Raw genomic sequence first — 72,089 nt, 5'->3', positions numbered from 1 at the left:
ATATCATGTGCCAGACTTTTGTAATATTTTGATATTCAAAAACAAATAAAAATTGAAGAAATTGATTTTAGCAGCGAAGTTTACCTGCTAACAACGTGGAAATGTCTGTATATGAGTGTGTGTACGTGTGTTCATGTCTTTTTCTTTCCACTCTATTGCGGGATTTGGTGAGAAAATGAATAAAATGTTAAGAAAATAAATTTTCATCACATATTTAATTTATTGAAAACAAGAGAAATGGTTTTTTTTAAATAAATAAAAAAACAACTAGAGAGAAATAAATAAATAAATAAATAAGAGGATTTTTTTAATATTTTTATTTTATTTCTCATCAAAATTAAAGAAATTGGGTGAGAAATCAAAATTGTTGTTTATTAAAACGACAATGCTACGTAACTCAAATTTTGTGGCTCAAAAGTGGCTCAAATGGCCAAAACGACGTCGTTTTGGCCATTTTTATGTTGTTCTGTACTCAAAACGACGTCGTTTTGACCATTTGAGCCACTTTTGAGCCACAAAATTTGAGTTACGAGACATTTTTCTTATTAAAATTTTGGTTTAATTACACTTTATACCTTTATCAAAATCTTACTTTGTCCATTTTATTTTTAATTATGATTGTTAACTCCTTATACTTTTTTATTCAAAAAAAAAAAAACTTTACAATTTAGGTCAAATTATAATGTCCTATTTTTCCTTCATTTTTAGCTAATAATACTGGCATAAAGTAGCATGTGACTTTTCCTAAAGACATAACTAAAACTCAAAAATTAAAATGAGATATTACTGGAAGTCGAAGAATAAAAATAAGATTAAAATACATGGATATATATGTCGTGGTTCAATCTCATTAATGATAGATAGATAAAAAGGAGGCATTATTGATTTTAAAAATAAAAAAATAAAATAAAAATAATTGTCACAATTAAAAGTGAAATTATGATAAGTCTTAGTCCTACACTGGGAGGGTAATTTATATATAAATTGAGCCGAGCTGAGTAAAGGGCTATTCTGTGGGCCACGATAAGAAGGGCTGAGTAAAAGGGCCTTGTAATTAATCCGGTCCAGAAGAGCCTTGCAGATAGTCCGATCCGAAGGAGTTTGGTGGTTAGTTCGGTCACCACAGTCAGCGCGGTGACAGTTAGCTCGGTCATACTATATTAAGCCGAAGTATGTTGGCTTCTGCTTAGGACCTTGCTGTTAGATAGCTCGGTCCAAGCTCATTGTGGATAGCACGGTTTCAAACAACCCAGTTGGAATATGTCAACCGAGGTACACGCGCAGTGAAAGGAAGAACCGAGCTAGCTGGAGCTCAGTCTAGTCTGCGGCTTTAACGTGGCCATGTTATCTCAGTCGTATTGACATCCAACCATGGTAAAACCATCTCACTTGGTTTAAGCAGTGAGGGGGTGTTGAAGGATAAGCATTATTTTTCAAGAATGTGATTCCTAGGAGGACTCTACATGGAAGAGTAAGAGTCCTACTAGGATTGTGCCACACGGAACCTATAAAAGCTCATAACATCACCTATGGAGAGGTAACACAACTATGATTCCCGAATACACAGAGCTTTTGTCTATTTGTCTATTTTGCTGACTTAGGCATCGGAGAGGTATCCGGCACACACCCGCCGGCTAGCTCACGTTTGTGTTTTCAGGGAGTAAAGCGACGATGTTTGGAGGAGCGCAGACTTGATCAACAGGATTATACGAGAAGATTATTTCTTACTCGTACAATTGGCGCCGTCTGTGGGAATATCAGACAAAGAACAAAACCTCTTGATCAAATTTCCCTCACTAGTTGAATGGCGCACAATGAAGATTTGCCGCAGTCCGCCATCGACGGACAAACCCCAGAGGGGGGTGGGAGGCGCGAAGGATTGCCCTCTATCCCTCCCATGGCGGACTTAGAGCCCCAGCGACAGAATCCCCGGAGGGATGCAAGGGGGAAGCGGAACAACAGCCCTCGTCGCTCTCGCTCACAAAGTCTTGAAAGGCAAAGGCGAAGAATCGACCCTCAAGCTCTAGAGGATCGCTTAAAAGAGCAAGATGAACTAATAAGGAAGATGGCAGCGGACATAGAGGCCATGAAGCGCCAGATCAAGAGAAAATGGGTGGTGACAGGAGAAGGGCGCAAAGGCAACACGCCCCCTCGCCACTCGGAGGATCGTGGTAGGCATACCACACCGTTTCAAGCAGAAAGTAGGAGCCTCAGAACAGGCGACACCCAATCAAGGACTTCCAGAACTCATTACTCTAGGTCTGAGAGAACGAGATCATTGAGGTCTTACACTGAGGGAAGCACCTATCGGCCTTCACATACGCACTGGACATCATCCAAGCAAACGAAGTTGCCTAGATCGTCCGACTTACGAACTATGCTTGAAGAAAGGGCGCGACAGAAGGAGGATGCCAGGGTATGCGACCCGCACAGAGTTTCAGCCCTTCAGCGGTTGGCTCCTCGGACATATGGAAGCGTCGAGGTTGGAATGCCAATACTGCACCTTGCCTATGAACCAACAGATAAAGCATTGGCAAGGCTACATAGCTCGCCATTCATTCCGGCGATTGAGAATGCACCCTTACCTTCAGGCTTCATCCAGCCTAAATTTACGACTTACGAGGGGAAGACAGACCCTTACATGCACCTAAGCCACTTTCGCCAGGTCATGGCGGTATACAGACAAAACGAGGCTTTGATGTGCATCCTATTCCCATCCAGCCTTGGCGACCTAGGTTTAACCTGGTTCGAAGGCTACCAGAAAGCAGCATAGCCTCCTGGGCGCAATTAGCAGAGGCGTTCGTGACAAGGTTTAGAACGAACACCAAGACACCAGTAGAAATCGATCAGCTACTCTCCATTGACATAGGCGACAAAGAGACATTGAGATCCTACAACAGCCGTTATTGGGAGACCTTCAACCAGATAGGAGATTGCCCCACAAATCTCGCTATAGTGCAATACAAAAGGGATCTTCCAGTCGGAAACAGGCTGAGAGACTCAATTACCATGACACCTCCCCTCACAATGGAAGCCTTAATGGAGAGGGTACACCAGCACATTCGGGTGGAGGAGGACGACGCCCGTACTAAAACAAAGTCTGGTACAGCCGCAATACCAGACAAAAAGACTTCAACAAAAGTCAACACGGTAGAACGTCCAAGCAAGAACGGGCGAGGTAGGCAAGACAACGAAGAAGACCAAGATAAAAGATGGTTGAGAGTCCGCACTGCCATTACCACGGTGTTCAAAAAATCAATCTATCGTATTCTCAGCGAGATACGAGACGAACCCTTCGTCAGATAGCCAGCTAAATTGGGAGAAGCACAAAAGGACTATGACGAAAGATCTCGGTGCACCTTCCATAAGGAAAAAGGGCACCGCACTGAGAATTGCACGCCATCGAGACAGCACCTGAAAGAGTTAGTGACAGCTAGGCATCTGGACAAGTAAATTGAAGGAGGGACGCAGCCAGCCCCCCAAAACCGCGATCACCCAGACGGAACACCGATTGACGCCCCACCTCAAGGCGTGATAAACGTAATACATGGGGTATTCGAGCCTGAGCGAGTATATGAGCTCAGGGGAATGATAAAGAAGGCTGAGCACTTAAGGAAGGTATTAAGCGCACAACCCTCCATTAAAAAGGGAAAAACAGAGGCCACAAACGTCATGTCTTTCTCAGACAAAGACTTGGCAAGGATATATTGCCCTCACAATGATGCACTGGTCGTCACTCTCTGCGTCAAGGATTACGATGTCAAGCGAATTTTGATTGACCAAGGGAGCTCATGTGAAATAATGTATTACGAAACCTTCAAACAATTGAAACTGGAAGACAAAGACTTGGCACCTGCCGTATCTCCCCTGATTGGATTCAACTTAATACCAGAGTGGCCAGTCGGCAAGATAATCCTCCTAGTCAGAGCAGGAAGCATGACTAAACAAGTGGAATTCTGGGTATTGAAAGTACCCTCCACTTACAACATAATCTTAGAAAGGACATGGCTGCATGCCATGAGAGCAGTAGCATCAACCTACCATCAAGTAATGCGATTCCCCAACAAAGCCAGGGTAATTGAAGAGGTCAATGGAGACCAAATTATGTCCAAGCAATGCTTCGTCACTGTAAATGGCAGCCGAGCTGCCAAGGGGTTTGTTCAGTTGGTGGAAGAACCTGAGAGTAATGAATTGTTTGCGGATGTTGGCAAAGTCGCTGAACAGAAGGCAGTGGAAGACTTGGTACAGGTAAGAATAGATGAAAAGAACCCGGATAAGTTCTTTTTGCTTGGCTCATCTATGTCCAGCACTGAGAGAATAGAGGTCATGGAATTCTTGACCTCTAACATCGAAGTGTTTTCCTGGACGCCGTATGATATGCCTAGCATTGACCCAAGCTTCATCTTTCACCAATTGAATGTCCACCCAACTACCAGACCAATTATACAGCGCACTCGCAGATCGGCACTCCACCATGCCGAGATAGTGGCAGAAGAAGTAAAAACCTGCTAGAAGCAGGAGCTATCAGAGAGGTGCACTACCCCAGATGGATCTCCAATACAGTAGTGGTACCTAAGAAGAATGAAAAATGGCGCGTCTGTGTAGACTACAAAACGGTCAACAAGGCATGCCCAAAAGACAGCTTTCCTCTTCTACGGATAGACTAACTGATAGATTTGACAGCAGGACATAACTGTCTTAGCTTTCTTGATGCGCACAGAGGGTACCATCAGATCGCCATGTATGAGCCAGACCAGGAGGTTACATCTTGTCACGAACCAAACCCGGCCCTATGGGTTTAGCACCGTAACCGGCCAGTAATCCGAGATTACCGAAGGCCTGCAGAACAGTAGAATAATAAAACAAAGTACAGGGCCTGGCGGAAGCCAATACAGTAAATAAATAATGTCCATTGAGCTGTGACAGTCTGCATGCCAAAAAGATTTTTCATGCATTCATACATACAACAGTACAGTCTACACAATAATTTACAGTCACACAGTACAGGGACCTAATCCCTTGATAACAGTACAGTAAACATTAGGTCTATACAGAATAGTAGACGGTACAGAAGGGGGAATTGTAAAACACCCCGAAGCCTTAGCACGATAGGCTCGGAACCTCGCAGTGAGGCACAAAGGCTGGCTTGACAAAACTGGAGTCTAACCCGCGCTCCTAGCTCCGATCTGGTGGCTGAGCACCTACATATATATATAAACATTGAGCTAAAGCCCAGTGAATAACATGATGCGTAAAGGGTTTAAGAATGAATGTCCTTACAGTAATGAAAACAGTCCATTAAATCAGTATTTCAGTCAGTACAGTCATATGTGGTACATCCATTAGCATAACAGTACAGTAAACAGTAGGTCTTAAAAGACCGAACAGTAAATGATGGCCATCAATCAGTAAACAGTAGTCGTTCCACGAGGGAACCGACAGAGATCTCTGTAACAGTGACAATCAGTAACAATAGTTGCTAAGGATGTCACAATACAGTTCAGAATAGAGGACATACATTCATTCAATTAACAGTAACAGTTCAGAAAGCAGTGCAGTTCAATTGTTCAGAAGATAATCATTTTGAACATATCTTTACACAGTTGTTACTCACAGAGTTTGGGTTACAGTATGCTAGAGCGTGCCTCCCCAGTCGCCAACCCTACACAGTTAACAGATTGAACACACACTAAGCTACACAGTTGGGAGATAACATAATTTAACCCCTAATGCCTCGGTGTGTTCTACATCTATCCTCAACAGGATGTCTTAAACTAGGCCTAAGAATGCCTAGAATGGAATGAGGATGCAAAGATGTGATCAGAAGACTGTTTCATGATTTTCAGAAAAGCAGGGTCCCGTTCGAGCACAGGTTTCCCCGCTCGAGCGCAGGTTTCCCCACTCGAGCGGTCATGTGACAAAGGTATACGCTCGAGCGTCAACTTTCCCGCTCGAGCGTACTGTAAAAGTACTGGATGGGTGAAATCTCCCCTCGACGCCCGCTCGAGCTTGAGACATGACTTTGCTCGAGCACCCAATCCTCCGCTCGAGCGGACTGTAAAACAGTGCAGAGATACAGGATGCTCGGATTCCACGATCGAGTGGCACTTCCTCCGCTCGAGCGGAAGTGCAGAATCTGGAAATTCCAGATTGCACCTCCAAGCTCAAACTCGCATTCAAATGCATCAAAACCGATCCTCTTGGGCCCATTTTCTGGAAAGCATTTATAAACACATAGAATAACATGTTTCAAAGCTCAATTTTAAGAAATCAAAGCCCAAGGGTGTTTAATTCAAACTCAATTTAAACCATTTTTCAAGCACAAGATGAACATGCAAACATGCATGAATTCAAACCATTTTGAAGCTCCAATTTGATGCTCTAAGGAGCCAATTGATCCAAAAACAAGTTGAAAACATGGACCATTACAAAATTATGGACATGCATGCACCATTTTGCCATGAACTCAACTCCAAATTCAACCAAGAACGCATGCAAGCATGAATTACGCCCTATATCAACATGTATGAACTAAAACATGACTTAGCTCTACAATTTAACATGGACCATGCAAGAATTAGTTCAAACACAAGAATGAGAAGGTGAAATTCATACCTAAGTTCCTTGAATGCAAGTCTAGGGGTTCAATCTAGCAATCCACACTTCAATTAGCAAGCAATACACCAAGCAATTCGAGCCAATTCAACAAAATGAACTCAATTCTCTCCTCTAGTCTCTCTCTAGTCGGCAAGGCAAGGAAGAAGGTTGAGGTAACATTTTTGGCTCAAGTGTAATGAACTCAAAAGTATATAGGTAGTGGCCCACTCAAGGGCAAGGTTGTAATTAAGGCCAACTCTGATTTTATCAATATTTAATCTAATTTAATCATACCTAATCAGTTTTCAAATAATTATACCATAAAATCACATTAATTATGACGATCATAGGGCACCAATCGGTTTCTAATTCGGCCGTCGATAAGGCCTTCAATTAGCGGTTTAAACACAAAGACATGAACAGATAATTAATCAATCAAACAGATAGAATATGCAACACAATAGATATACTTGGCTAATTCAATTTCAATTTCAGTCAGTCGGTTCAGTACTTTTAATCAGTTCAATCATCAGTCATATGCAGTCCAGTTTAACGGTAATCGGCGGTTATTCGGTAAACAGTAACGAGGGTTATTACAGTCTCCCCTCCTTATAAAGAGTTTAGTCCTCTAAACTCGAGTTACCTTCATTCTGGAAGAAAACAGGATTCAGTGGAAACAGTTCAGGATATCTTTTGGCCATGTCATCTTCCCTTTCCCAAGTGGCATACACACCACCATGGTTCTGCCAGTCGACTTTCACCAACGGGATCTCTTTGTTTCTCAACTTCTTGATTCGTCTATTTACAATCTGTATAGGCCGTTCCTCGTAAGTGTAGTCATCACTCAACACTACTCGAGTAGGCTCAATCACATGGAAGGGATCCCGGAGATAATCTCTTAACATCGAAATGTGGAAAACATTATGCATGTGCTCCATTTCAAGAGGAAGCGCGACTTGATACGCCACCGGATTAATTTTCTCAATAATCTCATATGGTCCGACGTATCTTGGCGCTAACTTGCCTTTGACTCCAAAACGAGTCTGGCCCTTCATTGGTGTCACTTTCACAAAAACGTGATCACCCACTTCATACTCTCTGTCCCGTCTTCTGACATCCGCATAATTTTTCTGACGGCTCTGTGCAATTTTTAATCTCTGTTGTATCAGTTTCACTTTCTCAGTTGTTTCATAAACAATCTCGGGCCCAAGCAAAGGCCCATCTCCAACTTCTGCCCAGCAAATCGGAGATCTACACTTTCTGCCATACAATGCCTCGAAAGGCGCCATACCAATACTCGAATGGTAACTGTTGTTGTAGGCGAATTCAACTAATGGCAGATGACTTTCCCAATCTCCCTGAAAATCAAGGACACACATTCTCAGTAAATCCTCCAGAGTTTGGATGGTCCTTTCTGACTGTCCATCTGTCTGAGGATGATAGGCACTACTCAGCCTCAATTCAGTACCCAATGCGGTCTGTAGACTTTGCCAAAATCTCGATGTAAACTTCGAATCCCTGTCAGAAACAATAGATACAGGCACTCCATGCAATCTCATAATTTCATCAATATAGATAACGGCCAATTTGTCCGCATTATAGATTGTTTTGATAGGTAAGAAGTGAGCAGATTTGGTCAGTCTATCAACAATAACCCAAATTGAATCCATACCTTTTCTGGAGCGAGGTAACCCAACGATAAAATCCATCGTGATACGCTCCCATTTCCACTCTGGTATGGGTAGGGGTTGCAATAATCCGGCAGGTCGTTGATGTTCAGCTTTGACCTGTTGGCAATGAAGACATTTGGACACAAAGTCGGCAATTTCTTTCTTCATCCCCGGCCACCAGAAATTATGTTTCAGATCTTGATACATTTTCGTATTCCCCGGGTGGATAGACAATTTCGAATTGTGGCCTTCTTGCAGAACTCTTCTTTTCAGTTCAATATCGTTCGGTACACACAGTCTTTCCTGAAATTTCAGTACATTGTTCTCAAATTTGAATCCCGGTCTCGGTTTAGATTCTCTTTCTTCGATGATCTTCTTCAAGAAATCATCCAGTTGCTGTTTCTCTTTAATCTCTTCAATCAGTGCCGGTTGGGCAGAAATAGCAGCCAAGGTTCCACCTTGGTCTCTCAAAACAATTTCAATTTCAGATTTTTCAAGGTCACAAAGCAACTCTTTCTGTCCGGTGAGCAAACATGCCACGTTTCCAATTGATTTCCGACTCAATGCATCGGCAACGGTATTGGCTTTTCCCGGATGGTACAAAATCTGCAGGTCATAGTCTTTAATCAGTTCTAGCCATCTCCGCTGTCTCATGTTCAGTTCTTTTTGTGTGAAGAAATATTTTAAACTCTTGTGGTCGGTATATACTTCACATGTCACCCCGTACAGATAGTGACGCCAGATTTTTAGTGCAAATACTACTGCAGCAAGTTCCAGATCATGGGTCGGGTAGTTCTTTTCATGCGGTCTCAGTTGTCGGGAAGCATAGGCAATTACTCTCCAATTCTGCATTGAAACACATCCCAAACCCTTATGAGAAGCATCACTAAAGACAGTATAACCATCCGTACCTGAAGGTAAAGTCAGAACAGGTGCAGTCACTGATCGAGTTTTCAACTCCTGAAAAGCAGATTCTCTTTGGTCAGTCCAGTCAAATGGTATCCCCTTCTGAGTCAGTTGAGTCAACGGTAAAGCAATCTTGGAGAAATCTTTGACAAATCTTCTGTAATATCCAGCCAATCCCAAAAAGCTTCGGATTTCAGTCACGTTTGTTGGTCTAGGCCAGTTCACTACAGCTTCAATTTTCTGCGGATCAACAGAAATTCCATCTTTGCTAACAACATGCCCCAAAAACATAACATGGTCAAGCCAAAATTCACATTTAGACAGTTTAGCATACAGTTTTTGTTCTCTTAAGGTTTGTAGGGCAAGTTCCAGGTGATATTCATGTTCTTCTATGCTCTTGGAGTAAATCAATATGTCATCAATAAATACAACAATAAAATTATCAAGGTATGGTTTAAAAATTATGTTCATAAGGTCCATAAATGCAGCAGGGGCATTCGTGACTCCGAATGGCATAACTAAAAATTCATAATGGCCATACCTTGTTCTAAAAGCAGTTTTATCAATGTCTTCTGGTTTAACCTTCAGTTGATGATATCCTGATCTGAGATCGATCTTAGAGAACACTTGAGCACCCTGCAACTGATCAAATAAGTCATCAATGCGCGGTAATGGGTATTTATTTTTCACAGTTACCTTGTTCAATTCACGGTAATCTATACACAATCTCAATGAGCCATCTTTCTTCTTTACAAACAAAACAGGAGCGCCCCACGGTGAAGTGCTAGGCCTGATAAACTTCTTATCCAGCAGTTCCTGCAGTTGCACTTTCAATTCTTTCAGTTCAGTTGGAGCCATTTTGTAAGGAGCTTTTGATATCGGCTGTGTACCCGGAATCACATCAACGGTAAATTCAATCTCCCTGTCAATCAAATCCCCTGGCAGATCATCTGGAAATACATCTGGGAATTCCCTGACTATAGGAATGCAATTCACATCAGTTTTAACACTATCGTCAGTAGACACAGTCAACACAGAACACAGATATTCTTTGCACCCCTTTCTAATTAATTTAACAGCTTTCACTGACGAAATCAAATACGGAGGAGGTACTACTCTACTCCCATTACACACGAATTCAGGCAAACCAGGTGGACGGAAAACAACTTGTTTGGTCACACAATCAATAGTGGCATGATATTTTTGTAACCAATCCATCCCCAATATTACATCAAAATGATCAATGTTCAATGGTAGTAAATCAATAAACAGATGCATATCCCCAACAATGATTTCACATGCGGGGTACATATAAGCACATGTCATGGATCCTCCTACGGGTGATGATACGGCTAGCAGATAGTTCATGGGTTCTAAGGGTCTATTCAATTTCCGTGAGAAAGCATGCGATACATAAGAATGTGTAGACCTCGAATCAATCAATACATATGCATTTTGTGTACAAATAGAGAGGATACCTGACACAACGGTCTCTGTATTTTGCACGTCTCCCGGTACTAGGGCGAACACTCTGCCCTACCTCATGGGCTCTTTCCCAGTAGCTTTGGGGTTAGGCTTTGGTGCTACAGTTGATGCGGCTGCGCTTGGTGCAGCTTTACTACTGGCTTGTGGCGCAGAGGGGCAGTCTTTAACCATGTGGCCCACCTTGCCACACTTGTAGCAGGCTCCAGATATTTTGTAGCAGACCCCTTTGTGCTTCTTGCCACACTCAGAACAGGGTGGTATGAAACCACTCCCTTGGCTGGGGCTAGTTGTCGACCCCGTATTTTGTTTCTTGTTGGCTGGGTTGTGCTTGCCTTTCTTGAATTTGAAACCCTGCCTCTTACTACACCATTCCGACGTTGGTGTTTCAGTTTTCAGTGCTTCAATGTTTGATTCAGCCATCAAGGCTCGGTCAAGAACATTTACATAGTTCGGTAGCTTCAAAACATTGATTCTGTCGAGAATTGCAACATTAAGGCCGCCTTCAAACTTCCTGGCCTTCTTATATTCAGTATCCACCATATGCGGTGCATATCTAGCAAGCTCGGTGAATTTCGTCTCATATTCCGCAACGGACATTGTGCCCTGCTTCAGCTGTTCAAATTCAGTCACTTTTCTATCCCTGACACACTGAGAGAAATACTTTTCAAAGAAGGACTCCTTGAACTGAGCCCAAGTCATAACAGTATTTGTATCGCGGATCAACATCCACCACCTTCTAGCTTCTTCTTGTAGGGTGAAGGTAGCTAGCAATACTTTATTCGCTTCTGAGCACGGCAACACCTCAAATAGTTTTTCTGTTTCAAGCACCCAAGCTTCAGCCTTTAGCGGTTCCAGTCCTCCCTGAAAGGAAAGCGGTTTCATCTTGCTGAATTTATGGGTGAGAGCAATAATATCCCCATCATTCACATTCGCATTAGGTTCCGGCTGTACCGGAGGAGGAGGAGGAGGTGGGGGCTGTTGGTTCTGTTGTTGTTCAAGTCTAGCGGTTATCAGTTCCATCATTCTTTCCATTCTTTCCATTCTTGCCTCAGTAGATGAGGATTCAGGTTCATTTGCATTGTCCATTTCGCTATAAGCAGTTATAACAGTTATAAATTGTAACATAAACAGTTGCATATTTGGACAGTTATCACATCAACACGTATTCAGTCAGAACATAGCCACACACTTTTCAAGTTCATGAAATGCCCTAATCACTTTTCTAGGACACCCTATAGCTCATTTGGACACGTGTGTACGGTATGACTCGTGGTTAAGTATCGCTCTGATACCACTCTGTCACACCCAAACCCGGCCCTATGGGTTTAGCACCGTAACCGGCCAGTAATCCGAGATTACCGAAGGCCTGCAGAACAGTAGAATAATAAAACAGAGTACAGGGCCTGGCGGAAGCCAATACAGTAAATAAATAATGTCCATTGAGCTGTGACAGTCTGCATGCCAAAAAGATTTTTCATGCATTCATACATACAACAGTACAGTCTATACAATAATTTACAGTCACACAGTACAGGGACCTAATCCCTTGATAACAGTACAGTAAACATTAGGTCTATACAGAACAGTAGACGGTACAGAAGGGGAAATTGTAAAACACCCCGAAGCCTTAGCACGATAGGCTCGGAACCTCGCAGTGAGGCACAAAGGCTGGCTTGACAAAACTGGAGTCTAACCCGCGCTCCTAGCTCCGATCTGGTGGCTGAGCACCTACATATATATATAAACAGTGAGCTAAAGCCCAGTGAATAACATGATGCGTAAAGGGTTTAAGAATGAATGTCCTTATAGTAATGAAAACAGTCCATTAAATCAGTATTTCAGTCAGTACAGTCATATGTGGTACATCCATTAGCATAACAGTACAGTAAACAGTAGGTCTTAAAAGACCGAACAGTAAATGATGGCCATCAATCAGTAAACAGTAGTCGTTCCACGAGGGAACCGACAGAGATCTCTGTAACAGTGACAATCAGTAACAATAGTTGCTAAGGATGTCACAATACAGTTCAGAATAGAGGACATACATTCATTCAATTAACAGTAACAGTTCAGAAAGCAGTGCAGTTCAATTGTTCAGAAGATAATCATTTTGAACATATCTTTACACAGTTGTTACTCACAGAGTTTGGGTTACAGTATGCTAGAGCGTGCCTCCCCAGTCGCCAACCCTACACAGTTAACAGATTGAACACACACTAAGCTACACAGTTGGGAGATAACATAATTTAACCCTTAATGCCTCGGTGTGTTCTACATCTATCCTCAACAGGATGTCTTAAACTAGGCCTAAGAATGCCTAGAATGGAATGAGGATGCAAAGATGTGATCAGAAGACTATTTCAAGATTTTCAGAAAAACAGGGTCCCGCTCGAGCACAGGTTTCCCCGCTCGAGCGCAGATTTCCCCACTCGAGCGGTCATGTGACAAAGGTACACGCTCGAGCGTCAACTTTCCCGCTCGAGCGTACTGTAAAAGTACTGGATGGGTGAAATCTCCGCTCGACGCCCGCTCGAGCTTGAGACATGACTCCGCTCGAGCGGCCAATCCTCCGCTCGAGCGGACTGTAAAACAGTGCAGAGATACAGGATGCTCGGATTCCACGCTCGAGCGGCACTTCCCCCGCTCGAGCGGAAGTGCAGAATCTGGGAATTCCAGATTGCACCTCCAAGCTCAAACTCGCATTCAAATGCATCAAAACCGATCCTCTTGGGCCCATTTTCTGGAAAGCATTTATAAACACATAGAATAACATGTTTCAAAGCTCAATTTTAAGAAATCAAAGCCCAATGGTGTTTAATTCAAACTCAATTTAAACCATTTTTCAAGCACAAGATGAACATGCAAACATGCATGAATTCAAACCATTTTGAAGCTCCAATTTGATGCTCTAAGGAGCCAATTGATCCAAAAACAAGTTGAAAACATGGACCATTACAAAATTATGGACATGCATGCACCATTTTTCCATGAACTCAACTCCAAATTCAACCAAGAACACATGCAAGCATGAATTACGCCCTATATCAACATGTATGAACTAAAACATGACTTAGCTCTACAATTTAACATGGACCATGCAAGAATTAGTTCAAACACAAGAACGAGAAGGTGAAATTCATACCTAAGTTCCTTGAATGCAAGTCTAGGGGTTCAATCTAGCAATCCACACTTCAATTAGCAAGCAATACACCAAGCAATTCGAGCCAATTCAACAAAATGAACTCAATTCTCTCCTCTAGTCTCTCTCTAGTCGGCAAGGCAAGGAAGAAGGTTGAGGTAACATTTTTGGCTCAAGTGTAATGAACTCAAAAGTATATAGGTAGTGGCCCACTCAAGGGCAAGGTTGTAATTAAGGCCAACTCTGATTTTATCAATATTTAATCTAATTTAATCATACCTAATCAGTTTTCAAATAATTATACCATAAAATCACATTAATTATGACGATCATAGGGCACCAATCGGTTTCTAATTCGGCCGTCGATAAGGCCTTCAATTAGCGGTTTAAACACAAAGACATGAACAGATAATTAATCAATCAAACAGATAGAATATGCAACACAATAGACAATAGATATACTTGGCTAATTCAGTTTCAATTTCAGTCAGTCGGTTCAGTACTTTTAATCAGTTCAATCATCAGTCATAATCAGTCCAGTTTAACGGTAATCGGCGGTTATTCGGTAAACAGTAACGAGGGTTGTTACGCATCTTTTACGACGTTAAGAGGACTATATTGTTACAAGGTCATGCCCTTTGGCCTTAAGAACGCAGGGGCAACATTTCAACGGATGGTCACCAAGATATTCAAACCATTGTTAGGCAGAACAATGGAAGCCTACATCGACGACATAGTGGTCAAGAGCAGGGATAAGAATGACCATCTCAGGGACCTAGGTGAGATGTTTTAGATCCTAAAGAAGCACAAGCTACGCCTTAATGCATCCAAGTGTACGTTCAGCGTAGGATCTGGCAAGTTTCTAGGCTTCCTGGTGACCAACCGAGGTATAGAGGCAGACACTTCTTAGATCAAAGCAATTCAAGATCTAGAGAGGCCCAACTCAGTAAAAGACGTACAGCATCTCACCGGTATGGCAACCGCGCTCAACCGGTTCATCAGTCGGTCGTCAGATAGATGTCAACCATTTTTTCAAGCATTAAAGGCCAAGTTTGAGTGGGATGAAGAATGTGACCGCACCCTAGAAAGTTTAAAAGAATACATGTCTTCTCCACCACTGCCAGTGACCCCAATACCTGGAGAAGAACTATTTTTGTACCTGGCAGTTTCGCAGCACGCAATCAGCGCAGTGTTGGTCCGAGCGGAAGGAATCCAACATCTGTCCATCTTTTCCATTAAAAGCTTTGTTTGAGAGAGCGAACTTTTCTGAACGAGTCTTGAAGTGGGCAGTCGAGTTGGGACAGTTCAACATCAAGTTCCAACCCAGAACCGCGATAAAAGCCCAAGCCTTGGCAGACTTTGTCGCAGAATTCACCCTAGGAAGTCATCATATTTGCCCAGTCGACCTGACCAATACAACCGAACTGGGGTTAGAAGTTGACACCGGAATAGCGCAACCCCTGGTGCAGGATACCCAGTTAGACCTTAAGGCAGACCAGAGTAAAGTAAGAGAGGAAGAAACAAACCATGCTATACCAAGCCAAGACTCATCAACAAATAAAGACTTGGTACAATCAGATAGCGAGGGGCAAACAGCAAGCATGGACCTTGAAGAAAACACCAGCAACACTCTTGATCCCAAGGCATTATCTAATCCCTCCACTTGCTGGAAACTGTTCGTTGGAGAGATGTGGAAGCTCTTCGTAGATGGCGCATCCAACAAGCACGACGCAGGACTAGGCATAGTCCTCATCTCACCAGATCGCTTAGTGGTGGAGCAAGCAGTCAACCTTGGCTTCCCAACATCAAACAACGAAGCGGAATATGAAGCGTTTCTGGCAGGCTTAAAATCAGCATCCTACATGAAGGCCACTGAGCTAATGGTTTACAGTGACTCACAGCTGGTGGTAAACCAAATTTCAGGTGACTACGAGGCAAAGGATGACAGGATGGCTAAGTACCAAGAGTTAGTCAGAAAAGAGATCAAGAAATTTGAAGTAGTACGGATAGAGCAGATCGGCAGAGAAGAAAACAATAGAGCGGACGAACTAGCAGGCTTTGCTTCAATAGCAGATACCTCCATCCCTCATCCATTGCTGATTGACTACCTACCAAGACCAAGCATTGAAGAACCCGAAGTAGAAGAGGTATGTTGTGCCGAACTAGGCCCTTCGTGGATGGATCCCATCATACTATTCCTAAAAGACGGTGTCTTACCGGAAGAAAAGAAAGAGGCTAACAAAATAAGAGCAAAGTCACAGCGCTTTTGGCTCTCCCCATCAATGGCATTGTACAAGAAATCTTTCACAGGACCTTACCTAAAGTGTGTCCACCCCGGCAAGGTGAAAACATTCTTGTTCGAAATTCACGAAGGCGTATGCGGAAGCCACTAAGGGAGGAGATCATTGGCTTACAGAGCAATTTCGCAGGGATATTGATGGCCTTACATGCAAGCAGATTCAGAGAAGTATGTCAAGAAGTGTGAGAAATGTCAGAAGTTCGCACACCAAATACATCAGCCAGCTAGAGAGCTTTTACCTTTAACTAGTCTGTGGCCCTTTGCAATGTGGGGCTTGGACATAGTAGGACCACTTCTGACAGCTCCCGGCAACAGAAAGTTCTTCCTCGCAGCAACAGACTACTTCACAAAGTGGGTGGAAGCAGAAGCACTAGCATCAATAAAGGAAAAAGATGTGAAGAAGTTTGTCTGGAAAAATATCATCACTCGGCTTGGCATACCCAAGGCGCTAATATCAGACAACGGCATTCAGTTCGACAGAAAAATCTTTAGAGGCTTTTGTGAGGAGTACAAGATAGAATTCTACAATTCTACACCAGCATACTCCCAAGCAAATGGCCAGGCAGAAGCATCAAACAAAGTTGTCTTGGATGGATTGAAGAAAATGTTAGAGAAAGCAAAAGGAAAGTGAGCTGAGGAGCTTCCTCATGTTTTATGGGCTTACCGTACCACACCTCGACGATCAACGGGAGAAACACCATTCTCCTTAGCCTACGGCATGGAAGCAGTAATCCCACTGGAAGTTGGCCTCCCCACCATTCGAAGCGAAAATTTTGATCCAGACTTAAACGGAGAAGCCATCACATTAGAGCTCGACCTTGCGGAAGAAAGAAGAGAAAGAGCACTGGCTCACATCACCTCATACCAACAGGAGTTATCCAGGAAATACAACAAGACCGTACATCCAAGGCAATTCAAGATCGGAGATTGGGTACTACGCAAAGTAATGGGAAACACCAAGGTACCCGGAGATGGCAAGTTAGGGCCCAATTGGGAAGGACCTTACAAAGTGGTTGGATTAGCTGGTAAAGGGGCATACCACTTAGAAGACGAGGACGGCAAAACAATTCCCAGGCCATGGAACACTACCAATCTCAAACTATTTTATTTTTAGTTTTTCTTTCAAGAATTTGTAATTTTTTCTTTCTCAATAAAACAAGTAGTTCCTTTTCAGTATAGTTGTTTCTTTCTGTAAAAGATTGTTTTAGTGAGTTAGGCGCACTGAAAGCATAGTTGGCTGAAATAACCAACTTACAGGTTGGCTAGAAAAACCAACAACCCTCCTAAGCCTAGGGTAAGGATCCAGGCTACATGACATTTGGTCGGAATAACCAAACACTTTACTCTAGGTTGGCAGGAATAACCAACTTAGAGGTTGGCTGGAAAAACCAACACCCCTCCTAAGCCCAGGATAAGGATCCAGGCTGCAGGACGTTTGGTCGGAATAACCAAACACTTTACTCTAGGTTGGCAGGAATAACCAACTTAGAGATTGGCTGGAAAAACCAACACCCCTCCTAAGCCCAGGATAAGGATCCAGACTGCAGGACGTTTGGTCGGAATAACCAAACACTCTACTCTAGGTTGGCAGGAATAACCAACTTAGAGATTGGCTGGAAAAACCAACACCCCTCCTAAGCCCAGGATAAGGATCCAGGCTGTAGGACGTTTGGTTGGAATAACCAAACACTCTACTCTAGGTTGGCAGAAATAACCAACTTAGAGGTTGGCTGGAATAACCAACACCTCTCCTAAGCCTAGGATAAGGATCCAGGCTGCAGGACGTTTGGTAGGAATAACCAAACACTTCACTCTAGGTTGGCAGAAATAACCAACTTAGAGGTTGGCTGGAAAAACCAACACTTAGTGCTCTTCAGCCGAAGTAAGGATCTAGGCTGAAGCGTGGTTGGCTGGAAAAACCAACGCTTATTGTTCTTCAGCCGAGATAAGGATCTAAGCTGAAGAAGTTGGCTAGAAAAACCAACACTTTGTACTCTTCAGCAGAAGTGAGGATCTAGGCTGAAGAGTGGTTGGCTGGAAAAACCAACACTTAGTACTCTTCAGTCGAAGTAAGGATCTAGGCTGAAGAAGTTGACTGGAAAAACCAACACTTAGTACTCTTCAGCCGAAGTAAGGATCTAGGCTGAAGAGTGGTTGGCTGGAAAAACCAACACTTAGTACTCTTCAGCCGAAGTAAGGATCTAGGCTGAAGAAGTTGACTGGAAAAACCAACACTTAGTACTCTTCAGCCGAAGTAAGGATTTAGGCTGAAGAGTGGTTGGCTGGAAAAACCAACGCTTATTGTTCTTTAGCCGATATAAGGATCAAGGCTAAAGAGGTCGGCAGGTATGGCCAGTTAGATTGTAAAGTCATGACCAGGATAAGGTATCTCCGCCCGAGAATATTATACTTCATTCAGATTACAGTTAGAAAGTTACATGTATGGCAGCTAACCGAAATAATAGTTGTAACAAAAGAGATTTCATTGATAATGCAAAACCGAAGTACAAAAGGTGGGGCCATAGCCCGATTACAAAAACTCCTAAAGTTAGCATCTAAAAAAAAGAAAAAAATACAGAGTCAAGCAAACAGATCGTCAAGATCAGCATCCAGTTCGACTCGGAGCCCGGTTTCAGTTGGTAGCTCGGTTGTCAGGTCCTTCGCCGGTGGTTCCACCCGAGCTGACTGGATGACAGGATCATTGATGACTGGGGCATTATTAGGCATGGCCTTTTCATCATCATCCTCAGATTCAAGGAATTTTTGTTGAATGACAGCTGCATACTCCGCTATATAGCTCGGTATGAAGTACGATGGAGGGTTCAGGAAAACCTCAGTCTCTGGACCGTGACCGAGCTGTTCCACCGCCGCCTTCCACCCGCACTTAAAAAATAGATCATTGGCAGCTTCGCACTGCAAAATGTAGGTTGCTTCACCTTCTTTAAAGCTGCGGTCTTCTGCATCACCAATCTTCTTCTCGAGGTCAGTTATCTCGGCCGTCTTCTTCTCTTCAATGGTGGCAAGCTCACGCCGGTAGTAGTCTTTCATCTCGGTCAAAGTTTTTGCTTCTCCACTTTGGCTGTGTTAACTACATCGGTGAGGCGTGCGACCTCAGATTCAAGCTCGGCCATTTTCTGTTTGGCCTCGTTTAGCTCGGCCGTCTTCTGTTCAGCCTCTGCCAAGGCTTGCCTTGTTATTTTGCGTAGCTCTAGCACACGCTTATGAGCAATCTGGTTCTTTTACATGGCTTGCATAAATATGGTAAGCAAATTGGAGTAAAAACCGAGCTAATAGTTGCACAAAAAAAGGGAAGATAATGGAAAGAATACTCATTAGCACCATTGATTTTGTGGCCGAACGGATAGCTTTTAGCTCGGTTAGGTGGGCATGATGATCCATATCAGGGGGCAGACACACGCTCTTAGCCAGATTGAAGGCCAGCAAGTGATCTTTGTTTGCCATCACTGAATCTCTGTCTCGGATGGCTCGGTTCTGATACGATAATTTCAATGCCCAATTAGAAGAGTTAGCTCGGTCCGAGCTCTCAGGTTGCGGGCTTAGAACTGCGGTTGGAGGAAGCACGGTTTCATCCTCATCGACAAGGCGTGGCTCGAGTGGAGAAATCCGAGCACGCTTACTTGCCCGAGATGTTGAAGGCTGATGGGTTGGCAAGGCTACCACGGCCTCTTGCGTTTGGCCGATCGGTGGTACCTTGGGCTGGTTTGTTTCGGTTAAAAGGGCTCTTACAGCTCTCTTCTTGGCCATTTCTTGTTCAGCAATTAGTCGGATTAGGTTGATTTCAGGCAAAGATGGGTCCGGTTCAGGAGAGGCTTCCAACAAAAATCAGTCACCCTGGTCTTCCGTTTACTACTATGTCTATATGTCGGTTCAAATTCCAGTAGCTCGGCCCAACTTCTGTTGGGATATCGCAGCGCGGCGCGAAGTGTGTTTAAGTTGGGGTAACTGTACTGGGACTTGAGAAAGTTCAAATCTGCAAGAAGTAAAAAAAGACAACAGTCAGTGCGGTTCAGTTTATGAAAACCGAGGTAAAAGAAAGCATAAAACTAAAGTCGAGGTTATTGTACCGGCAACTCCTTTGTTCCAGTTTATTTGGTCGCCTGGGATCTGGGCCTCATGATCTTCAAAATTCCCAGAAACCCAGAAAAAATAGTCGTTGTTAACATCCTTAACCGGGGTATCTTTTATTATCTTTTCACGTCGGCGCCTTATTCTTAAATAGTAAACCCACCCGTCTTCATTTGATCCTATGGAGTATTGGTGAAAGAGCTTGGCTAAACTGAGGTTAAGGCCAGCCCGGCGGTTTAGCTCGGCGATGCCATTTATTATGCGGTATGAATTTGTGAAAAGTTGAGTTGGGCAGAGGTTGGTTTGTCTGAGGAACTCGCAAAGGAGGGGCTGTACAGGGAATTTTAGTCTGGCTTCTATAATGGAAAGCAGTGTAAAGGGAACAAAGCCAGGGTTTTCCCAGGGTACGGTATCTAGTTCGGCTAGAGTGAGATGAACATCATCAGGGATATGGTAGTCCCTTCGAAACTAGGCCATAACACCTAGTGAGTTCACTAAAAACCTATATTTACCAATAAGGATTTAAATTATGTATAAATTAGCCTGCAGTATTAGCTCGGCGCTAAGTAGATAGAGGGTATCTCAGTTGGACGTGCAAAGGAGTGCCTGGGCAACCTAGTCAGAGTCTGCAAAGTGAAAAAGAAAGGTGTTAAGCACAGATCGTGGGACCGTGCTACAAGTAATATAGGTAAGATAAATGAAATCCTAGCTCGGTTACATGGAATGCTATCTAGTCTTAGCTCGGTTTAAGCAAGGGGCTTCATCCAGGTCGAGCTATCGGGACAGCATTCTTAGTTCGGTTTGAACTAAGGGAGCTGGTTTAGCCCCAAGATTTAGCTGGGTCTGTGGTTGAGGCTTTTTAGCTTAGTATTACGCAAAACCTAGTACTGTGCGATAGCTTGGTTAAAAGAAACAAAAGGTCCCCAACTTATGGAAACCGCAAGTATGGCATAAGTTTTAGTGCGGTTGTTGGTTGTGGCTAGGCTTGCATCTAATACAAACAGTATCCTAGTTCGGTTGATGTGTGATTTTGGCTTAGATACATCGTTCTTCAGTTTATTCGTGAGTACCAGTGGTTATATTACAAAGGTTTTTCCAGAAAATGGAAGCAAAAATGGAACGTATGCTTTGAAAAACATAAACATGCTTTATGTTGCAAAAAGAGGTGCGAAATCAATAAAAATGAAGGAGATTCGAATCACTTACCAGTTCAAAGGTGACGACACTGAAGATGGAGGTAGTATCAGCAAGAACAAGAGCTCCACAGTTGCAAGAGAATAAGGAAGAAGAAGTTCGAAGAGAGAGAAAGTAATGAATAGTGGAGTGATAGATTCAAAACGAAGGGTTTGTTTTGTGTAGAGGGAAGGACAAAAAGGCGGGACTGTTCAAAAAACAAGGAGTACGAAGACGGCGTGACAGCTACATTTGGCTAATCAAAGTCTACCATGTGTCCTTGGAATAGAAATCGATTTAGTTGGAGACTGAAGAGACGTTGTGACTGGACAGGTTGATAGCACGATGTAAATTTGGCTCGGTTGGAAGGCTAAGGTTTTTTAGTTCGGTTGGAAGGCTAAGGTTTTTAGCTCGGTTGGAAGGCTAAAACTTTTTTTAGCTCGGCCGGTAACATGTAATCCCAATCATGCTACGCAGATGGAATTAAGGGGCAATTGAGAGGGTAATTTATATATAAATTGGGCCAAGCTGGGTAAAGGGCCATTCTGTGGGCCACGGTAAGAAGGGTTGAGTAAAAGGGCCTTGTAATTAGTCCGGTCCAAAAGAGCCTTGTAATTAGTCCGGTCCAAAAGAGCCTTGCAGATAGTCCGGTCCAAAGGAGCTTGGTGGTTAGCTCGGTCACCACAGTCGGCGCGGTGACAGTTAGCTCGGTCATACTATATTGGGCCGAAGTATGTTGGCTTTTGCTTAGGGCCTTGCTGTTAGATAACTCAGTCCAAGCTCATTGTGGATAGCACGATTTCAGACAACCCAATTGGAATATGTCAACCGAGGTACACGCGCAGTGAAAGGAAGAACCGAGCTAGCTGGAGCTCAGTTTAGTCTGCGGCTTTAGCATGGCCATGTTATCTCGGTCGTATTGACATCCAACCATGGTAAAACCATCTCATTTGGTTTAAGCAGTGAGAGGGGTGTTGAAGGATAAGCATTATCTTTCAAGAATGTGATTCCTAGGAGGACTTTACATGGAAGAGTAAGAGTCCTACTAGGATTGTGCCACACGGAACCTATAAAAGCTCATAACATCACCTATGGAGAGGTAACACAACTTTGATTCTCGAATACAGAGAGCTTTTGTCTATTTGTCTATTTTGTTGACTTAGGCATCAGAAAGGTATTCGGCACACACCCACCGGGTAGCTCACGTTTGTGTTTTCAGGGAGTAAAGCGACGACGTTTGGAGAAGCGCAAACTTGATTAACAGGATTATACGAGAAGATTATTTCTTACTCGTACATACGCCTTTTATAATACATAAATTGTTGATCTAAACACAAAATAAAAAACAGGGTTAATTACATTTATGGTTGCCAAAATATAAGTTTTGTGTCATTTTGGTCTCAATGTTTAAATTGTTACAATTTGGTATCAAATATATATGTACATATATAATAAAAATAAGAAAAGAGTCAATTTGGTCCCGAATATATATAAAAAAAAAAAAAAAATTCATTTGGTTCTCAATATTTAAATTATGTCAATTTAATTTTTAATATATATAAATATTTCAATTACATCTCCCAACTGAATTCCGTCAATAAATGCCGTTAAAGTTGATTGTAAATGTATAACTTTTGATATCTTAAGGACACAGGTGACATATTTTACTGACCAAAAGTGTAATTTTTTAAGTGGCTTGTCACTAAATTAATGACATATTAAATATTTTTGAGCTAAAAGTGTAATTTCTTAAGTAGATTTCCACATTTATTACTAATTTTATTTAACAGAGTTGGATTAGGGGAGACTCAATTGAAAAGTTTTTTTATATTTTGGAAACCAAATTAATACAAAATTTAAATATTGAGAACAAAATTAAAACATTTTTTATATATGGGACACCAAAATTGAAATAATTTAAATATTATGGACCAAAATAACACAAAAATTGTTTTGAGAATGAAAAATGCAATTAATACTAAAAAAACACATTCTTCTTCATTTTAATTAGTCTTAACAAAATAGAAAAAATATCACAATCAATTTTTTCTATTTTATCATCCGAATTTATAATCATTTCTTTTTTCACCTAATCTACCAAATTGGTCCTCAATATATATATATATATATATATATAAAATGTTTCAATTGGTCCCCAATATTTGAAAATTGCGATCAAAATAACACAAAACTTATATTTTGAAGAACAAAAAATATAATTAACACTAAGAAATAAAAATAAAAACAGCCATCCTTAATTTTAATTAGTATTAACAAACTAAGAAAAACAATCACAATCATATTTTTTTCCTTTTGTCATCAGAAGTTATAGTCATTTCTTTTTTTGGCCTAATTTATCAATGGACAGTTAGATTAGACACGAAATAAATTATGTTATTGTCATCATGTAAAGTAAAAATATAAGGGCTACTTTTTTTCAAGTTATCGTCTAAATGTTTTAACTTGGTGTATTTATTTTGGGATCGATTTTAATAATCAAAATTATTTATTTTTTAAGATTTATTTAGTAAAATATTCATATAGAAAATAAACATAATTAGATATAAATAGTTATATATTTGAATCATATTTGTTTTAAAAAAATAAACGATAAATATAATTTTAAGAATAACTATCTATTTTTTATAATACAAATTCGATTCAAATATATAGCTACCAACATTCGATCATTTAGATTTTTTATATGAATATTTTACTTAATAAATCTTAAAAAATGAACGATTTGGATCACTGAAATTAGTCTCAAATAAGCTTACCAGACTCAAACGCTCTCTTAAATTGAGATGACCAATTTGAGAGCAGCCAAATTCAAAAATAAAATATAAGAGTAGAACATTTAGTGTTATATCATAAAAAGCTTAGGTTTCTTTTATGTTCACATCTTAATATGATCACAAATCTCATTTTCATGATCTGACGTTCATTTTTTAAGATGTGTTGAGTAGAATATTCATGTAAAAAATCAAGATAATCAAATATCGGTAGTTATACCTTTGAATTAAATTTATATTACAAAAAATAGATAGTTATTCTTAAAATTATATTTTTCATCTATTTTTTTAAAACAAATATGATTCAAACACCTAACTGATGTTCAATTATCTTAATTTTTACACGAACATTCTACCCAATAAGTCCAAAAAATGAACGATTCGAATCACTGTAATTAATTTCAAAATTAGCCTACTAAAACCAAACGCTCTCCTAACGACTTGAGAACAGCTAAACTTATCAGAAAATGAATAATGCTAGAGATCTCAAAAATTTTATTAAATGTCTCACATAAATGTGGGACCCACACAATGTGGGTCTCATATGGGCCACACACCCATGTAAGATATTTGTTAAAAATTTTAGTAGAATTTTTAAGATTTCTAACATTTTTGTCAAAAATAACCCTACTTTTGCTTCCTAACTAACCACTTCAAATTTATTGCTTTTTTCGACCCAGACATTTAATTGTGCTACATGCACCAATTAATATATCAATTAGTATACGAACATTTTATGACATTATTATTTCAAAATTATGACCTCATCCATTATATAAAGAGTGTTACTACATGCACTAATTAGTGTACTTACTAGTGTACCAACATTAGTTATGATATTATTATTGATCTCACTTATTATACAAAGAATAATGTTATATGCACCAATTAGTGTACTAACTAGTGGTATAATTTAAGAGGTTTTTGCTACACTAGTTAGTACACTAATTGGTACATTAATGATGTGGTATAATTTAAGAGGTTTTTGGTACACTAGTTAGTATACTAATTGGTGCATGTAGTACCACCGTTATACAAATTACAAATATCAAAAATATTTTATAAATTATGCCACATCATTAATAGATACACTAGTTAATACTACACTAATTAATACATATAGTATTAGTTTATATAAATGATAAAGATTCAAAATTTTTAAAATTATGTCATATTATCAATTAATATATATAAATTAGGTACAGAATTGTTCTTTATTATTTCATAAACAAAAGATTAAAAAGCAAAGTAAATAGAAAGACTTTGGAGGGGGCAGAGAGAGAGAGAGAGAGAGAAAGAGAGACAGAGATGGGTTCTGCTTCTAGATTTGGCTCTTGCAGTTTGCTCTTTTATGCTCTACTTGTTGCTCAGGTAATGTCTATCCATTTCTCTTATAAATCCATTTATCTATATATACTCTTCTTCTCAAGTCTCTCTCTCTCTCTCTATATATATATATTGCGATCGACTTTTTTTTTTAATTTTTTTTTTCCATTGTTGTAAATCACAGCTCTCAGGCTAAGCCTGACACATGTGGGTTTGTATTCGTTTGCAATATTTGTATATCAATAATGCTTCACTTACCAAGTATTCAAAATTTGGTGTAGATCACGGTCAGAATAAAATTTGATATAAAAAAAATTTAAATTTAAATATTTTTATAGATTTTTTTTGGGGGGGGGGGGGGAATTGAGTTTGCTGAACCATCTAATTGTTTTTCTGTGTCTTTCTTAATTAATGAATAAATGTGTATTTCCATTCAAGTGTACTTGTTGAGTAATATTAGAGAATCAAAAGATTTACATGTAGGTTTTGCACGTTACATTTGATAAAAATTTTAATAAATTTTTTGATTCTGTGGCTTTGTTCGTTCTTGTCATTGTTGGTGTTAAAAACTGAATATACTTCTACACTTGATTGGGAAATAAATGGTTTGAATCTTTTTATATGTGGATCTTATTTTTTTTGTATATTTATTTGGGTTTGAAACAATAGTTGATAGAAAGAGAGAGAATAAATTGTGTATATATTTCATATAGGGGAAGATTACAGACAATTCATGATGGACTGGAGCCGAAAGGATGCACTGCAATATCTTAAAACAATTGAAAAGAGCACTCTCTATTAGTATAAAATATATATATATATATATAATGATGCACTATACACTACTAACATTATTATATTACGCACTATACACTACTAACATTATTATATGACTAATATCTCCTCGCAAATTCAAGGAGGATAAACATCAATTAACTAGAGTTTGGAAACTAGATCACTGAAACAACCAGGAGGATGAGCCTTGGTGAACATATCAGCAGGCTGATTTGTAGAAGCAATAGGGAGAAGATGAACAGTGTCACATGTAACATACTGTCAAATGAAATGACAATCAATCTCAATATGCTTGGTGCGATCATGGAACACATCATTGTGAGCAATTTGAATGTCACTTTGATTGTCACAGTAGAGAGAGGTAGCACCAGAAGAAGAAACACCCATGTAGCAAGGAACCATCGAAGCGAGAGAAGTTCCTGAGTAGTATCAGCAAGAGCTCGATATTCAGTTTCGGTACTAGAGTAGGCAGCGAGGGATTGTTTCTTGCTGCCAAGTAAGAAGAGAATCTGCTAAGAAGAAATAGAAACCCGTGGCGGAGCGTCTATCAGTAGAATCCCCAGTCCAATTAGCATCAGAAAAGGCACACAATTCAAGAGAGAAGTGAGTAGAGTAGTGAAGTCCATGGAACAGAATGTCTTTGAGGTAACGAAGTATGCGGACAAGAGCAGTATAATATGAAGTGCCAGGAGCTGACATGTATTGACTAACAAGATGAACAACATAGGCAATGTCAAGACGAGTCACAGTGAGATAGATGAGACTACTGATAGCTGGCAATAAAAAGTAGCATCAGAGAGAAGATCTCCATCAAGAGGAGTGAGATGAATTTGAAAATCAACTGAAATAGAGGTAGTTTTGCAATCTGTAAGACTAGCACGTGCCAGAAGATCGGATGCATATTTGGCCTGGGACAAGTAGTAACCAGTGGAATCAAGAGAGATTTCAAGCCCTAAGAAGTAGTTAAGAGTTCCAAGGTCCTTCATCTCAAACTGATGATGGAGAAAATGTTTGAGGCGAAGAATACCAGCCGCATCATCACCAGTGATAATCATATCATCCACATAAAGAAGAAAAAGAGTGGTACTATGAGTAGTAGTCTGAACAAATAAAGCAGAGTCATAGAAGTTAGAGGTGAACTCGAAGTCAAGAATGGTGGAGCTAAACTTAGCAAACCAAGCTCGGAGGGCTTGCTTGAGACCATAGAGGGCACGTTGTAGTTTGCAAACCTTATGAGCGGGATAAGTAGCCCTAGGGGGAGGTTGCATGTAGACCTCCTCAAGAAGATTACCATTAAGGAAAGTATTTTTGACATCTATCTGAAAAAACTCCCAGTGGCGAGCAGTAGCAACAACAAGCAAACTGAGAGCAGAGGTAAGCTGAGCAACATGGGAGAAGGTCTCCTCATAATCAATACCATATTCCTGGTTGAAACCCTTTGCAACAAAAGGAGCTTTGTAGCGTTCAATAGAGCCATCATAATGGGTCTTGATTTTGTATACCCATTTGCAGCCAATCGCAGTCTTGCTAGGAAGAAGATCAACAACATCCCAAGTATGAGTTTTGCCCAAAGCCTGGAGTTCATCAGTCATAGCTTGCTGCCAAAGAGGATTAGTGCAAGCCTTACAATAAGAGGTAGGCTCATAAGTAGAGAAGGAAGCAAACCCAACAATATAATCACAAAGATGAATAGGTGGTTGACTTACCTGGTATGGTCGACCCATAGGAGGATCTGTGGGGGAAAGAGCTGGTGGAGAAGGAGGAGACGGGCTAGAAGGCGCAATGAGAGGTGGACCATCAAGGAGAGTAGTCTGGATGGGATCAGGGGTCAACAAAGGCGTCTTAATGAAGGAGGAACCTGCATGAAAGTCATTAGAGAAGTGATCTATGAAAGGATTAGAAAACATAACGGAAGTGGAGAGGGCGGGTAAGTGAAAAGAGGATAGGGAGGAAAACATTTTGTGCTCTAAGAAAACCATATGACGAAAGACACGAAGACGTTTAGAGAGAGGATCCCAACAGCGATAGCCTTTATGTTCAATCCCATACCAAAAAAAACAGCAAAGACGAGAACGAGGTTCAAGCTTGGTGTGTTTATGGGATTGAAGCAGAACAAAACAGGCAGAGCCAAAAACCCAAAGATTGGTGCATGAAGGGCGAGTGCCATACAAATGTTCAAAGGGAGTTTGATTATTGATGATAGAGGTAGGAACACAATTGATAGTGTACACAGCAGTAAGCCCAGCTTCCCCCCCAAAAGTTTTCAAGGCATGAATAAAACAGAAAGAGAGCACGAGCAATTTCAACAATATACCGATGTTTCCGTTCAGCACGTCCATTTTGTTGGGACGTGCCAGCACAAGAACGATGAGGCTGAGTACCATGACTCTGAAAAAAGGAAAGGAAATTTGTATCCCGATATTCCATAGCATTGTCAGAGCGAAATTTTTTAATGGTCTTTGAAAATTGGGTGTGGACCATTTTGGCAAAGTGATAATAAAGGTGTTTAAGTTCAGACCAAGTTTTCATGAGAAAAAATCAAGTAAACCCAGAAAAATTATCAATAAAAACAACTAAATAACGAGATCCCCCCATGGTAGTAATAGGTGATGGGCCCCTAATATCTGAATGTATGAGATCAAAAGGTGCATGAGAAACAGAAGTACTTTTATTAAATGATAAAGCAGGTTGTTTTGCAAGTTGACAGGATAAACAATCAAAAGTATCTGGAAGTACATGACCCAATTGACCACTAGAAATCAAAGACTTTAACCGACTAACAAAAATATGCCCTAAGTGACAATGCCAAAGATGAAAAGGAGACAAAAAGGAAGCAGATGTAGGAGTAGCAAACTGTGGGGAGTCAGGAACATGAAGGTGCATGAGTTCATAGAGACGTCCATGCTTACAGTAGATCCCAATAGTCTGTCCCATCTGAAAATCCTGCACCAAATAACCATTAGCAGAAAATGTGACAGTTAGACCAAGCTTACATAATTGACCAATAGAGATAAGGTTTAATGTTAGAGCAGGGATATAATAACTTGAGGTAAAGATAAATGAGATTTGGAAACAAAACCAACATGACTGACAGACATGAGAGAACCATCAGCAGTATGAATAGAGGGAATATGAGTAAAGGGAGAGATGAAAGAGAATATAGTAGAGCTGAAAGTCATATGATTACAACAGACGGAGTCAAAATACCAAGAAGAGTTACCTGGAGTCACAGACAAAGCAGTAGGAGGAGATGTGTACCAGAAGTGGAGAGAAACTGTTTGAACATGGCCTCAACATCAATTTGAGAAAAGACAGGGGCAGACGGAGCATGAGACTCAGAGAAATCCTTAGAGGCAGCAGCAGCAGTGTTATGAGCAGGCAAAGGCTGATTCCCGAGACGATAAGAGCTCCCTCTAGAAGAGCCACCGCGAGAGGAGTGGCTAGTGGAAGATGACCGGGATGGATTGCGAAAACAATCCTGCTGCAGATGACTGAGACCAAGTTTGTTTCAGTATTGGCAAGATCTGACAGGGCAATAAACCAGAAGATGAGTAGAAAGAAGGCCCCGATTCTAACAATAGATGCAGGCAGTGGATTGCTAGGTCAGTGAGGGCCGTGACGAAGGAGTGGTAATAACAAAGTCCACATGATGAGTCTGGAGAGTACCAAGACGAGTCTCCTCAGATAACAGTTCAGAAATAGCCTGTTCAAGAGTGGGCAACAGAAGGCGATGAAGAATAAATGCATACACGAGCTCAAAATAGGGAGTGTAAGTTATGAAAATGGAACCAACCGTTGCTAATTACAATATGTAGTGAATAAAATAGCATCTTCAAGGTGAGGCCATGCCGCTTCTAAGAGAGCAAGCTGGTCCTAAACAGAATACATCTGAGAAAGAAAATCATTAATAGACTGACTGGATTCTTGGCGCATGTGGTGAAGTTAACTCTGAAGTTGATACTGATGGGCAGGACTGGTAGCCTAGTATCGTTCTTTCAAAAAATCCCAAATGTCTTTAGCAGGAGTGATAACAGAGTCAAGCTGAAAACGATCAAACTGAAGACTAATAGAGGGAACAGAGGTATTCCGAAGCCAAGTAATGATCTGGTAGTTCTTACTGTCTCAATCTTCTAGTCGGTCTTCATATGTAGCAATAGGTTCATTGACCTCTTTCACCGGTTGGGTCATATCCTCGGTGATAATGCGCCAGAGCTTTTTACCTTTAAGGAAGGAAGATATGGCTTGGGCCCACAGAACATAATTGGAACCATTAAGAAGAACAGAAATCGAATGGGAGGCATCATGGCGATCCATAATAATAGTGGAGTAGGACTAATTAAAATAGGAACAGACCTGTAAGAGAAAAATCAGGTAAAACAGAGCGTACCAGTGAGTCCGGAAAGTTGAAAATAGCTAAGAAAGGGGCTGCTGAGCAGAGATGACATCAGATGCTGACGTGAGCAAGCAATAGCAAAAGTTGAGACGCGTCGAACACAAAAGTGGCGCGTGACGGCATGTGGAGGCATTTTTGGTGACAGGGGTGGTGTCGTTGGAATCGTGAGGTGATTCCGAGTAGGTTGGTATAGTGCCACTGTGCACGGAACTAAGCACCAAAGTCAAAAAAGGTCAGAAGTGTAGAGCTGGACTTTGATACCATGAAACAATAGTTGATACAAAGAGAAGGAGAAAGAAAATAAATTATATATATATTTCATATTGTTAACAATAGTCGGGGGCTCCTTTTATAGGAGAAGATTATAGACAATTCATGGTGGACTGAAGCCGAAAGGATGCACTACACTATCTTAAAGCAACTGAAAGGAGCACTATCTACAAGTATAAAATATATATATATATATACATATGTATAAGGATGCACTATAATACTAACATTATTATATTACGCGCTATACACTACTAACATTATTATATGACTAACAGGGTTTTTTCCTTACACTTTAAGAGGTTGTTTGTATTAATTATTTACACTATTATAATAAGAAAATACAAGGGGCAATACGAAAATTTGATGAAGTAGTTGTTACACCTATTTTTCTATTATTGAAAGGGCAAATATGTGTTGGATAATCTTCACTGTATTTAAAAGATTTAATTCTATTGTGTACACAACAATAATTAGAATTTAAAGAAATAAAGAAAAGGAGAGAATTTGTTTGATTACAAAAATCAAACTCGAAATAAAAATAAATAAATAAAAACAGATTTTATTTTGTTACAAAAACAAAATTTAAATCTGATTTTTAATAAATAAAAACAACACTGAAAATAAATTAAATAACTTACTTGATTTAATTTGTTCGAATTATTTTCTGATCAAGTCCAGTGTTTGACACTGTGTCCTTAAGACAGATTCGTCCTCTCCACGGTGCTTTCAGAATTTGGACGTCTATCTCCCAGGATGAAATGATCTTACCACAAACAATAGCAGCACTACAAATTGTTTGTCTTACGAACACACTAAGTGTTTACACTCTTTTTTTCAGAAATAAAATGCAGCAAGATGAAGAATATAATTAGCACAAGTGAAATACGAAATTTCTGAATACAAAATATCAAATAAGGGTGGTCCTATTTACAGATGTAAATGTGGCTCTTGGTTTTAAATTGAACAGGTATGATACCTGTTGGTTTTGAATTCAAACAGATTTGAATCTGTTAACAATTCAAACAGATAGCAAAAACGGGAAGGGCCCTGTTTGGGTGTGCACTAATTCCAAACTAGTTTATTTCTGTTTGAAAACAGGAAGGGCCCTGTTTGGATGTACAGAAAATCCAAATCAATTTAATTTGAATTCTGGATTTTATTTTACCAAAAAATAAAATTAAATTCAAATGTTTTTGGCCCAAAAAGATTAGAAGCCACACCACACCTGGACGGACGGCGGCGCGCGCGGTGATTTTTGGGTCCAATGGGTCTAGCCCATTTTGCCCATAACCTCTCCCTCTAAAACACTTGGGTACCCCTTGGGGCACACCCCAAGTATCTCACCCAAGCCTTATAAACCCTTTCAAAACTTCCCACCAAATCAATGTGGGACAAGCCAATTTACAACCTTAAGGAATTTCCACCAAAACTCCATTTCCATAGAGCACACTTTGGCTTCAATTTCCCATTCACTCGGTAATGGTTTTGAGCAACCAAATATACCACGTGAATCACAACGCGGCATAGAACGCGTTACCACTTTGACCCGAGTAAATCGACACTCGGGGCCCACCTAAAAAATAGACCAAACTTGAGAAAAAATTCTGATTTTACCCAGAATTTTTCTACCATTTTCAACAATATGTAAAATTAAATGCAAACTAAAAGAATAAATATGCAAAATTACTACTAATTAAAAAGATAATTATATTAAACAAATTCATATAAATACAATGGAAAGTGAGTTAATGGGATCAAAAGTAGGATTAAGTAGGATAGGGAGAGAAGAAATAGGTATAAGAGTAGGTAATAAAAGTAAATAATAAATATATAAAACAAAATTACATAATTCAATAAAGTAAATAATAAATATATAAAACAAAATTACATAATTCAATAAACATTTAAAAAAATCACATACTTTTTGAGAGTTGGCACTGATAGAAGGGAAATACTATGGTGCACAAATTATGTCATTTGTGAGGTGTGAGTTTGATTATCACAAATGACATAACTCAATACTGTGAAAGTCATAATTCAAAAAAAAAAAAGTTATAATTAAATATCACATGAGGAATAACCAAACAACACTTGAATAATAACTAAATCATAATTAATATCATAATATATCATAATTAATAACATAATAAATCATAAATATTGATTCAAAAGTCGTAACCAAATGTGCATGTACCGTAACGTAAGTAAGAAATCTACCAAATAATAGGGTAGGAAGTGGATTAATTATTCACCCCAAAAAAAAAAAATTGTAAGTGGATTAAAGGAGAAAAACTACAAATAAACAGAATAAAAAGAGAAAAAATATGAAAAAAACTACTTAATAAAAAATTAATATTAAGAAAATGATAAAATTAATATTAAAGTACTCACCAAGCTGCGTGCCACTCTTCTAGCGTATTATATTTGATTTTAATTTTGATTGTTATTTATTGAGTTTCATTGTAATATGCTCTATTAGCGTATTAAAAAAAACACAACAGCAGCATAGTTTAAGGTGATAATTTTTTTAGTTTAATCGGAAGAGAAAAACTCACTGAATTATTTGATAGAACCAATTAAATACTAGATATAGGGGGTGGGCTTGTATTTAATTCTGTAAAATAATTGTGCAAATGTAGCATAGCAATGGAGGTGTGGCCAATGACTTGTAATGAGACTTTATTTTAGTGATATGGGTAAGGACTAGTATAACGATTAAAATGGAGTGTGCACATTCAACAGTAAGAAACTAGGTACTTATATGATCCAAAAAAAATTTGGAACAGTATTAAAAAAGAAAAATGTTTGGTGGCCATAAATTTTGTGGCTCAAATGGCCCGAAATTGCCAAAACGACGTCATTTTGGCTTGTTTTGCATCTAAAACGACGTCGTTTTGACAGTTTCGGACCATTTGAGCCACAGAATTTGTGGCCTCCTAGCATTGCTGATAAAAAAAATGACAAAACATGATTGGTTTGGTACACAATCACGTGATATTCCTAGAACATTAGATAATTTTTGTTCCATGTGACTCCAATTTTTATTAAGCAGTAGTTACACAACTTTTCAAAACAATAAAAATTGCCTACTACTCTCCAATCTAAATATAAAAATTTCGTAGATTTTTTATTTTTCCATAGAATTATTTTTTTTTTTATAGGAGGTTTGAAGTTAGCGAAACTCACAATGAATATAATCTATTGATTTACTTTTCTGAATATGTAATATTGTTATAATTAATTAATACACTTTTTATGTGTGTGTATTTTTATTGGTATTATTATTTTTTTAAAATTTTTTTGTATCTAGTAGAGCTAATCGTATATCAAAAAAAGAAGAATAAAAAATTGATCACAAAAAATACGTAAGTCACAAGTCAGTGCGGTGGAATCTACTAACTTATGAGTGATTTTTTCATCCATAATAAAACTAATTATCTATTGAAAAGCCTAAAAACACGTGAAATTGGTAACAGAAAGTGGTACATAATAGAAATTTTAAAATATTTTATTTAATGTCACTCAACTCGCATATTAGTATGTTTAACAAAAAATGGTTTGATGTTTAACAAAAATTACTTTGATTCCAAATTATCATTATTATTACTAAAAAAAAAAACTAATTCTGTAGTGATTTGATTACAGTGCACCCACATCAACAGCTCTAGGGGCAGCTGGAAGGACGTTGACAAACAGGCCTACAATTTGCAGCAATCCACCATGGATGACCATATTCAAATTCTTGCAAAGAAAGCTCATGATGATCTATCATACCACATTTTCTTCACTGTAAATGACCTAAAAGTAGGCAAAAAAATTCCCCTATACTTCTCCATAGAAGACCCTTCAAGCTCCCCTCCTCTCCTCCCCCGGGTTGTAGCGGATTCCATCCCATTCTCATCTTCCCAACTCCCACAACTCCTTCAATTCCTCTCCTTCTCCAAAGACTCCCCACAAGCCAAAGCAATGCAACAAACACTCCACCAATGCGAGCTCCAACCCCTTGATGGCGAGACCAAGTTCTGTTCCACTTCCTTAGAATCCATGCTCGATTTTACGCGCTCAATATTCGGTACGAACACCCAATTCAAAGTCCTAACCACCAAACTTCTCTCCAAGCACACCTCAGTTCTCCAAAACTACACCATTTTTGAAGCGCCACGAGCACTGGATGCTGTTAATAAAATGGTGGCGTGTCACGCCATGCCTTACCCTTATAAGGTGTTCTATTGCCATTGTCAAGAGGGGGATCATCAGAGGGTGTTTGAGGTTTTGTTGGGCGGTGAGAATGGGGAGAGAGTGGAGGCTGTTGGGGTTTGCCATATGGATACTTCGCAGTGGAACGACGATCATGTTGCGTTTCGTGTGCTGGGGATTCGGCCTGGTGGGTCTCCGGTATGCCATGTCTTCCCTACTGATAATCTCATTTGGGTTGCATAGCCATGGTCAAGTTTAGTTGTGTGAGTTTGATTGTGTATGTATGTGCACATCAAAATCTTGCTAGTACAATCTTGTAACCTAGTTATGATGTATGTTACCTGCGCTCTTCTATTTCTCTCGCAGGACTTGTATTCATCAATATGATATGAATAAAGGTGTGATATATGTCTATCGTATCCAATTTATGATATGAATAAATGTGTGAAATATGTGTCTGTCGTATCCAATTTAAACACTCAGATCCTTTAATTTGTTACAATATATGAGTAGAAGAAACTCACATTTGTTAGTAAAATAATATTTTTAGCATCTCATATGAATTAAATATAGAAATTTTATATTTTTTCTAAATTCTATTCAATTTCAAGTATATTTCTATATGATTTATAACATTTTATCCAAAAATATTACATAATATGCAATATATATATGTGTGTGTAGGGTGTGTATAGGACACGTCCTCACACCCTCGTACCCATATCAAATTTTGGATATATATATATATATATATATATCAAAATTTGAAGATTTAAATTTAAAGCAATATCACGTACCTCGAATTTGCGCTTGCCTCGAATGACTCAAATTTCATTTTGCCAGCCGTCTGATCGGTCGTTCGGCAAAAATGTTGACAGTTGCGGCCAACAACGTGACAACCGCGGTAGACAAGTATTTCACTCGGTCATCCGGCCGGTTGGCTGGTGAATACAAATTTAAGTCATTCGAAACAGCCCAATTCGAGGCACCAAAAATTTCTGTTAAATTTATATAATACACAATTGCAATCAATACTCGTACCCGAATTCATATAGAATAGGCTGTGGTTGCATATGTGGTGAAGTGCTAATATATGTATGAAAAAAAAGGGGGTATATTTTGATATGGTTGGTGTCATTTACAACGTTTCCTATATTTGTTGAACCCCAGTTTGTAAAGAGCTACTCCCATCGTTTCAAACTGTTCCTCTCGCATGAAAAATAAGAATTTAAAAATATTTTTTTTCATATTAAAATTTTCAAAAACAAAATCCACCAATTGAAAGATTCAATTAAGCCTTTTCAATATGTGAAAAAAAAAAAAAAAAATTCTAACACAAAAATACATTATTTTTAAATTATAATTTTGGTGTCACGTAGATAATTTGAGGTGGATGTAGTAACTTGAAAGATTCAATTAAGCCTTTTCAATATGTGAAAAAAAAAAATAATTCTAACACAAAAATACATTATTTTTAAATTATAATTTTGGTGTCACATAGATAATTTGAGGTGGATGTAGTAACTTGAATTTGATAGTCAATTTTTTTAAAAATAAATAAAATAAAATAAAATAAGCCAAAAACGAGTTAACATAACAGTTATATATACACTAGGTGAACTTTATTATAATTATTCAAAGTTATCTGGGTCTCTAATGCAATAGTTAAAAGTTTAAATTTTTCCCGGTCATTACAAATTGATCCTGCAAAATCAGTGCAAAAAAATAAATAAAAAACAATTGGAGCCAAGTATAAAAGGATTAGGAGTCTCATAAATAAAAAGACTCCTGCAAAAGAGGTGGTGGCAAGTTTGGCCCACATGAAATAAATCCATAACGAAAGAGGCCCAATTAAAATCTTAGGGCTTGCCAATGACCCTTAAAAACAAGGGGAAATTACCCATAGGTCCCATGGGAAACATGTGATCTCCATTTAATCCCATAACTTTTTCACTACACCCAAAAGTCCTTTCCCCTCTCTCTCTACTTTTTGCTTCCCTTCCTCTCTCGTTTTTTTTTCTACATTTTTCTGTCACCGTGTTTGTCATGGAAGAGGACCACCGGTGATCATATCTTTCTCCATTGATCGGGGTTCATTGATAACCACCAAGCATTGAAATCAACTCCGACGAAGAAGATGATATATTTTCTGACGAAGAAGATGAATGGATCTACTTAGATCTGATATAGATCTACTCAGATCTACATCAGATCTGAGTAGATCTACACAGATTTGGTTAGACATCCGTCTTTCCCCTTCGATCTCTTTTTTTTTTTTTCTCTCTCCGCTATACACTTCTGTTTTTCTGTTCTAATGGAGAAAATTTTCGAATTCTGAACAAGCAGTTTTCGAGTTTTAGTTACAGGCGGTGAAAAATGTAAAATTTTGCAGTTTCAAATTTTTTTTTTGGTGCTGGAATGAATCATGGTTTAAAATTGTAAAATTTTGCAGTTTTATAACATTCTTTAGAACTGTAAAATTTTACAGTTTCATAACATGTTTTTTAATTTTTTTTTTCCGGCAATATTCTAGACATTCCGGTGAGTTTCCGGCGACCGTTAAACGGAAGTCCGACGATAGTAAGATGTGAACAGTGTCTATAAATTAAAAAAAAAAAAAAGGATTTTTTGGTAACAATTAAAAATGTGTTGGACTAATTGGTGCAAGTATTTTGTTTTGGGATTAGTTGGGTTTTGAACTTGTTACATGGGACTTATCAGTAAGTTCCCCTAAAAACAAAAAGACCCTTTCAATATAAAAAAATGAATTGTCCATAAATCGCAACCAACCCACATACATGGGGCTTTCATGTATGTTTTAGCAAATGGGGGAAAAAAAATCCAAAGTTAAGAAAAAAGGGGTTTGCATTTAAAAAAAAAAAAAAAATTTGGGGCCGAGAGACACCAAAGCCAAGAAGTAATCTTATCCATGATCTAAAGAAGGTCTAGATAAAAACTCCAGATTGTCCTGATTTACACAATTAAGAAAATTCACTAATACAAATCATGAGAGGGCATTTGTTGGTACATAAATTTCAACCAAATTTATGTCACATACAGAGCCTACGATAGGCATATGGAAGTTAATCACTTTCTAAAAGTATCAATATGATCCGTTGAAGTACATAAATAAAACAACGTCGTATCTCAATGATGTTATTCAAGATACCTAAGAATGACACTTAGAGCATACAGTAAGGATATCACAGAGGATGAAGTCCAAAGGATTAACCCAAATGATCAATAATGGTTAATCAGATATAAGATTAACCAGATATGATACGCCAAAATTCAAGTGGCGTTATTATTCAATTTGAAATTCAAATTGAAGAGAGCACGCTCTTATCACATAGATGACCCTCTATAAATATGAGGGCCACCACACAAGGAAGGGGGATTGGAAAATCATGAGATCAGAAATCAAATATTAGAGAGAAAGAGAGAGAAAGAGAAAGAGAGAAGCCTACGCTACACTACAAAATATCTAATATGATAGCAAGCGATAGGTAAAAGATTCCAAACCCAACAATTATATCTTGTATCCAAGGGTTCTAAATCCCTACAATTTCAATAAAATATTTATTTTCCTTAAATTGTATTATGTTAATTTTTTGTTATTCATTAATCGGAGGTTTCATTTAGTTAAAATGTGTAATTAACGATATGGAATACAAATCGGAAATATGAATATGCTATTCAAATAATCAACACTATTTAGTCCAAAAACTAAACAATAAACATTTGTAACATAAACTTCAAAATGTGTTAAAACACTTCAAGTTTCGAAATTTGTGTATATAGGCATCAAGTTATACCAAGAGAAAGCCTAAAATAGAAGAAGATGCAGCTTCAGTAACAATCACCTTTCATATTTCTGTTCTCTACAGTGTTGTTGTCAGGACCCAAACCTGCTCCTATAGGTTTAGCGTCATGACCGGCCAGTAATCATTGATTACCTATGGCCTCCATACAAAAATCTCTTAATATAAAGTACAGGGCTTAGCGGAAGTTAAGATGACATAGAAATTATCCATTGAGCTATAGGTATACATAGAGATCTAGTATATCGAGCAAAGTTTTTTTCCAAAAGTGTAACCATCATAACTATACAAAGTCATGTCTTACAAGAATTCAACCCCAACCATATACAAATACAAAATCACTGAAACGCACAAAAGGGGTTCGACTAGCATGGCTCCACCCGAGCCTGGTTACTTCACTTGGAAGCTGTTCAAAGGGTAGACTTGGGTAGACTCGAGGCTTTCCTAACTCTGATGTTCAGCTTGCCCACCTACATATATATATATATATATATAGATAAATAGTGAGCTAGAGCCCAATGAGTAATAACAGAATAAAGAAGTTATATGAATGAAGCTCAATAATATTATTAAACCAAATTTCATTTCATTATCAAGATCTTTCAATATCGTTTCCATTAAGTAACAACATTCTAGTGATAACGGACCATGTGTCAATCAATCCAAAAGCCATGGTATTGTTTCCCCCAGGCAAGAGCCTATATTCGGCAGATGCCACAAAACCATTTCAAAATAGAACTTCATTAATTATAAGAAAAGAGTGTTTTCAATAGGCCATGCTATCAATTATCAAATCATTTCAATAATTCATTCAATCAATCACATATTCAGTTCGATAGCAATAACATTTTCGAAAGTAAAGATAAATTGAACATATCTTTATAGAGTTATTAATCACAGTGGTTTGTGTTGTCACTTGAACGTCCACCTAAACAAAACACATAACAAAGCACAATTGAAACTCCATTTCATTTTAACTCAATTCTCTTTATGTGTTTCTAACTCATTCTATGATTATATGAGTCCAAATGTTGCCTAAGAACACTAGGAGTGGCATGAGGATGCAAATATGCACTTAAAAAGAGTTAGTCAAAATTTGCTAAAAATATGGTCCCCGTTTAAGCGTAACTTCCTTCGCTTGAACGGGGGTTCAAAAACAAAGGTGGTTGCTCGAGCGCAACTTCTGTCGCTTGAGCGGTCTGCAAACTTGGCAAAAGTACCGGTTCCATGAAATTCCCGCTCGACGGTCACTTGAGCGGAAGATTGAGTAAAAAGGGTCCTCGCTCAAGCGCCATTTTGGTCGCTCGAACAATCTGTAAAATTTTATAAAACTTCTTGAAGCTCGATTTTCATGCTCGAGCGAGGCTTTCCTCACTCAAGCGGACAAGCCAAATTCTGGAATTTCCAGAACTGTGTTTGAGCTTCAAGGTTGATATTCAAAGCCTCAAAACCTGTGTTTTCGGTACAAATCTTGGAAATCATTATATAACATGAAAATACTTCCTATTTAGAACCATTTATTCAAAATCATACTCCAATTGTCCAAATTTGAGCTTATACTAACAAGTTAAAACCATGCATGTTATGGATTAAGTCATCTTCATGTTAAAACACCACTAAGTGATATGAAATACATGAATCCATGGATGATCTTTAAGTTCATGCCTCCTAAGCTTCATGCATGTATGAATTTCAAGAAATCTTAACTCAAAAATAAAAGATTAAGCATGGATGTGCATAATTCAACTCAAATTCATCATATTCATGGTAATTCATGCTCAACCTACCCAAATTCAAGCAAATGATTCTATAATTCCATGCACTTAGTTTCTACATGGCTCAAGTTCATGAATTTAGGATGAATCTCATATCTACTGTGTGAATTTAAGTGTTGGCCTAGCTCAATTCACCAAGATTCTAGCAATTCACTTCAAATCTTCCTTCTCTCTCTTTAGATATTGAGTTTCTCTCTTTCTTTCTCTCAAAATCTCAGCCAAGAGTGTATATCTATGAGTTCAAGGCCTAATTAGAGCCTTATATAGGATATAATTAAGTTAGCCTAATCAAGTGTGATTAAGGTTAATTAGCTAGGCTTAATTCCAACTAATTCAATCAATTTATTCTAATTATTTTGATCCAAATCAATTTTCAATTGAGGTTGTCATAAAGTTCTAAATATTTTAATTGGTCTATTACGCTAGTCAATTTTAGTTTCTGAAGCCATCAAGGATCTCAATTTCTGTCTCTATGTTGTCAATTTGAACAGATATTTCATGTAACAACAGATAGCTACAAAATTAAGCATGTAATCATGCAACTAAGCACACAATCATGCAATTAAACTTATTGGAATAATATAATATAATAGTCTGGAGGTCGAGGTCCTCACAGTCTCTTCCCCTTAGAAAGTTTGGTCTTCCAAATTTAAGTTACCTTTAGATGGAAACAAATGCAGATATCGTTGCCGCATCTCTTCCTCTTTCTCCCAAGTGGCGTCATTCCCATAGTGTTCTTTCTACTCAACTTTTCCCTATAGGGATAATTTTGTTTCTTAATTGTTTTACTTGCCGATCGATGATTTGCACGGGCCATTCTTCGTACATCATATTTTCATCCAAAACAATTCGGTGATGGTCAATCAAATGGAACGGATCCCTAAGATACCCACGAAGCAAGTATACATGGAAAACATTATGCACTTGTTCCATTCCCGATGGCAAGGCAATACGGTAAGCAACAGGACCTAACTTCTCGAGGATTTGAAACGGCCCGATATAGCGAGGAGTCAATTTTTTTTTTTTGCCAAATCTCATCTGCCCCTTCATTAGGGTCACCTTGATGAATACATGATCTCCCACTTTGTACTCTAAGTCCCTTCTTCATTGATCCGCATAGCTTTTCTGTCGGTTCTGTGCAGTTTTGAGCCTTTGCTGAATGATTTTGATATTCTTAGTCGTCTTTTCCACAAGTTCAGCCCCATAAATAGCCCTAATACCAACCTCTGTCCAACAAACTAGGGATCTAGATTTTCTGCCACATAATGCCTCATATGGTGCCATATCGATGCTAGTATGGAAACTATTGTTATAAGCAAACTCAGCCAATGGTAAATAAGTTTCCCAACTACCCTGAAAATCCAAAACACACATATGAAGCATGTCTTCTAAGGTTTGAATGGTCCTCTCGGTTTGCCCATCGGTTTGTGGATGAAATGTTGTACTAAATCTCAATTCTGTTCTCATTGCCTCTTGCAGACTATGCCAAAATCTAGAAACAAATTTAGGATCCCTATTTGATACAATAAACACTGGAACCCCATGCAGTCGAATAGTTTCGTCAATGTAGATAGTAGCAGTCTATATACAGTAAAAAAAGTCTTTACGGCAAGAAAATGTGCAGATTTAGTCAATCTATCAATTACAACCCAAATAGAATTCATACCTCTAGGCGTTCGAGGCAGGCCAACAACAAAATCCATGGTGATATGCTCTCATTTCCATTTCGGAATAAGAAAAGAGTGAAGCAAATCTGCTGGTTTCTGATGCTACACTTTTACCTGTTGGCATTGTAAGCATTTAGAGTTAAAGTCAGCAATCTCTCTTTTCATGTTGGGCCACCAATACACTAACTTCAAATCTTGGTACATTTTGGTGTTCCCTGGGTGTATAGCAAACCCTGACTTGTGGGCTTCCTCTAAAATTTTCCTTTTTAAATCTGCATCATTTGGAACACACAATCTCCCTTGAAACTTTAATACGGAATCTTCAATTATGAACCACGGTTTAGCCTTAGTGTCAAGTTTATCACAAATCTTCTTCAAAAACTCATCATTCATTTGCTTTCGTTTAATTTCCTCGATAATGGCAAGTTGGGCAGACATCACGGCTATCAAGCTATCTTATTCATAAGGAACCACTTCAATTTCAAGTTTTTCGAACTCCAGTAGCAGTTCTCTCTGATCTGTGAGTAAACAGGCAAGATTCCCCAATTCTTTCTACTAAGTGCATCTGCTACAATATTAGCTTTACCCAGATGATAGTGAATTTGCAAGTCATAGTCTTTGATTTGTTCAAGCCATCGTCTTCGACGCATGTTCAACTCTTTCTATGTGAAGAAGTATTTCAAGCTCTTATGATCTGTGTACACTTCACATTTGGTCTCATACAAATAGTGATGCCATATCTTTAATGCAAACACAACTGCAGCAAGTTCTAGTTCGTATATAGGGTAGTTCTTCTCGTTTGGCCTCAACTGTCGAGAGGCATATACAATCGCCTAACCATTATACATTAAGACACAACCCACACCCTTATAAGATACATCACTAAAGATCACAAAACCTTCGGTACCTGAGGGAATAGTAAGGATTGGAGCTGTGGCTAGTCTTGTCTTCAACTCTAGGAATGCCATTTCTCTTTGATCCGTCCATTCGAATGTTTCCCCTTTTCAAGTTAATTGGGTCAATGGCACAACAATTTTTGAGAAGTCCCTAACAAATCTTCGGTAATAACCTGCCAATCCCATAAAACTGCGAACTTCTGACACATTAGTCGGGGTAGGCTAATTAATAATTGCTTCGATTTTCAGAGGATCACTGAGATACCATTTCTATTAATAACATGCCCCAAAAACGTTACTTCATCAAGCCAAAATTCACACTTCTTCAATTTCCCGTACAGTTGCTTTTCTCTAAGTGTTTGAAGAGTCGTTCTTAGATGTTGTTCATGCTTTTCCTTGCTTTTGGAATAAATCAAGATGTCATCAATGAATACAACAACAAAATCATCTAGGAAAGGTTTGAAAATTATGTTCATTAAATCCATAAATGCTGCGAGCGCATTTGTAACTCCAAAAGGCATGACTAAAAACTCATAATGTCCATACTTGGTCTGGAAGGCGGTCTTTCAATGTCTTCAGCCTTAACCTTCAATTGATGATATCCTAATCTCAAGTCAATTTTTGAAAATATCTGTGCCCTTTGCTACTAATCAAACAGGTCATCAATACGCGGCAAAGGATATTTATATTTCACTGTTACCTTGTTGAGCTCTCGGTAATCAATGCATAGTTGAAGAGTACCGTCTTTCTTCTTCACAAAAAGTACCGGTGCGCCCTATGGTGATGTACTTGGTTTGATAAATCCTTTATCAAGCAATTCCTGCAATTGAGTTTTCAATTCTTTCATTTCAGTGGTAAACATGTGGTAGGGAGTTTTAGAAATTGGTTGAGTTCCCAGTATTACATCAATTGCAAATTCAATCTCTCTATCAACAAGTTGGCCGAGTAATTCATTTGGAAACACATCAAGAAAATCTCTCACCACTGGTATATTTTCTAGAGTAATGCTTATAGTTGGTTCTATTATCACACTACACAAATACCCTTGACAACTCTTATTTATTAGTTTTCGGGCTTTCATGGCAGATATGAGGTATGGTGGAGGAACTATCCCTTTTCCGTCAAAATAAAATTCATCTTGTCCGGGAGGTCGGAATATTACTCGTTTCAAAGGATAATCAATAGTTGCATAGTATTTAGCTAGCCAATCCATAACCAAAATAACATCAAAATGTCTCATGTCTAAAGGTATTAAATCAGCATACAAAACAGCATTCCCAAGAAATAATTCACATGCAATAAATAAATTGAACATAGTATGGATCCCCCCGTAGGTGATGCAACACATAGTATATAGTTCAATGTTTCCATAGGCCTATTTAACGTTTCAACGAAAACCATAGAAACAAACGAACGTGTAAACCCTGAATCAATTAAAGCATAAGCAGGTTTACCACAAATGAAGATTGTACCTGACACTACGGCCTCAGTATTTTGAGTATCCCCCGAAATCAATGCAAAAACTCTTTCTTGCCTTTGTTAATTTCTTGTGGTAAATGGTGTTGCAGTTGGTTTTGTTGTGGGAACTGACCCAATCGAGCTTGTGGCACCTCGGTTGCCACCCTGACGTGATTGTGTATAATCCTTGGCGATTTGTCCAAACTTTCCACAATGATAACAAGCCCCTGATGCACGGTAACAAACACCCTAATGATTCCTTCCACATGAGGTATAAGTTGGCGTTGAATTACCACCTTGGCTCGAATCAGTATTGCTAGAACTCCCAAATTTGAACTTCTTATTTGTTGACGTAGTCCCTTTATTAAATTCTGTTTTCTGCCCTTTCATTCGAAGTTCTATTTACAATTGGCCACATTTCTCTCCGCTATCATCGCCCTATCAAGTACATCCACGTACGTCGGCAATTTGAGCACATTGATTTTATCCAAAATTGGGTCACGCAAATCTCCCTCAAACCGTCTAGCTTTCTTGTAGTCTGTATCGACCATATGGGGTGCGAAGCGAGCTAATTCTGTAAATTGAGCCTCATACTCGGCAATTGATTTGTTTCCCTGCTTGAGATTCATAAATTCAGATACTTTTTTGTCCCGTACGCATTGAGGAAAGTATTTCTCGTAAAAGATTTCTACAAAATGAGCCCAACTGACATCGTTATTATCATCTCGAAGCAACATCCACCAACGCCTTGCATCATCTTTCCAATGTAAATGCAGGTAGTTGTACTTTTTGAGCTTCGGTATATGGGAACACTTCAAACAATTTCTCAATCCCTAAGACCCAAGCTTCGACCTTCAATGGTTCAATTCCACCATGAAACATTGGTGGCTTCATCTTTTTAAATTCTCTAGTCAAAGCATCAGTATAGGTCTCCGGCTGACACCCTAGAGCTGGAGGTGGTACAAGCATTTGAGGTGGGGGTGGTGGTGGTTGTTGCCACTGTTGTTGTTGCCACTGTTGTTGTTGTCTTATGGCTTTAGCCATGTCTTGTATCATGGGTTCCATTCTATCCAGTCTTGAGGAGGTTGCCTCCTCTAGCTTATCACCTCTTGTTTTCACCATTTTTTATATGAAACTTGTATTACAACAAATGCAATATATATATTCATGTACGCAATTGCATATAAAATTGTGAAATCATCCCACTGAACATATCAAATGCACATGAATGCAATCCTAAGGTCTCTTCTAGACCCTCTAGAGCTCAATGGACAAATGAATGAGATATAAATCGTGCTTTGATACCATTCTGTCAGGACCCAAACCTGCCCCTATAGGTTTAGCGTCATAACTGGCCAGTAATCATAGATTACCTATAGCCTCCATACAAAAATCTCTTAACATAAAGCACGGGGCTTAGCGAAAGTTAAGATGACATAGAAATTATCCATTGAGCTACGCATATACATAGAGATCTAGTATATCAAGCAAAGTTTTTCCAAAAGTGTAATCATCATAACTGTACAAAGCCATGTCTTACAAAAATACAACCCCAACCATATACAAATTCAAAATCACTGAAACGCACAAAAGGGGTTCAACTAGCATGGCTCCACCCGAGCTTGGTTACTTCACTTGGAAGCTCTTCAAAGGGCAAACTTGGGTAGACTCGAGGCTTTCCTAACTCTGATGTTCAGCTTGCCCACCTACATATATATATATATATATAGATAAATAGTGAGTTAGAGCCCAATAAGTAACAACAGAATAAAGAGGTTATATGAATGAAGCTCAATAATATTGTCAAACCAAATTTCATTTCATCATCAAGATCTTTCAATATCGTTTTATGCAGTACATCCATTAAGTAACAACATTCCAGTGATAACGGACCATAAGTCAATCAATCCAAAAGCCATGATATTGTTTCCCCCTAGCAAGGGCCTAGCCATGGTATTGTTATCCCTCAGGCAAGGGCCTACATTCAGTGGATGCCACAAAATCATTTCAAAACAGAACTTCATTCATTATAAGAAGATAGCATTTTCAATAGGCCATGCCATCAATTATGAAATCATTTCAATAATTCATTCAATCAATCACATATCCATTTTGATAGCAATAACATTTTTGAAAGTAAAGATAAATTGAACATATCTTTATAGAGTTATTACTCAGAATGGTTTGTGTTGTCACTAAGCCTCGAACATCCACCTAAACAAAACACATAACAAAGCACAATTGAAACTCCATTTCGTTTTAACTCAATTCTCTTTATGTGTTTCTAACTCATTCTATGATTATATGAGTCCAAATGGTGCCTAAGAACACTAGGATTAGCATGACGATGCAAATATGCACTTAAAAGAGTTCGTCAAAATTTGCTGAAAACATGGTCTTTGCTCGAGCGTAACTTCCTTCACTCGAGCAGGGGTTTAAAAACAAAGGTGGTTGCTCGAGCGCAACTTCTGTTGCTCGAGCGGTTTGCAAACTTGGAAAAAGTATTGGTTGCATGAAATTCCCGTTCAACAATCGCTCATGCGGAAAACTGAGTAAAAAGGATCCTCGCTTGAGCGCTACTTTGGTCGCTCGAGTGATTTGTAAAATTTTATAAAACTTCTGGGAGCTCGATTTTCGCGAACAAGCTGAATTCTGGAATTTCCAGAACTGTGTTTGAGCTTCAAGGTTGATATTTAAAGCGTCAAAATTTGTGTTTTCGGTAGAAAATCTTGGAAAATCATTATATAACATGAAAATACTTCCAATTTAAAACCATTTATTCAAAATCATGCTCCAATTGTCCAAATTTGAGCTTAAAACCATGCATGTTATGGATTAAGTCCTCTTCACGTTAAAACACCACTAAGTGATATGAAATGCATGAATCCATGGATGATCTTCAAGTTCATGCCTCTTAAGCTTCATGCATGTATGAATTTCAAGAAATCTTAACTCAAAAATAAAAGATTAAGCATGCATGTGCATAATTCAACTCAAATTCATCATATTCATGGTAATTCATGCTCAACCTACCCAAATTCAAGCAAATGATTCTATAATTCCATGCACTTAGTTTCTACATGACTCAAGTTCATGAATTTAGGATGAATCTCATACCTAATGTGTGAATTCAAGTGTTGGCCTAGCTCAATTCACCAAGATTCTAGCAATTCACTTCAAATTCTCATTCTCTCTCTCTAGATGTTGAGTTTCTCTCTTTATTTCTCTTAAAATCTCAGCAAAAAGTGTATATCTATGAGTTCAAGGCCTAATTAGAGCCTTATATAGGATATAATTAAGTTAGCCTAATCAAGTGTGATTAAGGTTAATTAGCTAGGATTAATTCCAACTAATTCAATCAATTTATTCTAATTATTTTGATCCAAATTAATTTTCAATTGAGGTTGGATAAAGTTCTAAATTTTCTAGTTTCTATTACGCTAGTCAATTTCAGTTTCTAAAGCCGTCTAGGCTCTCAATTTCTGTCTCTAAGTTGTTAATTTGAACAGATATTTCATGTAACAACAGATAGCTACAAAATTAAGCATGTAATCACACAACTAAGCACACAATCATGCAATTAAACTTATTAGAATAATATAATATAATAGTCTGGAGGTCGAGGTCCTTATAGTCTCTTCCCCTTAGAAAGTTTGGTCTTCCAAACTTAAGTTACCTTTAGATGGAAACAAATGCAGATATCGTTGTCGCATCTCTTCCTCTTTCTTCCAAGTGGCGTCATTCCCATAGTGTTCTTTCCACTCGACTTTTACCTATAGGGATAATTTTGCTTCTTAATTGTTTTACTTGTCGATCGATGATTTGTACGGGTGTAGACGTCCCGGGAAAAAATCCCGTTTTGTTCATTGGGCTTACTACAGTTTGGACTCAATGTCACAGTCCTGTATCTAGTCTCGCGGAGTGCAACACAAGACCGATGAATCATCAAAGAGTCCAAATCCGGCAAATCATTTTGAAAAATTGATTTTTAGAAAGAAGTGCCAAACATGGACTGCTTTGTCAGATACAGAGTCGCCACCTAAATATTTTATTTTGGGAGAATTTAGGAAACCCTGACTCGTGCCTAAGGCCACGTGTCCGTCATCACCAAAGTTGCCTCGGCTCGGGAACTTGGGTATGATTGGGGAAGGTCACTTCGTGAGCACCCCCGCTCGTCCGATCAAAGATCGGCCTCTACTAACCATGATATCGAGTTTTGAAAACATTATGTGCTCTTATTCCGGTTATTAGCCTAGAATTACTATGTGATGCACACAACATACAAATATAGACTGGATCGTTTAGGTTGGAACAAAACATTTCATGCTTGTTTAATTGAAAGATGGTTTGATGGTGCTACTCGCAAGTAGGCTAAGACGTGGATTTGCCACCCTCAAGTGGGCTTAAGAAAACATGATTTTGCCACTCTCAAGTGCGCTTAAAACTCTCAACTGGTGAATTGTTCCAATTCAAATAGCCTAACCTTCACCCACAGGCATTCAGACAGTTATATCACATAAGCAAATAGCCTCATGGTAAGCGTGCTATCATGGCAGTCACTCACACGCATGCAAGGATGCTAAAGCATAAATACTACTGAGTACTCCAAACCAAGGAAAGAAGCTAATTAGAAATCATGCATGAACTCTAACTATGCTGAAATGCCTAATGCAACACATACAAAAATGCAACTAATGATAGGCTCAGCTATTCTAAAATGGCATATGAAATGCAACAACTGATACACGTATTCAACTCGGAATTGAAATACAATGCAGTTAGTATGATGCGCCGAGCCCGGTACATGCAAGACAGATAAATGAATGCAAACATTCGAGCATAAGTATACTAATTGAAACGTGCCTTAAACTAACCATCATAAACTGGTAAATAAAAGGGAGAAAGACATGGGGTTGGAAGGCATGCATCACACACACACGCACACTTATTACAACATTGCCCTCCTCGGAGGGTCCGAATGAATAGTACAGAATAAACTAGCTAATCTAAGCTAATTAAACTAATTATTACACAACATTAATTAATTAATGAATTAACTAAGTAAGTAAGGAAACTAGCATTCAAATTAAACAAAATGGACTGCCTCAGCTCTATTCCGAATGATAGGGATGCATGCATGCTCAAGTCGCCATGTCGGGAAATCCATCGCGATGCCCCGATTTGCCTCTGCTTGCAACTGGTCCCAGAACACTGTACAAAGCTCCAGAAGGCTACTGACCAGTTTTTGTTGCTGGTTTCCGGTTTGCTGCAACTGAGAGCGAGAAAGGGGCATGGCAAAGTATTTTCAACATATGTGTGCATGACCACTCTCCCCATCATTGTACAAGCTCCAGTGAGTGTAGTCCTTGATCCTCGTGCCATCAATCACGCATCTCGATGCATGATGGCCGAGGAGTCGGATTACACGACTCGATGTAAAATAAATGCACATATAAACACAACAAGGCCTAAACTCCATCATGGGTAATCTGGAGTGTCGGCGACCGAGAATCGAGGCACGTTTCGTCACTTGGAGTATGAAACGTCCCTCGTTTTCCGTGTTTGGACTAAACCCTATTCCAAACACAATGCAATATACTTGGCATACACAATACGACTAGCATGCAACCCTAAACGCAGTGCAAAAAACCTAATCATGCTAGCATGCGAGGGATGATATGCAAACATGCAACTAGCATACACAATGCTATGAACTAAGAATGGCATACTCAATGCACATGCACTATATGGCATACGCAATGCACATACGAAGATGGACATGCATGAAGACATGAACAAGGCATACACAATGCGACGATCAAGCATGCGACAACACGGATATGGCATACATAATGCAAGATGGACTTAAACTAAAATGAATGGGCCACAGCCACACTCAAATCAGTGGCCATACATGATGAAAATGAAGTAACAACGCACATGCAAACATGCACAAATGCAAGGGATCAAACCTAAGGTACAAAGTGCAACTCCACCAAAGCATGGTAAGCATGAAATATGGCATACAATCACATATTTTCCAGCTCTGAAATGACATGCAAGATGGTTCCGAATCATGCAAACACCTCACACAATGCATGCTAGATGGCCCAAATACCGAAACTAGTGAAGTGGATTACACTATAGGCATGGAAAGTAATACTCAAATGGCCAAACCAGTCCCAAAAAGTCCCTATGCAGGCCAAAACAGTAGCAAATATGGACTAAAATGATGGCTCGCAAAGCATGGAAATGAAGCTCATGCAATTGTCCAAAAATGAGGTATTCATGCATAACTGTCAAACACATTTAAAGAGTGAAAAACATGAGAATATGGCATACATATAAGCTCTGAAATATGATTCACAATGATGCTAAAACATGGAAACACCTCAAAATACACATGCAATAGGCTTCAAAACTCAAAGCTAGGCAATGGTATTGAATTACAACCATGCATAGCAAACATCATTCGACTATGAGGCCTAAAAACAGAGCTAAGGAAGTCCAAAACAAGCACAAAATAAGTTTAAGGCATGGCCAAAAAGTGCTAGAATCAAAGGTCAAAATAGCATGCAATGTAAGCTAGTAAAGAGGATTTGCACTACAAGCATATGAGGCAATCAAGAGACCACTAAACCAGTAAAATTTAGAGGTATAACATGCCAAATAAAGCCCAAAAACCCACTGAAACATGGTTAATGCATGCAAGAATGAGATGCTCCTTTGATATGCTATGAAGAGGGTTATTCTACACATGCAAGATGGACATCCAATATGGCAAAAAAAGCTCTGGACAAAGCCTATACAGGTCCTAAAACTCATCAAAAATGGCCTGAAACATGGCTTGGAAGCATGCAAATAAGGGCTCCTTTGTAAGGCCAAAAATGCTAGAAAACAAAACAAGGAGAGAGAGGGTCACCCCTCTCTGATTTTGACACTCAAAACAGCATGCTAGCCACTGAAAATCCACTGGATTTCAATGGCTAAAGGCCAAACAAAGGCCAACACAAATGCTCTAAGGCATGACTCAAAATAAGGTAAAATGAAGCATGCAAGGGGATAGATGACCCCCAATGGAAAAATGATCTTAAACAAACATGTTAAGGGCCTCAAAATAAGACTTTTTTCAGTTTACACCAAAGCTCAAATATGCTTGTAAGTATGGCTAAAAGATGGAGCACAATAAAGCTTAAAAGAGGGAATAGTGTGTTACCCTTGTAGCTTCAGCAAAACTAGCAGCTTCTTGGACCAAAAACTAGCTCTTTGAGACCTCTCAAGACCCTCCAAGAACCTTAGATCAATGGTGGAGGTGTGTGGCTATGAGGTGTGGTGTTAAAGGCCAAGAACAAATATCCTTTCTAAGCCTAGAATGTAGAGATAAAGAGAGATATATGTGCTTTTCCTTAGACAATTTTTTTTTCAACCGCTCTAAAGGAGAGGGAGGCCCTCTCCTATAGAGAAACAAGAGGGTTCAAGCTTCATGAAGAAGCTAGAGCAAAAGGTTCAAGCTTCTTGGAGAAGCTAGAGGAAAGGTTCAAGAGGTTCAAACTTCCTCAAGAAGCTAAAACAAGGGTTCAAAAGGTTCAAGCTTTCTCAAGAAGCTAAAACGAAGGTTCAAAAGGTTCAAGCTTCCTCAAGAAGCTAAAATAAGGGTTCAAAAGATTCAAGCTTCCTCAAGAAGCTAAAATGAAGGTTCAAAATGTTCAAGCTCTCCAAAAACCGTGTCAAACAAAGAAAGTTAAGCGGTCCCGAACCGAGGCGCACGGCCGATGGCTCCGAAAATCGGAAACTGATCTCCAAACGGGAACAGTGGTCTACGACCACGAAAAGTAGCCTACGGCCACTGAGAGATGGTCTACAAGACCTCTCCCTCCCTTCGGGAAGAGAAAACAGAACCTGGTTCACAAACCGAGGCAAAGCACAAAAGAGTCCCGAGGTCCGGAGGCAAGGCTTTCAGCCGAGACTCTGTAACCTCAGAACGAGCACAACATGTGTCATCACCGAGCGCTCAATCGATGATGTCTGAGTCTTAAGGTCGGTCAAAAATGGGGTGTCTACAACGGGCCATTCTTCGTACATCATATTTTGCTTCTCAATTGTTTTTGGGACTTTCACCCTGGACACACAGGCCAACTTAATTCAATGGAGTCCATTCCCTTTCTTCTCCAAAATATCATACATTTACAATGTATCAAAGACATAGTCATATTCAATTACAATGGATAAGAAATTAGTTTCAAGTCACATTCAATGACAATGGATAAGAGATTAGTTTCAATTCACCTAATCTTCATGTAATTTCTACAACAATCATAGTTATCCTCTATCAATAGCCCAAAACATATATTTCCAAATAGATATACAATCTCCAAGACTAATAAATTATCCAAATTTTCATAGGTGAGAGGTAATACATATCCAACTCTACCATTTATATAGACATTCATCAAATTTCATATTTCCAATACCAATTTCATTTACAAAATAACTATTTGAGACATTTTAGGGCAAAACTTCATTTTCTCCCAAAATCCACCCCCGGGTATCAAAATTAGCAAATTTATCACAACACAACTTTACATATACTCCCATAACCACTTTTAATACATACATTTGAAAACCTCTCTTTTTGATTTTAAACCAAAATGCTAAGTTTGTTCAAAGTCATCCAAAGTTTCAATATTCTTTATACTTCAACAAATAACTAAGTTAAAACTCATAAAATAGTGTAGAAAGTCCTTACCTCAAGCTTAAAAGACCAAAGGAAGAGATGAAGAGACTTCAAAGATGCCAAAACTTAACTCTATTCAGATCAACAGAGAGCCCTCGGAGTGCTCTACATTTTTAACAAAGGCACATGGGTAGAGAAACCGCCAAATCTAGGTGAAAATGTAGAAAGAGAGTGAGTTTTAGAGAGAGAGACTCTAGATCTAGGGTTTTAAGAGGAAAAGATATGAAAAAGTGATGTAGAAGGGTGTTGCTGCAAACTGATATACCTACAGTCCGCTCAAGCGCAAGAAGTGATGCTCGAGTGTCAGGCTCAATAAGCTATTCTGCTCGAGTGCAAGAAGTGACGCTTGAGTGCAGAATGCACACTCTAAGTAATTTTGTAGACAATAGACTAACGTTCGATCGCAAGAAAGGCCGCTCGAGTTTAGACCGCTCGAGTGCAGAAAACATCGCTCGAGAGTAGAATACACTTTCCTAGTAGTTTTGCAGACCTGCAAAAGCACTGAGAGATTACAAAGTCCGCTCGAGCGTAAGAAGTGCTGCTCGAGCAGAGGAGTAAAATTTTGGGCAACGAAAATTTGAAAACCAAGCAACTAATCTGTTCCAAATGTAACCATTACAATCCAATAGCCAAACTCAAGGAAGTATAAGGGGAAAAAAACATGAAAAACACTACGACACTACGAAACTTGAGTCCAAGATACAAAAGGGTCGGGTTAAAACCAGAATCGCTATATATGTGGACGCAGCTTGAGTATAAAGTGCGTTTCCTTCCAATATTGTACCAATTTGCTTTCAAGAGTCATTACTTAATTTTTATAGGAAATTAAGAAACATTTAACAATAAAAACTAAGTAAATGACTAGTCCATCACAACTAAACAAACTAGGTTCGGGAACTTAGGTACAAAATGGGAAGGTCATTAATTGATGCACTCCATTTTGCCCAATCAAGTGATTGGCCTCTACTCATTCTTTATCTTATGAGATTAAATGATTGATAATTCCATAAAATTCATTATTAACCCTAATTCCTTTACTAAACCTAAAATTAGATGATTGAATAAATAAAAAAAACATCACATAACTTGGATTTATGAATATAACCATATCAAGCCAAAAATTTCCACAAAACAATGATTTTCTTACACAAAATGATGGCTTAGACATCATACGATCATAAACTTGACCCAACTCAAGAAATATCACGAAAAGCACTAAAAACATTCAATTTTGACTTGCCTTACTTAAATAACAAAGCAAACACAAGCAATATGCTATGAAAAGATGAGAAACTTACCCGAATTTCACAACCAAGCGTCCAACATGCACATATGAATTAAATAGTACACATGAACCTAATCATACAACTAAACACACAAGATACAAACCTAAGCCTGGTTTAAAACTACTAACATGATTTCATACAAACAAAGCAACTAACACATACAAAACTGAAATGTGTTGGACAGACAACGATTAAAGCGGGTTCAATGCACGATTATTACATAATTAAACTAACCTAAACATGCTATTTATACAAACTAAACAAAGCATGTAAAAACAAAGTGAAAACATGCAAGTTGGCTAACTTACATGATGCTTTATGCTATGCTAACAACCTAATCACGATAACATACTGAAAATACAATTAAAAGCTATTGAAATCAAAGAATAAAAAGCACTTAATTGCTGGTTTGATTACTACACCGAAGTAAGCAAAAAAGAGTCTTGAAAATTTTACTTAAAAGTTTCCCTCAAGCTTTGGTTCTAATTTGATTTACTTTTCTTAAACCATAGATATGCTCGTAGTTGCTAAAGTTGTTGTAGGGTTGTGTAGTTTCGAAGTTAGGGTTGGGTGATGGAGTTTTGCTCTCTATCTCTCTCTAAATTTGCTTTAAGTGTTGGTTTTGTAGGGTTGTGTAGTTTCGAAGTTAGGGTTAGGACTGCAAACGAGCCGAGCTGAGTATCATCATGTTAAAGCTCGACTCGAGCTCGAATCAAGCTTAACACCACTAAGCTCGAGCTCGACTCGTTAGGCTGAAGCAAAACTCAAGCTCGGCTCGTGTGGCTCGACTTTGTAATAAATAGTCACTTGAACCGCAGAAGCAAGAGGTGGTCTGCTGGCTTCCTTCACTTATATAGAGCCCTTGTCTCTATTGAATGTATAAAAGAAGCGATGTGGGACACTTGAACAATCCCAAACATGGGACGCGTCATTTACAATTTCTTTCTTTTTTATTTTTATTTTTGGGTGAAGTTCATTCAGTGGATGTCCCACATCGAATGATAAGGAAACTTGAAGTAATCTCACCCTTTATAAATTGTTTTCCATACTCTCACTTTCAGTTGGACAATGCTTTATTATTTGTTTATTATTTCTTGGTGACTTGGAGACTGTATTACTTGTTGATGACTTGGAAAGTGGGTTATCCTTAATAGTTTTAATTTTTTTTTGTTTGTAACTAATATATAATATGATATAATAATATAATATAATATAATCGAGCCAAGCCGAGCCTAATTGAGTCGAGTTCATATTAGCTCGAGCTCGACTTATTTGGTAATCGAACGAGCTTAAATGAGCTGTTAACGAGCCGAACTTCGACCTGTTCATGAACAGCTCGGTTCGTTTGTAGCCCTAGTTAGGGTTGGGTGGTGGAGTTTTGCTCTCTATCGATCTCTCTCAAAATTTGCACTAAGTATCGGTTTCTCAAAGAGGAATGTGGAGGGTCTTATTTATAGACAAGGATGCGAAACACCCTAGGTTATGCTGGGGTTGCCCATCACATTCTTCTTGCACCTCTCTACAAAATTGCACCAGTAGTCTGTTCTAATTCAGATTCTAGGTTGCGACAAGATGTGCAGTTGCACAAGTTAGGTGCGAGTGCACAACTAATGTGTAGTCACACAAGGTCGGTGTGTGCGCACATGGCACGTGCAGGCACACATGTTGTCTTGGGGTATGTGCCATCTATGCATGTACAAGTGTAGGGTTCCATGCCTTTGGGCTTGCTTGTGACCTAAGTAAGCCTAGTTACCTCTCAATCGATGTTTTTAGTAAAATCGAGTAATTGATTTTAGAAAATATCATCGATTTAGATCTAACTAGACTCTCCTCTCTCACTCAGGACCAAAGAGTTAGGTTTTGGCTAAAAATGGTGTAAGGGTATTATGGTCATTTTTACAAAATAATGGTGTTTGGCTAAAACGGGGTGATACAGTAGCTCGTAACAACTTCAAATATTTCTAGAAAATGGAGTAATTACCATTTAATCATCAAGAAGCTTTCAAACGCCCGAAGTCTTAGGATCAGTGAAAAATAGGGTGTCTACAATTAAGATGACTTTGTTGAAATTGTAATGATGTAGGATGTTGGAATTGGACAAAAGATGGAATGAGAGAAAGATTAGATGGCAAAGAATAGGAAATAGAAAATTCATATTTCCTTTCAAATTTCACAAATCTTGGTATAATAATCAATTTTAAGTAATTAATATGATGAGTTAACTAGGGGTGCTCGCGGATCGATTTTTGATGGTTCAGTTGGCTATTTGGATCTGCCTGCATGTCTGTGGCTTCAAAAAAATTAAACCCGCAACCGCCCACAGTGTGGATTGCGATTTGTGTGGATAGGGTTCGCGGATGTGCAGGTGGTTGCGGACGATTTGTGGATTAGGCTTTTTGTTTAAAAAATTATTTTTGGACTTGTTTTTCACGATTTTTTAAATATTATTTTTGAGCTTTTTTCTCTCATTTTTTAAATCATATTTTGGGTCATAAAATCACATATTTCTTATCATGAAATCATTATTTTTCAAATGATTTATCCCAAATAAATTATAGCCTATCTATCCAATTTACTTCCAAAAGGAAACAGACTATAAGCACAGGCCAGGGGCCCCGTTTGGTGTAGCTGTTAAAACAGTTTATAGATTATAGCTTAACAGATTATAGATTATGACTTTAATCAGAAGTTGTTAATCTATTTGGTGTAGCTGTTGGATTATAGATTTAAGTTGCTGAGTAGTGTTTGTTAAATAAGCTGTGAAATAACTTTTTCAATTAATTTTTATTTTTTGTTTGTCTACATTTCTCATAAAAAAATATAATAATAATCTATAGTCCATTTAAGTCTTTTTCTATTTTTTAAAAAATAAAAAATAAAAAAATTTAAGAGTATAACCATAAATTAACATGTCCACAGCAGAAGCTGATAATCAGAAGCAAGGGGTGAGCAGCTTCTCAGAATTAGCTTTTTTGAGTTAAAATAAGCTGTTAGAATCAGAAGCTGTTTGAAATAAGTTTAACCAAACAGTCCAAAATAACTTTTTCAAAGCTAAAAGCCATAAGTTAGCTCTGAAAAGCTGAAACAAACACCCCCATGATCAATCAATTGACTCACATTCACTTCATAGAAAAGGTATAAGCTAGACAAAACTTATAGTTTTTTTAATAAAATTGGAAAAAACTTCTCTTCTGAAAAATTGATTTTAGAGTTAGCGGAACTCATTAACCAGTGAAAAATAAGAAGTATACCCATGAATAAGTTCTTTACTCATTTTATTACAAGTTACCAGTATTTGCTGGTTTCCATACGTGCAATGCAAAACAAGCTGCAAAATATTTGTTTACTTGCAAGTAACTAAGAGAAGAGAAGATTAGAATTACACACTTACAAAACTTATAAGAAAATCTGATGGTCCAGATTTAAAAAAAAAAAAGTGTACAGAAGCAAGCGGGTGAGTGCGAGTGCGGGTAAAAACCGCAATTCACCCACAATTTGCAAAAATCCTAACCTGCATCCAACCTTAACGATTATGCAAAACTATCCAAATAGGTGCGGGTAGTTCGGATTGGACGATTTTCGTGGGTCAAATAATCCAATGCCCTGCCGTAGAGTTAACCAATATTATTATTTTAAATAATTTTAAAAAATATAAAAAGTAACAATTAAAAAACAAAACCCTTATGCTTTATATACGTATAGATAGATAGATAGCTCTGAGTATGGTCTGGTTTGGAGAGTATTATTTTAAATAATTTTAAAAAATATAAAAGGTAACAATTAAAAAAAAAAACTTATGCTATATATATATATATGTATAGACAGATAGATAGCTGTAAGTATGGTCCGATTTGGATCGATTTTGGATAAAATTAGGATCAATTCATTGTTTACGGTTCCATAAAAATTGGAAAACCAAATCATTAAAATTATGAAATCAATCCAAATCAAACCATTTAAGCATGCTTTAGTTCAGTTTAGAATGTTGGTTTTACATAATCTATTCACAAGAAAAATCATATAACATTTTCAAAAATATTCAACCTAAATTTTAAAAATAATAATATGTATATCAAGCAAGCTACTCTCGTAATATTCATTAGTTAAGCAAAAACATAATATTATTCAACATTAATCTGCTATGATTTTTCGAAACACAAATTTTCAAAACATAAATATTCACGTTGTTCCATTATTAACTTAAACAAACATAACATCTAGTAAATTAATATATATATAATTTAAGTTATATGATCTGATTCGGTTTAAATACGAAAATCATGGACCTAAATTTGGAACCAATCTACGGAAATTGATTTTCCAAATTTTCAAATCAATACCAAATTATGAATTAAAAAACTAAACCAAACCTACCAAATTGATATGAACGGATTCGATTTACGGACCCAGCATGGATAGATAGATTGGGCCAGATTTGCATACATATATTGGGTTAGTTCACCAGTTCATATCAATAGCTTCAAGCAATACCATTGGGCTTTTATAATAAACGGGTCGTCCAGTATCAGCGTTCTCTCAGACTTCCTCTATCAATCGATTCCCGAGAGCCCTCTCTCTCTCTCTCTCTCTCTCTCTCTAAGTTGCAGAAATGGTAGCTTCAGCCATCTCAGCTCCGCTGAGTTTCTCAATCGCTTCTCGCAACAGAGCTTCGCTTCTCTCATTTGCTTCTCGTAGGTATTCAAATCTTTCTCTCTCTGCTAAATGTCTATATATATAATGTAAATTTGTGAATTTGTGGTTGGTTTGTTTTCTTTTCTTGAATTTTGGAGTTTGTGATATTTCAATTATTGTTTTTAATCTTCGAAAGCAATCTTCTGTGCAGAAACTCAACAAAATCGATAATCTGTGCCTTGCCCAGCCCTTACGGTGACTCCTCAACAATTGGTAATTATTATTATTGTTATTATTTTTTTCTCAATTTAATTTTCTCGAATATTTAGCTTTCCATTGAAATACAACTCTGAAAGTCAGATTCGAGTTTAGAACTCTTTTCGCAGTTACAATTTCGATTTCACGCAACCATGCCTTAATCTGAGTGAACTCTTCCTAATTCTGAAACCATTCACATTTTTTTTTCCCTCTCCTTTTTGGGTCTGTGATTTTCTTGTGAGCTGTGCTTTTCTGCTAATGTACTCGGATTGTCACGTAAATCTTCGTAAATCTTCATATATTAAAAGATTGTTTTTTTTTTTTTTTTGGAACTAAATCTTATGTCATTGCCAGGATTATCTAATGGAATACGTGGAGTTCCTCTAAAACTTGAGGAGCAGGCTACTAATTCAAGGTATACTGCTTCTATTCTTCTCATAGTGCATTATGCATTTTGTAATTATGATTCAAATATTCTTAATTGGTATGCTAAATAGTCTTTTGAAATTTATTTCCCTCTGTATGTAGTCTTGAAAACCCTAAGGAACTTATGAATTAATAATCATAAGCTTCTATGCTGGTTGGTTTGACCACGTTTGTTTATTTTTAAACTGAATTGTTATTCAAATCATTAAATTTGTTCATCGCTTGAATGTTCAGGCCAACTTTATAACATAGAGATGGATTAGTACAAGGCATGCACCCTCCATTTTGGGTGCTTTCTTCAATAAAGTCTTCTTTACTTATTTAAAAAAAAGAAAAAAGAAAAGAATTCCTAGTATTTAGTACAATTAGCATATCTCCTTCAAAACATTTCAGTACTCTTTCAACATTTCTTGGCAATAATCACTTACCAAAAGCAAGAGGTATTGAAATGGTTGTTGCTGTGACAGTTTTAGATTATACCTAGACATTTTCCCATGAAAATATAATCAACAGATTTTTCCTTGAGAGGCTTTAATCTTTATACCATGTTGCTTGTTTCTTGGTTTGATTGAGGAGAGTGTACATATTGCTTGGACTTTGGAAATTCAGTTTCCGACTTATACTTAAGCACAAGAATGAGGATTCTAAAGTTGGAGGCCCAAAAATAAATAAATAACACTTCCTCGTTGTCATAAAAAACTAGAAAGTAAGGGTGCTTGTCATAGATACTGTGTTCAAGTGCTGGTGCAGACACTTGATGTGGTTTGCTTCTTGACTAGTGTTTTAAAAAGCTCTAGGCGCACTGACGCGATAAGATCTCCTATAGCCCAAGTGCAATGCGAGGTGCAAGTTGTAGAAGATAAGCAAAATTTTAATATAGGCGAAGTTTTCAACATAAACAAATATATATATAACATTCCAATCAGGATTGGGAGTTAGATCAGTTGGTGGAGTTGTTGGGTTTTTTATATGAGCTGCTGGTGGTGGAGGGTGGGCAAGATTCTTTGGCATGGGGGTGTCCTGGGCTAAAGGCACGTTTTCTGTATCTTCTTATTATGGTGTGCTTGCTTATGAGGAGGTGGTTGCGTTCCCTTGGAAGAGTGTGTGGGTTTCGGGTACGCTATCTAAGGTGGCCTTTTTTGTGTGGACGGCTATGTTGGGGTGTATCCTGACTATGGATAATTTAATTCGTCGTGGCCACATCTTGATTAATTGGTGTTGTTTGTGTTGTGGTGATGCAGAATCGGTGGATCATTTGCTAGTTCATTATTTGGTTACTTCTCGCCTTTGGATGTTAGTGGTTGAGACTTTTGGTTTGGTTTGGCTTGGGTGCAGCCGGATTCGGTTAAGGCAGTCATGCAAAGTTGGGTGGGGGGTCGAGTCGGGCGGAGGCATGGAGGCTTGCGTCTCATTGTATTCTATGGTTGGTTTGGTTAGAGTGGAATAGGCGTGTTTTTCAAGAGGTGTCTCATTCTGTATACTGGTTAGAAAGACGCCTACTTATGGTTTACATGGTTGGGTGACAAGTTTGGTTGATCCTGATGTTTTGGCTTTTGTAAATTTTGTGGAGGATTTGATTTGTTAGTCCGTAGGGCCTCTATTATTGTATTCTTTGCATCATCTTGATGCCTTTTAATAAAGTATGGTTATTTATCAACAAAAAAAAAAAAAAATATATATATATATATATAGCATTCCAAAAATCATAAAGCAAGTTTCACCATTTAAAAAATAAAAAAAGTAAACATTCAATCATTGGCTACATAACGAAGAAGAAGATGAAAATGTGGTGGCTGATAGCGAGAAACCAATGATAGAATGGGGGGGAACAATGGTTGGAGTAGAGGAGGAGGCGGAAGAGGAGGAGGAGAAAAAGAATAGTGGCTGGACCAAAAAGAAAGAAAGAAAGAAAGAAATAAATAAAAAAAAAAGAAAACAAAAAAAGAAGAGAACTAGCGAAGAAGAAGAAAAGAGATAGAGAGAACACAACGAAGAAGAGAAGAGAACAAAATAGAATAGAAGGACTTGAAGAGGACGACGTCAATTGTTGATGAAGAAGACGATGTCGTTCTCTCTTCCATGTTTGTCGATCCTTTTTTTTAATTGCAATTTTTTTTTTTATAATCACTTTTTCGATCTCTTTTCACACGTTTGTTCATTTTATATTGAAGGTTTGTTATCCCCTGTGGGCAAAGTTTTAAAAAGCGGCCGCAACCGTTACATAACGCCGTTACGTAACAGTTGTGGTGGTTATCGCCACCCGTTACGGCTTTTATAGTGGTGTGATGGAAATTCATATGTGTAACGGCCATGTAGCGGTACCGTAACAACCTGTTAGACATCGTTACACCCTTTACAATATCCTGAATAGCTTCCTTTTTTAAAAATAAAAAAAATAAAAAATAAAAAAAAAAGCTTACAAAAAAAAAACAAAACTTAAGTGAACCAAACCCAAAGAAAAAATCTTATATGAATTTTTTTTTTCTTAATAATTTTTTTTTAAAAATTTATGGCACAATTTTTATTTTATAATCCTTTCATTTAATAATTTTGAAAATTTTTTATTCAGTTAGTTCAGGTATTAGTAAAAAATAATTTGTAGACATTTAAAATCAATTATTCTTAAAATCATTAGCTATTGAAATAAAATGTAAAAAACTCATTTTATAGTGATTTGAAAATATGAAATATATTGGATCATATTTAAAAATTAACAAAAATTGATAAAAATTTATTTTAAATCCCAATAAATGTGATTCTGAAAAAAAAAATGCATACCGGTAAGTTTTCTTCAAATTGTGCGAGAAATCACGGTTCAGGTTACCGCAACCGTTACGCTACGGCCTTTATACCCCGCAATTGCTACGGCATCACCACAATTGTTACGGCGACCGCAACCGCTTTTCAAAACTTTGCCTGTGGGTATGCACACAAGATATCACTTAAATCAAGTGTTGGAGTAAAAAGCTACATAAAGCCCATAAGGCCCTTGCCTTGCGCCTCATCCTGAGGCGCGTGCCTCAGTGCCTTTTGTTCTGCACCTCGCCTTGACCTGTTTAAAGCACTTTCTTGTCCCTCGCGCTTTTTAAAACACTGTTCTTGACATTCAATTGCAATTCCAATTTTATAATAGGCTAATCAAATAATGTTACTTGTTAACTTTGTCCAGTTGTGTTGTTGCTGTAATTCATTGTTTGACACAAAATGACATCAAACTTCTAAAAATGGATAGTTGTTGTTGGGAATTATGTTGTGGTCTTGCATTGTCTTTGCTATTTTTTGGACCATTTGGTTGGAAAGAAATGATAGGATTTTTAATGAGAAGGAATTTGAGGAGTAAGCTATGTGGGATAGGGTGCAGCATCTGGCATCAATTTGGGCTTGTGTGTCTCCCCCTTTCAAGGACATACCCCTATTTTTTATCTCTAGGGATTGGCTATTGTTTGCCATACTTAGTGGTAGATTGCTGTTTTGTTTTAGTTTTCATTTCTTCGGTTTTTAGCTTTGATCTCTTGATGTTGTATGAGGACTTCTTGTCCTCCCCTTGTTTTCACCTTTTGTTTCAATAAATTCGTTGTGTTGTTGTTTGGGGAAAAAAAAAAAAAAAAAAAATCATGTTGTGGTGAAAGCACAATTTTTTTTTTTTTTTTTTGTAATCAGCAAAAACGAAACTTTATTGATGGAAATTAGAGTACAAGACAATAGATAAACATCAATAAAAAAGATGAGTGCAAAGGGCATCATAGCAAAACTGAATGATCCTAACTAGGTTAGCACTGCAAAGCAAGCCCAATCATTTGCTAGTACAATACCAAGTTGATGAGAAACCAACCAACAAAACAGACAACCAACCAAAACAAAACAAAAGCAGAAAGCAGAAACAAGCCCAAATAGTAGCAGCATCAGCCTCCAAAAAAACACAACCCCTATAGCAGCAGCAGCCTCCCCATTTCAGTCTCATCTCTGTTGAATGCACCAAGTAGTAGCCATTCACTTTAATTCAAACAAAAACAAGGATTTGATTGGTTGATATGTAGCAGAAAACACCATTTGAGGCACGTCTGTTTCCATTAACCTTTCACCAAAGCAAACTTCTTCAGTAAGCTCTCTGTTTCAATACATCATCTCACCAGCTTCCTTTCTCATAACTTCACCAAAGCTGCAATAGCACATCTGTCTGGAAGTCATCTCAGTCGTCACTCCCTTACCCGTTGTAGATTTGAAACCAAATTTTTTATGAGTAAGGCAGCCTTCTGAATTGTTTTTTTTACCCAGAAAGCAATCCTTGTTTTTATTAGTTCACATAGTTCTCCCATATCTGTCTGAGCACCTTTGAAAATACACTCATTTCTCTGTTTCCATATGGACCAAAGAATGGTAAGTGGGATAGCCCTCCAAATTTGTCTTTCAATTTCCTTCCTTTTATAGCTAGACCACCAAAGGAGCACTCCCTCCACTGATCCAGGCATTACCCATTGGATTCCCCACCATTTCACTATTGCTGACCATAAGCACCAAATAGGTTGACATCTCAGCAATAAATGATTGACCTCTTCTGCCTCTGATTTACAGAAATCACATACTGAGTCCACATTTGCTCCAAACACTCCAATTTGCTGAAGATAATCAGAGGTTTTAACCCTTACTTTCCAAGCTAACCACCCTAGAAATTGTACTTTTGGGGGAGTGACATTTTTCCACACCAAATCTGGAACTTTTAGACTTGGACCCTGAACTGAATCACACCATTTGTAAGCTAAGGCTACATTAAAAACAGCTGAAGGGGTAGCCTTCCATTTTAATCTGTCAATAAACCCTTCTCTGATCTGAGGAGCTTGACTCAATAAACTCTGTAGCCTTCTCAGTTCCTCATCCTCCCAAGCAAACAGATTTCTTCTAAAAATCGAAGTCCACTCATTTGAAACTCCTCTTCTAGCAGCCAATACCATAAGGGATCCCTCCTCAGTTGATAAATCAAAAAGTCAAGGGAATTCCTTCTTCAAAATCAGATTTTCCATCCACCTATCCAACCAGAAAAAACTTCTTCTACCATTCCCAATTGGCAGTTCTATATTTGTTGAATAAAAATTGCACAAATTTGGATTATGAACACCCACTGAAATAATGGCAAGCCATAGTCTTGAAAATCTTTTTTCATTATGCAAAAGAGGAAACCATCTCCCACCCACAAAACTATACTTGTTGCATATTACCTTCTTCCATAAATCATTCTCTTCACACCCAAATCTCCACCACCATTTAAGGAGCAAACAATCATTCATATCCCTTATTCTTTTAATCCCAAGCCCTTCTTGAGTGTTACTCATTGTTACATCAGTCCATTTGACCATGTGAATCTTCCTTTTCAAGTTTGATCCTCCCCAAAGAAAAGCTACTTGTATTTTATCAATTTCCTTTGCTATCCCTTGAGGCATCTTGAACGTTGGACATAAAGAAGATGGGTAAGCTTGACAACACTGATTTTATCAGAGTAATTATTCTTGCAAAAGAAAGAAATTATGCTAGCTTACTTTTAAACTTTTGTACCACTGGCAACCAAGTACTCCTCCTTTTAGGTCAGGCACCTAGGGGCAAATTTTAATGGTAGCTTTTGTGCTGCACAATTGAGTATTGCTGCAAACTCGTTTATACTGTCATCAGCAACCCCCATGCCACACACTACACTTTTGTGGTAATTAATCTTCAGCCTTGATAGGATTTCAAAGCACCTCAAGACTCTTGTTAGATTTAGAACTTCCTCCCTTTCAGCTTCATAAAAAATTTGAGTGTCATCAGCAAATTGCACGTGAGACACAACAACTCCCATTATATCCCACTTCTGCTCCTTTAAATAAATTCATTTCTCTTACTCTTACCATCAGAATATTCAGACCCTTTGCCACTATGTTAAACAAAAATGGGGATAATGGATCTTCTTGTCTCAGGCCCTTTTCTTGAGAGAATTCAGAGGTTGGTGATCCCACTCATTAGTACTGAAATTCTAGCTGTGGTAATGGATGCTCTCACCCAATCTGCCCATTTTTTACTAAAGCCAAAGTTGGATAGCATATGAAATAGGAACTCTCAGTTTACAGAGTCATAGGCTTTTTCAAAATCCAATTTTAAGAGGAAGCTTTTCTTTTCTTTTATCTTCTCCAACCATCTATCACCTCATTAGCAATTAGGGCTCCGTCCGTTATATTTCTGCCTCCCATAAAAGCAGATTGAGCTTCACTCACCACTCTTGGCAACACCTGTTGTATTATGTTTGCAAGGACTTTTGTCAAGATCTTATATAATGAGCCAATTAAGCTTATTGGCCTGAACTCATTCAAACTGATCCTTTTTTTGGTATCAAGGCAATAAAGGAACTATTTATTCCTTTGACTAGATTGCCATATCTGTGAAACTCCCCCAGAAATGGCACAATCTCCTCCTTCATTATTCTCCAACACTTTTGTATGCAAGCCATATTGAACCCATCTGGACTTGGAGCTTTGTTCCCATCACACTCCTTTACTGCAGTTTTCCAAAAACTCTCCTTCTAGAATGTCAACAGCTTGGTTCTCCCTAATGAACTTAAAAGTGCCTGAAAGTTTAGGTCTATCATTCCATTCTTCAGAAAAGATGTTTTTGAAATGAGAGAAGACCTCCTCTCTAATCTTTTGTGGTTCCTCATATTGAATTCCATTCACCATCACTAAGTTCAATAGATTCCTATTGTGTCTACATGTTGCCATTACATGTAAGAATCTTGTATTTCTATCCCCCTTTAAGTTCCAATTCATCCTAGACTTTTGAAACCATGTTCTTTCCAAGCATTTGCTTATCTTTCAAAATTCTCCTCTGACCTCTCTTCTTTTTACTTTTTCTGACACATCTAGATCTCTCATCTCAGCAAGCAAGTCTAATGCATGTAATTCTTCTTCAGCAGCCTTTCAGATACATCGAGGTCTTCGGCAGGGGGATCCTTTGTCCCCATTGCTATTTCTCTTAGTGATGGAGGCGTTGAGTAGATTGTTGAATGGAGCCTTGCACGAGGGGTCTATTGGCAGGTTTTGTTGTGGGCTCATTGGCTGGGACTCCTATTGGGGTTTCGCATTTGCTATATGTAGATGATGCTTTGATCTTTTGTGGTGTGGAAGCGGAGCAGGTTGGATATCTGAGATGTGTTTTGCTTTGTTTTGAGGTAGTATCGGGCCTTTGGGTTAACTGGCGGAGGTCGGAGCTTATTCCCGTTGGGGAGGTTGTCAGAGTACCTTTCATAGCAGCAGTGTTGGGGTGTAGGTCTTGGTTTTGTTGGTGTCCTGTTTGGGTTTGTTGTTAGGGGCTTCTTTTAAGGTGAAGGGGGCATGGGACGGAGTCGTGGAACGCGTCCAACGTCGATTGGTAGGGTGGAAGTGCCAATATCTTTCGAAAGATGGACGGTTGACATTGATTAGAGTGTGTTGAGTAGTATCCCCCCTTATTTCATGTCGGTCCATGTTATTCTAGTGTCAGTGGCGCTATGGTTGGAGAAGCTTTAGAGGGACTTCTTCTGGGGCAGTGGTGGTGATGATTTTAAGTATCATTTGGTTGATTGGGGTTAGACCTACAACCCAAGCAAGCTGGACGGTTGGGGGTGAGGAAGTTGGTGACTTTTAATTGAGTCCTATTAGAGAAGTGGTTGTGGCGTTTTGCTTTGGAGCCTCATAGATTGTGGTAGCAGGTGGTGGCTTCTAAATATAGGGTGGGTAGCGGGGGTTGGGTTTCAGGATCTATTTCTTTTACTTATGGGTGTGGGTTATGGAAAGGGATTTAGCTGGGGAGGGTGGAGTTTTGGAAGTGGGTAGGGTTTAAGGTGGGGGATGGGGTTAGGGTGAGGTTTTGGAAAGACAAGTGGTGTGGGGAGGGTGTGTTGGAGATTCGTTTCCCTTTGATTTTTAATATTGCGACTTTGGTGGCTTCCTATTTGGGTGGAGGGGGTGTGGTGGTCTGGGATATTCAATTACGGTGGGAGGTTCAAGATTGGGAGGTTGCTCAGCTGGTGGAGTTGTGGGGTTTCTTATATGGTTTGGGGACCGTTGGGTGGGACAAGATGTCGTGGTGTGGAATGCGATGGGAGCAAAAGGACGTTTCACAGTAGCATCACTTTATCGGGGCTTGATGGGAGATGGTGGTAGGGTCTTTCCTTGGACAAGTGTTTGGGTTCCGGCGATTCCGACTAAGGTTGCCTTTTTAATGTGGACGGTTGCCTTAGGTCGGAATCTCACGTTGGATAATTTGATGCGGTGGGGGCACATCCTAGTGAATCGGTGTTGTATGTGCTGCGAGGATGTAGAGACAGTAGATCATTTGTTTCTTCATTGTTCGGTGGCTTTGACTTTGTGGGGCTTTGTTTGTTTACTCTTTGGGGTTGATTGGGTTTAGCCACAGGGGGTGTTGGATTTCCTTTGGGCTTGGCGAGGCATTCGTCTTGGGTAGCGGTGGCGCTGGGTTTGGTTATTGGTACCGTTCTGTTTCACGTGGCTACTTTGGTTGGAGCGAAATAGACGTACCTTTTTAGAGGTTTCTCATGGTGTTTCTTGGTTATAGAATCGTCTTCTTATAGTTATGTATAGTTGGTTGGAGGGTAGGGTAGGGTAGATCCGGATTTATTTGTGTTTCTCGATTTTTTAGATGAGGTGATTGGTTAGCCCTTGTCTTTATTGGTTCCCCAATCTGGGGTGGTGTTCTTGTATTCGTTGCATCAACTTGATGCTTTCTTTAATATTTGCTTATTTATCCAAAAAAAAAAAAACTTCAATATTCCACTTCTTCAAAGTTGTTTTAAGGCCTTTAAACTTTTTGAAAACAACATACCCTGCCCATCCCATCTCTTGAGTTTCCTCCCAAGCTTTTTCTACTAGAGCTAAGAAATTGGGATGCATTGTCCATGTATGTAAAAACTGGAATTGCTTTGGGCCCAAAATCCCTCTCATCTTCCCTTAGCAGCAGTGGGCAATGATCAGACATCAGCTTTGGCAGTCCCCATAACTTTAAAAGGTACTTTTCCACCCATTTAAGAACCTGTCAATCCTGCTCTATCTTCCCCCTCTTGAGAGTTACACCATGTGTACTTTCTACCCAACATAGGTATATCAAAAACTTCCGTTGTGTCGATAAATTCATGAAACTCCCTCATCCCCCTATCTCTTCTTGAAACTCCTCTTCTTTCACTTAAAGATCTAATTTCGTTAAAATCTCCACCCAAGCACCATGGTTTGTGAAAATAATTTCTTAGGTTAATCAGAGTTTCCCACGACTTACCCCTTTTTACCCCATCATTTGGTGCATAAACATTAACTAGAACACAATCAAAAGAGAATTGAATGTACCTAACATAATAATGAAGTGTCTGTTGCTAAAGCACCTAGAAATTCTGAAAGACTCTGGATTCCAAATGCAAAGTAGTCCTCCTGCATTTCGCTCTGAGTCAACACTCATGAAGTCCATCTGATCATTTGGCCAAATAGATTTTACCAATTCTTCAGATAAATTTGATTTCTTTGTTTCTTGGAAGAAAGCCACATCAACTATACTTTCTTTGATCAAATTTCTGATCTTTCTCTTTTCAGATTTGCCAAGCCCTCTTATATTCCATGTAAGTATCATCATTAAGAAAATTAGTTACCCTCCAAACTCCACCTTTGAGCATGATAATTGTTCATCACATTCCACTTTCCTATTTGCCGTTCTCTGCTTATCATTTTCTTCAAGATTCACAATTCTGTGTTACCTCATCCTCATTTCCTTCACAGTTTAAGCCCTAGATTTCCCAATTTTGATTGTTGCTTGTGCTTCATTTAGTAGATATCTCCCTTTTTTGGACTTTGAATTGCTCGACACTGATAGCAATATGGCTGCAGCAGCCACTCTAAAAATGGTTGCCCTTTTCTACATTCTTGTCGGCGTTCCCTGAGGGTACTCCATCTTCTTTCTTCTTCTTCTGTTGCTTGCTTTTGAGGTCATTGAATCTGGGTTTACCACATTCTGGGTGTGGGCATAACAAAAGTTCCTCTCATCAGGCCTTTCCTCATTTGGCCCATTTACATCCTTTGCTGGCCCACTGATATATTCTTTTGAAAAGTGATCCAACACCACCTCCAAATTTACTCTGGGCTGAATGGAGACTGGCCCACTAAAGCTTTTCATAAACCCTTGTGTAACGATAGTATCATCTACCCTACAATTTTCTTCATCATGTGCATGTTTGGAACTCTCCCTTGAGAGTAATTCATCACCCACGCCTGCTCCCCCATCTCTTGTGTTTCCCATGCCACTTCTGGTTTCCTCGACAACAGAAATGGATTGCCTATCCCCTTCATTTGCCACATCATCTCTCCTATTGTTTTCCTCTGCCTAATTATTGAATGCCACAATAGTAAGATTATCCATCTCCTTCTCCATTGATGTAGAGTATAAAAAGCTCAAGGAAGGTTAAATTTAAAGAAGCGATGATAAATGGACATTGGCCTGATTTCATAAAGAAACTGATAGAAATCTTCTATAATTATGTTTATAATATTTTTAGTCTTATTTTACAATTAAATTTATGTTTTCTAGGATTTTAAGCTTAGGGGTATTTTGGTAATTTGTAGAATTTCTGAATATGGGTTGTGTGTGTTGCCCATGGGTTATTCTATGGGTCAAATTATTTAATTAGTTTTTATTTATGTTCTTATTTAGTTTTAAATTGGTTTTAGAAGTCAAAGATATTTTAGTAGTTTCCTTTTTTTGTTATAGTTGGTTTAGAAAATCTTTATGTAATGCTTCTAATTCAATAGAATTGATATTTTATAAAAAATTAAGAGCTTTGAAGCTTCTTTATGGATTGTGTGATGCAATCAAACCCTAGGTATAATGCGTATGGAATCTAGGTGTGATGCCTAGACCTATCTTCTTTTCTTCTTTCTTCTTCTTTTCTGTTTCAATTTACTATTTTCGGATTACTATTCACAGCCCTCTAAAAGTGCATTTTTCAACCTCAAAACCCTATGCCATCACCCCCAAATCAACCTTAATCCCTTCCTCTACCTATTAGCCTTCAATTTAACCCTTTAAACCCTAAATTACTAAATGACCTCTGTTTTCAAAATCCAGCGCTGTCCCTACTCGTCTTACATCATCCACCTTATGTGCCACATTCTCATTGTTCTCCACGTCATTTTCCCCGTCATCATCTTCTTCCTCATCTCCATTTTCATTTCCAGATACTGTATCACCATTGATATTACAGCTGCAAAATCCTTCCGACCCCTGATGCACATTTCCTGAGCAGCCTATCATTTCCTTCTTTGATGCTAGAACTTGTTCTTCCACTATTCTTAATTGATAGACATTTCCTTTGCACTCCAGATTTATGATTTTGTTAATAAATTCCAGACTATTTGTGATCACTCTGATTTTCCCACACTGAAATGATACCATTTCAAGAGTTTCATCATCCATCTCAATGACTTCCCCCATAGGTTTTCTCTATGTTTTTAAAAGTGTTGTAATTCCATAAATTCAGAGGAACACCATAGCATCTTAACCAAACATCCCTTTCATAATCCATACAGAGTCCTTCATTTCCCTCCCTTATACTTTCACACCATTCTTCATACCATTCCTTCAATTTGATGAAATTTTCTTTCGTTTCCTTCACTGAACGAAAAGTCATAATTATCTTTCTACCTGATCCATCTCGAATCATTCCTTCCTTAAGACCTTGCTTTTTTAGTTCTTCTATGAAAGTGGGTTTAAAAAGAGAACTTTTCAACTTCATAATTATGCTTTCATATAACCAACCACTTTCTTCTTCAAAAGCTTTGACAGTTAACTCTGCTTCCCGTCTCTTTTCCTCTCCTTACGACTTCAGCGAAGGATCTATGATTAAGGGTTGCTGGAACATTACCTTTTTGCATGACCTCTCTTTCCTTCCCTACTCTTTGCTCAAAAACAAAGTTTTCATCTGCTTTTTTATTTTTGCCAAAATCAGCATT

The 72,089-nt window shown here is 38.3% G+C and overlaps 2 protein-coding genes across 3 annotated transcripts in view; both read left to right on the top strand.

The window, feature by feature from the left end:
• Positions 1–25,369: 25,369 nt before the first annotated feature.
• LOC114316953 (BURP domain-containing protein BNM2A) lies at positions 25,370–35,601 on the top strand. The gene is made up of 2 exons (XM_028263658.2): positions 25,370–25,518; positions 34,580–35,601. The coding sequence occupies exons 1-2, from the start codon at positions 25,456–25,458 to the stop codon at positions 35,372–35,374; spliced, it is 858 nt and encodes a 285-aa protein (XP_028119459.2). The 5' UTR covers positions 25,370–25,455; the 3' UTR covers positions 35,375–35,601.
• A 23,468-nt stretch (positions 35,602–59,069) lies between these two features.
• The window catches only part of CLPP6 (CLP protease proteolytic subunit 6), a 24,195-nt gene continuing 11,175 nt past the window's right edge, over positions 59,070–72,089 (top strand). For both annotated transcript variants that reach the window (XM_028264497.2, XM_028264496.2), the window contains exons 1-3: positions 59,070–59,463; positions 59,612–59,673; positions 60,013–60,073. In XM_028264497.2, coding sequence (XP_028120298.2) covers positions 59,378–59,463; positions 59,612–59,673; positions 60,013–60,073 — 209 coding nt within the window. In that variant the 5' untranslated portion in view covers positions 59,070–59,377. The remainder of the gene's footprint in view (positions 59,464–59,611; positions 59,674–60,012; positions 60,074–72,089) is intronic.

The sequence above is a fragment of the Camellia sinensis genome, chromosome 3, assembly GCF_055761805.1.
Source record: "Camellia sinensis isolate YWXY chromosome 3, ASM5576180v1, whole genome shotgun sequence".
In the NCBI taxonomy this organism is placed as follows: domain Eukaryota; kingdom Viridiplantae; phylum Streptophyta; class Magnoliopsida; order Ericales; family Theaceae; genus Camellia; species Camellia sinensis.
This window is presented reverse-complemented; position numbering and strand designations above follow the sequence as displayed.

Excerpts from the sequence above, each read along its gene's own strand:
- LOC114316953 (XM_028263658.2), top strand. The coding sequence starts at position 25,456 with ATGGGTTCTGCTTCTAGATTTGGCTCTTGCAGTTTGCTCTTTTATGCT. Across the intron at positions 25,519-34,579 it reads ATGCTCTACTTGTTGCTCAG|TGCACCCACATCAACAGCTC; the intron begins GTAATGTCTATC and ends ATTTGATTACAG.